Source organism: Malus sylvestris, chromosome 14 (assembly GCF_916048215.2).
Source record: "Malus sylvestris chromosome 14, drMalSylv7.2, whole genome shotgun sequence".
NCBI lineage: Eukaryota > Viridiplantae > Streptophyta > Magnoliopsida > Rosales > Rosaceae > Malus > Malus sylvestris.
This window is the reverse complement of record NC_062273.1, coordinates 17,686,744-17,758,832: the sequence shown is the minus strand read 5'-3', so window position 1 is coordinate 17,758,832 and position 72,089 is coordinate 17,686,744. Positions and strand designations below refer to the sequence as shown.

Here is a 72,089-nt window from a genome sequence, read left to right as displayed (position 1 = left end):
TCGTTGCGCGAAACTTTGCCGACGAAAATAGAAGCCGTCAGCTAATAGTACTTTGCCCAACAAATGTTCTAGCGATCCTTTCGTCGAGCAAAATTGCATTGTCCAACTTTGCTTGACGAACCTTACATGCCCGACTAAAATATTTCATCTAGCAAAGTTTTAATTTACCAAAAAAATAATAAATATAATATATTTAACCCAACCTAAATTTCGTCAGGTAAGATTTATAAACAAAAATAAATTAAAAAATGTAAAAGGCTTGCCTGACGACATACATCATCGCAAACTGTTGACTGAGATTGACTTAAGTGAATGCCACATAATCTGCCACATAATTTGCCACATAATCTGCCATGTCATCAATATTTCTGTTGAACGTTAGTTAGGATGGTTATGTGTAGCTTACACAGTAAGCAAGGTGGTTAGGCTACTAAAGTGATATAAAAGGCTGATTGCAACTTAATGTTTGTAAGAAATAATCATTCTATCAATACAAAACCTTTCATATTCTTTCTAGTTTTATCTCTAAGTTTTCTTCTACATTCTCTGTATTGCTTCTTTCTTCTTCTTTCTGCGATTCTGATCTTCTCTGTTAAGATGGTATCGAGCCAAGGTTGATTTTTTTTTGGGGTATTTTCTTCCGCTGAGTAATTCTTTGGGATCGATCGTTGAAGGCTTTGTTGGAGTTCTTGGAGGATTGGCGACGTTTTTGAAGGCTTGCTGATAAATTTTGGGTCGAGGGTCTTTCAATCAGGTTGTTGGTTTCTTTCTTTACTCTTTGCACATCAAGTGTTTGAGTTTTTGCTTCAGTGAAGATATATGGCGAATTGGGATGTTTCTTTTGGTTTTTCATATATGGGTTATTTTTTGGATTCGATTAAGGCTGATGCCAAGATTTGTTGACAATAGAAGAATTATATTTGTGGTGTGATATGATTGAAGTTGACCATTTGTGAAATTGCTGAAATTTTAGCTTTTGAAGTATATACATATAGAAGGCCGATGCCAAGAAGTAGTGAGAATATCTTGAAGAGTTGATAATTGTTGAAGTTTGGAATTAAACAGATTTGTGATTGAGATTGAGATTGCTTGTCAGTAATACGTGATAAAGATGTTTGATAAATCAGTACGCATTGAAAGTTTGCTTGGTATGTTAACTGTGAAGTTGCAAGATGACAATTTTGTTAAGTGGAATTATCAGTTTCAGTCGATTTTACGAGGGTATGATTTCTTTGAATTCTTTACTGGTGAGTCTCCTTGTCCACCAAAGTTTGTGATTAACACTAAGAATGGAGTGACTACAGAAATCACAGACGCTTATAAATCTTGGGTTCAAAAAGATATGGCACTATTAAGTCTGTTAATTGCTACTCTGTCGAATGATGCTATGGAATATGTAATAGGGTGTAAAATGTCTCATGAATCCTGGATAAATTTACAAGACCGTTATGCGTCTGTGTCAAGGGCTAGGATCAATCAACTCAAAATTGAGTTTCATACAATTCAAAAAGGCAGTGATTCTATTGACAAGTATTTGCTTCGGTTGAAAGCCATTCGTGATCAGCTTGTGTCTGCAGGGGAGAGGATTACTGATAATGATGTTGTTATTACTACTTTATCTGGATTACCACCGGAGTTTGATATTGTAAAGACTGTAGTTTTAGCAAGGGAGACTTCTATTCCGCTGAAAGATTTCAGAACGTAGTTGATTGGTGTTGAATCTGCTATAGAAGCAAGGGTCACTACTCTGGCAAGTGGCAGGGCTGTAATGTACGTTCAAGGAGATAGGGTCAAAGGTGTTCATTAGAATTCCGGGTATTCACAAGGAGAGAGTTCAAATGCTGGATCACGAACTGGTGATACTCAAGGCTATCAAGGGAACAATAGGTTTCAAAACAAAAATGGGTATAATACTTCTCAGGGGTCTAATACTTCTCAGAACTACAACAAAAATGGTTATGGGTCTTTCAATAATTCAAGGCCTTATTTCAATGGGAATAGACAGAGATGGGGAAACAATTATAATGGTTCTTTTACTGGGAATAGGTCATCTTGGAGTGGTAATACAACACATGACTGCTTAAGCTCCACCTCCACCTCCACCTCCTTCTCTTACTGCATTTTCTGCTTAAGCTCCATCTCACATGACTGCTGCAGAATATGGTCAGAATGTTCAACATTTCTCTGCCGCTGATACATGGGTGTTGGACACTGGTGCTTCACACCATATAACATCTAATCTTGGGAATCTAAATCAACCTGTGCAGTACAATGGTGATGAGAAAATCACTATTGGTAATGGGGGAAGGTTTGACTGTTAATCATATTGGTTCTACAACACTTTCAACTCCACATCATTTAATGTTTCTCAAGAATGTCTTACATGTTCCCACCATTACTGTTAATCTCTTATATGTTAAGAAATTGTGTGAAGATAATCATTGCTGGTTCATATGTGATGAGAGTGTATTTTTTATACAGGACAAGGCAACAGGAATGATATTGTACCACGGCAAGAGTAGGGGAGAGCTATATGAGATCCATGTGACTGTGTTTTCAAGAAGATTGGTTGCTGGTCAAAATAAAGTTGTTGCATTACTTGGGAAAGCTATAAAGACTTCTGTTTGGCATAAGAGACTTGGGCACCCATCTGCAGAAGTGTTTGATGTTATGCTTAGAAATGTTAGACAGACTGTTAGTGAAGATTCCTCACCTTCTGTTTGTTCTTCATGTCTTTCTGGAAAAATGTGTAGACAACCCTTTCCTGTCAAAGAAACTAGGGCTAGTTTTATGTTTGAAAAAGTACATTCTGATATTTGGGGGCCTGCTCTAGTTAAGTCTCTAGAAGAGTTTAGATACTATGTAAGTTTTGTGGATGAGTTCTTAAGATTTGTATGGATCTTCCCTATTATCAATAAATCCGATGTTTTCCAAGTATTTGTCAAGTTTTTTGCATTTGTTACAACTCAGTTCAATTCTGTAATTAAGTGCTTACAGATAGATGGTGGTTCTGAATATATGAGTAACAGATTTCAGTCCTTTTTGGCACTCAAAGGAACTGCACATTCAATATCATGCCCTTACACACCTCAGCAGAATGGTCTTGCTGAGAGGAAACATAGGCACATCGTAGAGACTGCAATTACACTTTTAACCGAGGCTGAAGTTCCATTATAGTTCTGGAATTATGCTTCTAATCATGCTGCATTTCTGATCAACAGAATATCGTGTAAGGTTTTGGGGATGAAGTCTCCATATCAGTTCCTGTTTAAACAAGACCCTGTGTTGCATACATTGAAGATATTTGGATTTGTAGTTTATCCATTCTTAAGGCCGTATACTAAACATAAATTGCAACCTAGGTCTAAGCAATGTGATTTTCTTGGTTTTGTGGCTGGATATAAAGAGGTAGTCTGCTATGATTTGAGTAGTACTAAACTAGTATTGTCAAGACATGTGGTGCATGATGAGACTACATTTCCATTTAAAACAAGACTGCAGTTGTCTTCTGGGAAGCTCAGTAAGGTCCAGAGTACAACAATGTCTCCAATCATTGTTCAAATACCATGTTTTGCTCCTGATCCCACAACATCTCCAAACCATGCCGAGTCATATGCAAATCTAGAAATTATGGAAGACCAACCAATGGATAGCTTACAGGTTCCAAGCTCATCAAGTCAAGATTCCTAGAATCTCAATGCTCATACTCATAGCTCTCCTACTCTCTCAACATCAACTCCAAGTACAATATCATTGTTGCCTGTCCATAGTCCTTCCCAGTTAGAGGTAATACTACCAATCTCTTCTCCTATGGTTGAAACTAATGAAGAATCAGCTCATAATATGGTCACCAGGTTGAAGTCCGGTGCCATTTCAAGAAGATCTTACACAGGTTATATTGGCTCATTTCCAGAATTACAAACTCTACAGATGGATAATTTGTGTCACTTTACTGGGGGATTTTCATTTATTGCTGTAATAAAAGATTTGGAGGAACCATCAACATTCTGAAAAGCTTCTACAAGCCCACATTGGCAAAGTGCAATGCAAGAAGAGTTTAATGCACTCAAAACTCAAGGAACTTGGCAGTTGGTTTCTTCTCCACCAAACATAACCATTATTGGAAGTAAGTGGGTATATAAAGTTAAGAAGAATCCTGATGGAAGTGTATCGAGGTATAAAGCCAAACTTGTGGCTCAAGGTTTTTCCCAAGAACAAGGCATTGACTACTCAGAAACTTTTAGTCCAGTAGTACGACACACTACTGTAAGACTCATTTTATCCTTAGCAGCTATAAATAAATGGGAATTGAGGCAGTTAGATATCAAAAATGCATTTCTGCATGGTGACTTATAAGAAGAGCTGTATATGAAATAGCCTCAAGGATTTATTGATCAAACTAAACCCCATTATGTCTGAAAGTTGATTAAATCGTTGTATGGGTTGAAACAAGCCCCTCGGCCATGGAATTCAAAGTTCACGACCTATTTACCAGCTTTGGGATTTGTAGCATCTTCATCGGATACCAGTTTATTTGTGAAGAATGATGACAAGGATGTGGTGGTTCTTTTACTATATGTGGATGACATCATTTTGACAAGATCAGATGCTAGCAAAGTTCAGTAAGTTATTGATGATTTGGCAGGTGTTTTTGACTTAAAGGATATGGGCAAACTTACTTACTTCTTGGGACTTCAAATTCACTACAAGGAGAATGGAGACATATTTGTGAATCAATCAAAGTATGTTAAAGATCTTATTCATAAAGCTGGAATGGAGTCTTGTAAACCTGCAAATACACCATGCAAACCTCACAATCAAATGCTATTGAATGAGGGCATACCATTGTAGGACTCTACATTGTACAGAAGTTTAGTTGGTTATCTCACATTTACACGTCCTGATATAGCTTATGCTGTGAATTCAGTGTGTCAATTTATGACTGCTCCGACAGATATACATCTCACTTCTGTCAAAAGAATTATTCGATATCTTCAAGGCACTGCAGAATGTGGAATTACATATGCAGCTGATACTGACATACATTTGACAGCATTTTCTGATGCTGATTGGGCTGCTGATTTGAACACAAGATGATCTGTGACTGGTTATGTGGTTTATCTTGGTGGGAATCCAATCTCTTGGCAGTCAAATAAGCAATCATCTGTCTCTCGAAGTTCTACAGAGGCGGAATACAAGGCACTTGCTCATCCTGCAGCAGATGTGGCATGGATTTGGCTAATTTTAAAAGATTTGGGAGTTGCATTACCTATTCCACCAACTATATTCTGTGATAATAAATCTGCAATAGCACTCAATGCTAATCCGGTGTATCATTCGAGAATCAAACACCTTGATACGGATTATCATTTTGTCCATGAAAGGGTGCATAATGGTGATCTGTTGGTTGAGTATCTACCTACTGATGAACAGACCGCTGATATTCTTACTAAAGGATTACATAGTCCGCCATTCACTTGTCATTGTTTCAATCTCAAACTTGGTTTCCCTAGTTGAGATCGAGGGGGGATGTTGACTGAGATTGACTCAAGTGAATGCCACATAATCTGCCACATAATCTGCCATGTCATCAATATTTCTGTTGAACGTTAGTTAAGATGGTTATGTGTAGCTTACACAGTAAGCAAGGTGGTTAGGCTACTAAAGTGATATAAAAGGCTGATTGCAGCTTAATGTTTGTAAGAAATAATCATTCTATCAATACAAAACCTTTCATATTCTTTCTAGTTTTATCTCTAAGTTTTCTTCTACATTCTCTGTATTGCTTCTTTCTTCTTCTTTCTGCGATTCTGATCTTCTCTGTTAAGACAAACCTTTTTAAATACAAAAATACTATAAACTATATTAAATTATGTTTAATTTTAATTAAATAATTTTTATTATATTAAATCCACAAGATACCACAATACAAAAAAAATTCATTTTATTATTAAAACTAAAATGTTTGTACAATTGTATTAAAATGAAAAAAATAAATTTAATCTCGGGACTCTGGAAGGCGTCAATCTCTAGAAATTATTAGAAATTATAAATACTGAAAATAACCGCAGAGCCAGCTACTCATTCATCCTATGCTAAAAAACATGGGGTGAATTGTTCAGAGCTTCTTCATGAGTTTCTAAAGTCTTGTAGTGCATGCGCAACTTGTACTTCCACTACTTGAAACACTGATTCCACAGCCAAGTTATATTGTCGGACATATTCGGCACTTCCAGATGGATCTCAAAGTTGTTTAGAAGTAGACAAAATACAAATTTCATTTATTATAAAAGTACACTAATTAAATAAGTAATTATCTCGAATAAGTAAAATTATTAAAAATAATAAAATTTAAAAAACAAAACACATTTACCTTTATCGCCTCCTTTACCTCGGTGGAGACATTCTTCCATTTAGAGGTTGTCATGGGACACCTGTTGGAAAATTTAATAATAATATTATTATATTAAATTTATTAATTGAATGGAAATTAGAAGTGGAGTCTTTTGGTAGAAAGAGGTATCTACTCAAATGAAGAGTTGCAACTTTTGACTCTTCATGAATAATCACATGCTTTCAAAAGAGGTCTATCACATTCTATAAATAAGGAAACCCCCTATAATCACAAGATAACTTTTCATTGTTTACATAATCATACATAGAGTGCATTAAATATTAGAGTCTCATTAAGTCCATATGAGAGAGTTTTCAACACAATCGTAGTTCATGGAGCCTTGTGATTTGGAGTGCTACTATTACAAGGACGTGATCGTTGTATCTTGGGAGACATGCGCCGATCAATCATGAGCACCGTAGTGGGGCGTAAACTTGTCTTAAGGACAAAGTGTCCAACACTTGCCTTATTTTCTAAGTTTTTCTAATCCATTATGTCATGTTCATTTAGCATTGGTTACTCATGTGCATGCATTAATTTTAATATATAATTGCATGAATTATTTCTTAAATTTTTATGTGATTTAATATAGCAATTAGACCCTAATTTTCCAACAATCTTAAGAGAAGTTTATGGTTTATTTGCTATATTTAAGGTTTAATGAAAACATGTAGAAACAATATGTTTATTGGTTTATTTGCTATATATTGGCGAGACAGAATTTTGAATGTTCTTCCTTGCGTCCAATATTGTTATGCATATTGATTACAATAGTGCTGCCTATATATCATATATTAATTTACCATTCGAAGACATATATATTGTGAAGCGGTGCATTTGCTTGTCTAATGAATTGTATTCTTATCATATTACTGATTGGTATTTGCATTTTATATATGAATCAATATTCATAATTATGATATTAATCTTGGTGCATGCTGACAAATTAATTATTTAGTTCTCTTTGTTTGACAAGCCAATTTCAAATATTATATCATCTGTCCATTTTACATTATCACAGAATGTGCACACAGTTTCTCATATATGCTTGTCCTCTTTCTGGATTAATTTGGTTATGTTTATATTCTCGGTACAGTTCAGGCTTAAAGGAATGTACCTGTAATAGTTGATTGTAATTTTCATGTTAAACCTTTTGAATGCAAGTTAGTTTCTGGAATAAAACAAAAGTAGTGGAACGATTTGACCATTCAAATAGTATCTCATCAGGCATATTGTTTATCTAAACATAATCAGAATGTTTGCCCAGATTGGTTACTGATTGGCTTTTCAAATTTTGACGAAGTGGTACAAGTGAAAGGATATCAAAGGCTGGAAATTGCATCCTTCTGCCCAAGCTTAAAAGGAAATGGCTATAACTATTTCAAATCCGAACAAATGCATGAAGGAAAGAGTTGCCATCTTTCCAAAACGTTCGAAGGTCATGATGACTTATGGGTCTTTTGCGAGACAGTAACCATTGCGTTATTACAGAAATGGTGTGGTTTGATCATTTTCCGACTAACCAAAGATATCAATGGTGTCGTATGAGTGGCATCTATTTGTTTTGTTGCATGTGTGAAAAGCCACTATATGGCAGTTACTGTCCAAACTGTAAATGGTTTTCAATATCATCTTTATGCTAAAGATGTAAACGGTGGTGCATCAGACTCATAATTGTTCGTGAAAATATTTGTGTGTATATATTAACGAAATCTTCATATAGAAGACATTTCTTTCTGAAATGGGGTACAGTTTCAGACTGGTGCCTTTTGGAATTAGCTTCCGTAGTAGACACATCTTTAATTGTAGTCTTAACCATTATTATAATAATGTTGTGATTAATTTTATGAGTGTGGTTGTTTAATTTCAAGAAACAAAAGGTCTAGATACCTTGTTGCATGTTCAAGAGAGGTGCTTCTCATAGAAAGGACTTGTGAGGCTTGAAAGCCTAAAAGAAAAGATAGATAAAGTCTATCTTAGTTGCTCCTTACTTCTTAAAGTAGAAACGTGATCGATTTGATGATAATGTTAAAAGTAACCACAATTATCGAAGAATTGTGGGGGTAGTTTATCTATTTTTGAGGTATGAGATTTACTTAAAGAAGAATGGAAATATAATTTGCTAATTGAATGAGACAATCAAAATGTCATTTCTTATAGTGGTAATTTTAAGGTATTGAAAGGTTGGAGATCTTCTAGCAAATACCTTAAATGTGGGGGAATGTACCCGAGTATTAGCAAATTACTTTGTAAGTTCTAACATATGTTTTGAAAGACTTAACATTGGAAAACAACTACTCTCAAAGGAAATAATTTCCATGCATGGGTATAAAGTTTGTGATGGCCATATAATGAGTAGTCAACCTAGTGGTACCAATTAATTAAAGGTTTAACTAGAAAGTAAGTCGTATCATCGAGGGGAATGGGTGAAAAGCCAATGTCTTTAAGAATCACCATAATGGCAACCCAACCTAACTGACTGGAGATCCCAAGATCTAGGTTCAAAGGAACAATCGAATTGTGGATGATTAAATGGGAGCATTGAGGAGATAATCTCCTACCCATGTCCTATGATGAAACAGTGTTATCTGCAGTGTATTTAGGATAAGCTTTGCTTTTAATGATTCCTATACTTGGAAATAACAAGTGGGGTATTGCAGTATACTCTTAATGGGAAGTCACCTATCTTAAGTGAGGAATGGGGCCGTTCTTGTGAGAATTTTTTGAAGGTCTTAGTTCTCTAAAAGCACTCATGAGAAATCAAGACTTGTTCAGGGCTAAAATGAACACAACTGAGCAACCACAAGGTGTCTGGAAGGGTATTGTGTGATTACTGTTGTCTTGGTTTACACAAACGGCTGAGCAGTTCAAGACATCGCGTTCACTGATTAGCCAAGTAAATCTAATAGTAATTCACTACGGAAGGTTCAAAGCCAAAAGCCACCTATCCCGATGTGGTACTTTTCCTACTGAATTCTCCCTCTTGTGTCTGCATTGTCATTTGCATGGTATTGAGTCAATTTCCATTCATGTGGGGGATTGTTGGAAAATTTAATAATAATATTATTGTATTAAATTTATTAATTGAATGGCAATTAGAAGTGAAGCCTTTTGGTAGAAAGATGTGTCTACTCATATGAAGAGTCGCAACTTTTGACTCTTCATGAATAGTCATATGCTTTCCAAAGAGGTCTATCACATTCTATAAATAAGGAAGCCCCCTATAATCACAAGATAACTTTTCATTGTTTACATAATCATACATAGAGTGCATTAAATATTAGAGAGTCTCATTAAGTCCATATGAGAGAGTTTTCAACACAATCGTGGTTCATGGAGCCTTGTGATTTGGAGTGCTACTATTACAAGGACGTGATCGTTGTATCTTGGGAGACAAGCGCCGATCAACCATGAGCACCGTAGTGGGGTGTAAATTTGTCTTAAGGACAAAGTGTCCAACACTTGCCTCGACCGTATTTTCTAAGTTTTTCTAATCCATTATGTCATGTTCATTTAGCGTTGGTTACTCATGTGCATGCATTAATTTTGATATATAATTGCATGAATTATTTCTTAAATTTTTATGTGATTTAATATAACAATTAGACCCTAATTTTCCAACAACACCTAGTGCGAATGATGGCTCACATTGTGTGATACAACTGCATATGGACTTTAGGGTGCGTGCACATATGTTCTCAATTGTATTCAACCTTCATTCTTCCTTCTCCCCTTATGGGGATATTTCACAATCTCGGGATCAATTTCTAAAAATTTCAATATTTACTAAAAATTTCTAATATTAGTACAAATTTATAATATATGAAAAAAATTTATATTTCCTAAAAACTTCTAATATATCAAAAAAAATTAATTTCCTAAAAATTTCTAATCTTTCCTATGTATAAAAAATTAATTTCCTAAAAATTTCTAATCTTTCCTATGTATAAAAAATTCTAATTAATATTTCCTACAAACTTCTAGTATTTCTAAAAAAAATTATAATATTTCCTAAAACAACAGTGCATATCCCTTCCATCTACCCCACCTTTTTCACCCTCCCCCACACTTGTCCCTTCCCTACACCACCCTCCCCGCACATGTGCTTCCCCACCCTCTCCCCCTCCCCCAAGGTCGGACAACAAAGAATCTTGGATCGAGTTTCATTACGAGAGGTTGCAAGATTTTTGCTACTGTTGTGGTATGATTGTACATGTGAACTCAAATTGCTTATTTGGCCTAAAAGAGGAGGTGCGACTGGATATGGGGAATGGACAAGAATTCTAGCAGTTTGTGATGTGTATAACGTTCCTAGGCCGGTTGTGATCTCCTGAGGAAAGGAATACTTGCAAGGCCAGTAAGGAGGTCGGAAGGGTTGGTCTGTAAAGGCAAGGGGAGTAGACGTTTGGGGAAAGGTGGAAGTTTGGGTGTGCAATCAGTGGGACTTAACAGTCCAGTCACGTTCACATTACAAGGAGCAATGCAACATGAAGGTTCATTGATGTGAACAGAATGAGGAATCATGATGATGACACTCTTCAATGGATTTTAGGTGAGACTAGCACCCTCTTAACCCATCATGTGTTTGTAGGTAATGTGTCTCAATCTTCTCAGAAAAACGTTAAAAGGGGATAAGGTAGCTCAACACGGGGTAGTGGGGAAAATGAAAGATTCCAAAGGCAAAGCTTAAGGGAGAAATGCCTGCAAGGTGAACGGATTATATTCTCCGAGAAGAACCTGCAGGAGGTCCCTATCACCCAGCACGAACTTTGGGATTATCATGATGAAATAGCAAACGTAGAGCAAAAGGAAATGCAAGCAAGGAAATTGGATGTTCATCTCTAGGTAGTGGCGTCTGGCCTCAAACAGCTACCAAATCATGAAATTCACCTTTTTTGGAATTGATGCGGTCTTGGGTTAGACACAGTGGTTCGAGCCTTACATGGGCTTATAAGGAACATAGGCCCTCTATAATTTTTCTTTCTGAAACTAAAATGAAAAACCATAGAACCAAGGGAGTTCATTGGAAGATGGGTTATAGTAAAGGTTTTGATGTACCCCTGGTGGGAACTGCGGGGGGACTTAGTCTCTAGTGGAATAGCTTTTTGGAAGTTTTTTTTTTTCTTCAAAGTCCCTTATTGATTTTCACATATGTGAACAAGGATCCCAGTGATGGTTTAAAGCAACATAGGCTTACGACACCTTCTATCAGCTGAAATGAAGACTTCTGGAAATGGATGGAAAGTACTCTCATAACATGTGGCATGCCCTGGTTCTGTAGTGGGGGTTTTAACGAGTTCTTTTGGAATCATGAAAAATTCAGGGGAGGAGAAGTGAGGTTAAACCTACACTGCTTCCTATAGAAATTTATAAATGGGACTGAGTTGATGGATTTGGGGTTTAATGGTTCCAAGTTTACTTGGTGGGGAATAAGGAATGCCCAACTAGTGAAGGAGTGACTTGCTCGTGGCCTGATAAATGTTTTGTGGAAAAATGTTGGTCGAACATCATTGTCACACATGGTCCAGCTTTTGGTTTTGATCATTGCCCAATTCTTGTCAACAATGAACCTTGGGCTATCAAAGGAAAATGTTTATTCAGGTTTGAATCCTTTTGGACTAAGAAGGTGGAATGTATGGACATTATCAAGAAGTGTTGAGATAAGGAGTGTGATGGTGGATGGTTGGCTAAATGGCAGAAAAAGTTGAACTTGTGTCACAACTGGTTGAAGGAATGAAGTAAGAGGAAATTTAGACATAGAAGAATTAACATTGAGGAGATTTCATAACACCTGGGTGATCTCCAAAGGAATTGTGAGGAAAATATTTAACAAATTGATTCCTTGTATGTGCATATCGATATATCATGGGAGCAGGATGAGATATATTAGCAACATCGGTCCAAAAGGAAATGGTTACATGATGGGGATGCTAATATTTCCTTCTTTTACCAATCTATAATTCAATGTCGACGACACAACAAGGTTTCCAAGATCAAAGACACTAGTGGCATTTGGATTAACAACCCAAAACGAATAAGAAGCACTATGAAAAATCATTATAAAGCTTTATTCACTTTAGAGGTACCGAGAGACTAGGTCAATATCATGGACAATATCACATAAAAGGTAACTCGAGAGATGAACTCTTGTCTCATTTGCCCAATAAATGACAAGGAGGTGGATGATTTTGTCTTCCAAATGGGTAGCCAAAGGCTCCGGGGCCAGACGGTACCAAAACTATTGGGATTTAATTTTTGAAGAGGTTAAAGTAATGCGAGGGATTATATAAATGGTGAAGCCTACCTTAAAAGGATACCGAAGGTCTTGAACCCGAAGAGTGTTGCTCAGTTCAGGCCCATTAACCCTTGTAATTTCTCTTATAAGGTTTTATCCAAAGTCCTTGCTAACTGTCTCAAACCTCTGTTACCCGAATTGATTTCCCCTATGGAAAATGCTTTTATGGCTAGTCGACAAGTCCAAGATAACATTATGATGGCTCACAAGGTTTTTCATTTTTTCTTAAATTGAGAAGGGCGAAACAAAAGTTCGAATTGGGGGATTAAGCTTGACATGAGGAAGGTCTACAATCCGGTTGAGTGGAAACTTTTGGAACAGGTTATGGTCAGAATAGGGTTCGATAGAAAGTGGGTTGTGATGATTATGCAATACATAAAAACTGTAGATTTCTCAGTTATCGTCAATGGCTAACTTGGCAAAAATTCTCCCTATCCTATGGCTTACGGCAAAGGGATTGTTGATGACACTTTTATTTTCCTACAAGCCACCACCGAAACTGTAGGAATATAGTCTAGATTCTAAACGTATACTGTTCGGCTTCAAGGCAGCAAGTGATCCTAAAACAATGAGTATATATTTCAGTGATACTCATATGGGCATGGCTGATGAGCTATGTGCAATTATGGGTATGCCAGCTGTTGATATAATTCTGAGAACTACCTTGGTATGCCAACAATCTAGGGGAAATCAAAACGGCATGTTGTAGCGTATGTTAAGGATTAGCTGTTAAGGAAAGTTTAGGGTTGGAAACAAGGTATTCTGTCACAATCTGGGAAAAAAGTGCTCATAAAAGCGGTGGGCTAAGCAGTTTAGTTTATCCAATTAATATATTTAAAGCTTTTGTCTTTCTTTGTTAAGAATTCAGTTCCCTTTTAGCAGCATTTTGGTGGGGTCAAAATGAGGATGAAAGAAAAGTTCATCGGGTTAGCTAGGAAATGTTGGGCTTACCGAGAGGTGATGGAGGTTTACGTTTCAGGAACATGAAGGAATTCAACCTTGCTCTCCAAGCGAGGCAATGCTGGCGGATACTGAATAAGCTGGATTCTCTTTAGGTGAGACTCCTTAAAGCTAGGTACTTTCCAAATACTTCATTTCTAGATGCTAAACAAGGAAGTAGGGCATCTTGGGTTTGGGGTAGTTTATTGGAAAGACGAAAGATCTTACTAAGGAGAGTTTATTGGCAGTGATGAACAGTTGTAATGTGGGGATCCAGATGGATAGATGGCTCCCTTCTCTTCCCAATGGTCATCTTACTCCTAGGAGTGGAGTCACTGTCAATCCTGATCAGATGGTTAACTCCATAATATGCCCTACTTCTGGTGAGTGGAATTTGGAGCCTGTGTGTGTACATGATAAATGAATTGCAACTTGGGAATCTGGAAGCAATGATCGTTTAATCTGGCCTATGGAAAAAAGAGGTCAATTCATGGTGAAGTCGGGATACCAATGGCTATATGAAAGGAATGGCTCTAACAAGCAACGATGCCCATCCTCGTCAATGGTTATAAGTAATTAGTTTTGGAAAGGCATCTAGAAACTAGATACCCCACAAAAAATTAAAAGCTTCATGTGAAAAATTTAACACAGAGATCTTACGACTATGGAAGATCTTTCTAAGAGGCATTCGGCTCCCACTCCAATTTGCCGCATTTGTAAGACCATGATGAGTATATTAAATCTTGGCTATTCTTATGTTTGTGAGTGGAGCCGGTGTGGTTTAGTGAACAACTTAATTATAAGGTCAATAAGATGGAAGTTACCACCTTTAGTGTCTGGCTGCAATCTTTAGTGGATGCGAATTTGGGAACCAAACAACATAGGGCTATGATTATGACTTTTGTTGCTTTAACGTGTTGGAACATATGGAAGGCAAGGAGTAATGCAAATTTCAACCATAAATTTGTTTCTCCTTTGTAGGTGTTTGGGCCCAAAATACTAGTTTGGGCCAACTTTAGAATTGTTCTTGGCCCGGAAACCTTGCCTAGGGGTCGCTGGGGGTCATCTAGCCATATCCTATCAAGAAGTGGAATACTCCAGATAAAGGGGAAGTGGGTGAGTCCCATTGCAAGATGGACGGATGGGGTAGTTGAATCCTGATACAAGAAAGAGTCACGGCAGGATGATGATGCTAAAACTTGGGAATGAATGTGGCCTGATAAGGGGTTGAGTTCAACATCCTAATAAGAGTAAGACTGGCTGAGATAAGATTAGATCGGGGTAATGAGTCCTAATCTGAATATAGTTTTGATTCGATCAGAAGTAGGTTTGCTACTATAAATAGAGAGAGGAGTGCATCATTCAAGTCCCTCCAATTCAACACACAAATTACCCTGCGCAAACTCTCGCTCTACGTGAAACCTTTCAACAACCTTGAGATTTTTATTTTCTTTTTCGTCAACACATTTTCAGTTTGGATAAACAGCACTGTGAAGGCAACCGACAAACATCTTCAGTTTGGATAAACAGCACTGTTGTTGTAGAATCCGCCGACCGCGGAGTACCTTTAATTTGGATAAACAACACTACGTCGAGACCGACTGGTTATCTATCCAAGTCTCGGTCGAGAAAGACTTTCGGGTCTTTATTGGTAGCGGTAATCTTATTAGCCTTCTCGACGAAATGAGGTGTTACAGTTTACTAGGGTCGGAACATTGAACGCCGAGTTGTTTCATGATTGGATACTCACAAGTAAACTTCAGAGTTCGGCATTTCGATGGCCAAACCACATTCACAATTAAGACATATTTATGTTGAGTATCTGTGTGCCTATCCTCTGGTGTCGATTTGCCATGCTTATACCCTTACGAATATAATCACCATGATCGAATCCGGCGCCGACGATCCGTGAACTTTGTAGAACTAGCAGCCTTGTCTTCAGGCTCTAGAACTTGAAGGCTGATAGGTGTTCCTTCCTCGGTTGCAGTCGCAAGATCAAGAAGTCAGCAGCACACTCGACACCGCATCAATATATTTTACTCCTCGGTTGAGCTCGGCCAACGAGTTGGCACGCCCCGCGGACAACCGAATGACATAGTTAACTCATTAGTTACTCGGCCTGTGCTCCACGTAGGCTTGGTAGTTTTTAAGGTCAACATTTTTTACACGCCCAATGGGACCTAGTGCTAAAAACTACAAAGTTCATGACCATTGAGACACGATCGGTTAAAGAGAAAGCAGTCATGGGAAAGACCATGACCAACCTTCCAGTTCATAACCCAGGACAAGAGGACTTATCAGGGGCTCATAATCCTCTTGTCGCCGTGACATCTGAGGCCACAAGCACGATGCCCCGGGAAAAAGATGTTGGCCTCGGTGACCAACCTCACAATGCAGGAACCCCTAACAAAATCGAGGGTGTTTTAATAGAAGATTGTGATGATGATGGTGGTGAAGGCTCTGATCCACCAACTAGGTCATTTTTCCAAAGACGGCTTGAAGAGCAATCTCGGCAGTTTGAACAGACGTTCAGTCGAGAAATAAAAGGAATACTCAAAGGAATACGTGGTTATAGCGCTGTGCATACTAGATTGCTCGAGGTCCTGGTTAACAATACCCAAAATATTGGCTACGCCGACCAATCTAGACAACCTATTCCAAAAAGTAGTTCAATAATAGCGCCACTAGCCGAGACAGAATCTGCTCAGCTTAAAATGATTAATCTAGCAAAAAAGGGTGGATTAAGCAGCAAGATGGACGACTTTGTCCAAAACGCTGAAACGGTATCTGTTGATGTAATTGAGGTCCAAAGAATGATTGATTCGGCCCTGAAAAAAGGGCCAAAATTCCCAAAGTTCATCCATCCATACCCAGCTTATGAAGAAAAGTTCGAATATCCAAAAGGCTATAAGATTCCAGATTTCAGCCTTTTTGCTGGAGAATCGTCTCTATCCTCATTAGAACATGTAGCCTAGTTCACTGCGCAATGCGGAGATGTTAATAGTGACTTCCATAAACTGCGACTATTTAACTTCTCATTGACAGGCTCGGCATTCGCATGGTACATCAACCTCCCACCTAACTCCATCCAAAGTTGGGATGAACTAGTCGAGAAATTCCATGAGCAATTCTATTGGTCGGGAATGGAAATGTCAGTGTCTTCATTGGCCACGATGGCTCAAGCATCTGATGAGTCACCAATGGATTATCTTACAAGGTTTAACTCGGCCAGAAATAAGTGTCGAGTACCTCTGCCAGAAGTCGAGTTTGTTAGGCTTGCTTTGAATGGGTTAGACGTAGAATACAAAAAGAAATTCTTGGGGGAAAATTTTTGGGATATGTATGAACTGGCTCAACATTTCGAGTAATATGATTATCTACTCCGGGAAGAAAAGATATCGAAATCTCTAACCCAAGGAACAATCTACAAGAATCCTTCGGTCAGTTATGAATCGGCTGAAGGAGAAGACTCCCAATATGCCAGTGTAGACGCGGCCGAAATTGTAATCGATAGCCGTACATATGCAAGGCATTGGCCCATCCTAACTCCAAGGATGCCAAAAATCGCTCGGCCTCTGAAGAAGCCACAATCAAAGCATCAAAAGTTTATACTTTTGATATCACTAAGGCTGACGCAATTTTCGACCAGTTGTTGCTTGCAAAGATTATCAAACTTCGACCAAGGCATAATATTCCTAAGGCCGAAGAATTGAAGGGCAAAACATATTGCAAACACCACAACTCAAATAGGCATACGACAAACGACTATGTCATGTTTCGTGATGCCATTCAGAGTTGGAGTGATAAAGGAAAGCTAAAATTTCTTGAGAAACAAATGGTTGTTGACGTCGACCCTTTCCTTTTGACAACAGTTGGCATGGTGGATCTCATTTACCTAAAAACGAAGGGAAAAGAAAGGCCAGGTTCGTTCCTATACAATATGTCCCAAAGAAGAACTTTCAGCCTCAACTCAAGATCGATTTATCTTTAAACGAACCACCTGCAGAGTTATCAAGACTAGCCATAGTGGAATCAATGTCAGACTCCAACACAGAAGAAACCGATAAGCCAATGGTTTTATGTAGTCGTTGTCAAACATGTGTCGTCCTAACCGAGCCAAAAGAAAAACCTTCTCATGCTCCAACACCGCGACAACCATCTACGATCACAACGACACCCTCAACGGTACTCGACGCAGGATAACTCCAGATGGTGTTCGAAAGGCTCGGCCCTAAAAAATGACCTGACGACCCACCCTCGACCAGACGGCATCTTGACTTAGACGCGCCGTTCTACAATGAGGATTATTATTCACGCAACTCTAGCAGCTCGAGTTCATTGAACCAAAAAACCTTTAAGCCGCCTGAGCCACGCGACTAATGATGGTATATCTATAATTCTCATATCGGCATATATACAACGTTATCTAAGTCTCAGAAGCAACGACGCCAACGGATCGACTGCATGGATCGACGATAGGCGGCGCAGGCGACTTCGGCTACCAAGTGGCAGCCGAAAGAAGCAGTAGGTAGTAAAGACAACCGACAGCCCCCAGCAATTATGGACGAATTACTTCAGAAAAAGAAGGCGATCAATCGCGACTTTGAAACTATAATTAAGGAATCTGAGAAGCGCATCAAACTCCTTCTTCGAACCAGGGAAATGAAAGCTCGTTTTGAGCAATTCAGAAAATGAGCAGAAAGCAAACTCCTTTCGTTGCCTTCGCTAGAGCCACCAATTAAAATACGAAGAAATCTGCACCCTTTGTTTCTCGGCGAGGCTTTAGAGTACATGCGGGAATTTCACAAGAAGCATACTGCCAATGACTGGTACGGTTTGCCCAAGGCATGTCAAGAAGCCCTCGACCTGGTGTTAACTTTCCCTGATACTGAACAGATTATCCAGAAAACCACTGATCTAGCGATGTAGTCCAGGTTCCAGCACATACGTGAAATTCAAGTCCTCAGCTGCGAGGTCGACCCATTGATATAGATACCGCCAAGCTCCTATTTTCTCTTGAAGACCTTCAGTATTTACGACATCATTTCGAAGTTTTCTCAGCCGTATCTCTCTTCGACTTTACAGTCGATGAAAAAGAACGAGTGGTGCGTTTGGATGCTTACTTAGGCATAAGAGATGCTCGAATCACTTACGAGGAATGGGCCCGTAAAGCACTACAGGGACAACATCAAACCCCAGTAACAAGCAATCTCGAGGACGACAACCAGAATAAAACAGGTCTAGTTAACGTTCCACAGAGCAAGTACTAGCTAAGGTGCGAGATGATCAAGTCGAAAATGCTCCAAAGCACGTTACTGCACTCGATAACCCAGAAAACGAAGAGCAAGATCCAATGGGCCCTTTAGTCCTTGAAAATATGGAAATCAGCATGTCCATGTTTTACCTGTTGAGTTTCAACCCACCATGCACCATCCAAATTTCTTAGATGGGGACGTGGTTACTGAGGAGGCAACACAGGTCGATTTCATTGCTACCAAAGAAGATGGGCAAGTACGCAAAGAAGACAAGTTTAAAGTAGCCTTGGCCAAACTATTTCCTCACTCTTCTTCGATTAATCTTCAACATCTGAAGTTGTTGTATGTCACGGCTCACATTGAAGGTTATCTAATTTCTAAAATTTTTGTCGATTATGGGGCGACGATCACGGCTCACAACGAACTTATTCCATCAGGGATAACCATGAGCAGCTTCGTCGGTGACAAGCCCCAAACCAAATGAGTGCTTCCTTTAGAGGTAAGCGTTGCAGGTCGTAATCACATTACTGCATTCTTTATAGTCAACTCCAAGACCGAGTATAATGCATTGCTCGGTCGGGATTGGATCCATCAAACAAACTGTATTCCTTCTTCATTATATCAGGTTCTCATCTTTTGGGATGGTAAATCGATCGTGGTCCATTCGGCCGACAATCAGTCATTCGAAGCCAACATGATACAAGCACGTTACTATGATAACCACGTCGGCTATATCACCTTGCACGATCTTAATGATGAAGGACGACCGACTCAAATTTCTGTTCACAAAGCCATCGAGGTAGGTGCCAAGATTGTTCACCAGGATTCGACGAGACTCGAGTTGGCTGATCTCATCACCGATCCCGATGTCTGACACCAAGCATGCCGAACGCCAGGCCACGGTTTCAAATACCATGGAACGACTGTTGGCCCACTAGTTCGCTATTTCCAAACAACCGAATTCAAGCGTTAATCTCGTGAAGTTTCTCACCGAATGAGATAATGGTCCCGTCCAATCATTTGATAAGATTCAAGTTGCCTTGGCCGAGCTCGAAGATAGTCAGCCCCAAGTCAAAGATCCATTGGAGGAAATAAATGTTGGGATGACCGACGATCCACGACCTTTATTTGTTAGTGCTTTGTTACTCCAACATATGAAAGCTGAACTTTATGATTTACTTAAGGGATTCAAAGATTGCTTTGCCTAAAGCTACCATGAGATGCTTGGTTTAGATCGAGCACTCGTCAAACACGAGTTACGCATTAAACCTGGGTGTAAACCATTCCGAAATCTGAAGCTGGCAACTCCAAAAGACGAATATCCAATGCCGATCTCAAATTTGTTAATCGACGCAACAACAAAACACGTGATCTTATCTTTCATGGATGGACATGCCGGCTACAACCATATTTTCATTGCCTAAGCCGATGTTCACAAAACCGCTTTCCGTTACCCGGGGGCACTTGACACATACGAATGGGTTGTCATGCCATTCGGCCTCAAGAATGCCAATGCCACGTACCAACTAGCGATGAATTCCATATTCCATGATTTAATTGGAACCATCGTTGAAGTCTACATCGATGATGTTGTAATCAAATGGAAACGTCGGCAAACACATTTGGATGATCTTCGACGAACTTTCCTACGCATGCGCCAGCATAACTTGAAAATGAATCATGCCAAATGTGCTTTCGGCGTATCCGCTGGTAATTTTTTAGGTTTCCTAGTACATCACCGTGGCATTGAGGTCGATGTAAATAAGGCTCGAGTAATCATCAATGCTCCACCCACTGCGACCAAAAAGCAACTACAGTCGTTGCTCGGCCAGGTTAACTTCCTTCGTTGATTCAGTGCTAATTCGGTTGGGAAAATACGAGCCTTTTCTACGCTTCTGAAGCTCAAGGATTCTGATACTTTCGAGTGGCGGACTGAACATCAATATACTTTTACACAAATCAAGGTTTCTCTCACGACCCCACCTGTTCTTGGGCCACCTCAACGCGACAAACCTCTCAAGTTGTACATCTCTGCAATTGAAAAATCCATTGGTTGCCTCCTTACATAAGACAATGATACTGGGCGCGAACAAGCCATTTTCTACCTTAGTTGTAATCTCAACCTACCCGAGATCAATTATCCCGCTGTTGAGAAGCTTTGCCTAGCCTTATTTTTCACCGCCTCAAAGCTCCGACATTATACGCTCCCGTCGGTCACTCAGGTCATCGCCTAGACAGACGTCATTCGTTACATGCTTACTTGGCCAATAATAAAAGGCCGAATAGGGAAGTAGACATTGGCACTGTCTGAATTCAGTTTGAATATGGGCCCCAAAAAGCCTTCAAAGGCCAAGCTTTGGCCGATTTTTTGGCCTAACATCCTTCATCATACGGTTTTAGGGGCAATGATGTTGAAATCGGCATGGTGGAAACGCGTGATAATTACTGGATGATGTACTTTGATGGCTCTAGTACTTCAGCCTCGGCTGGTGTCGGGATAATTATTTAATCCCCAGAACACAACCATTGGTATTTTTCTCTTAAGCTCGATTTTGATTGCACGAATAATCAGGCCAAATACGAAGCCCTTGTCATGGGCCTTGGCGTCCTTCACTACTTACGGGCAACCCGTGCCCTCATCTTCATCGATTTTGAACTTGTGATTAACCAACTTAATAGTTCTTTTCGTTGCATGAGTTGCACTCTGGCGCCCTATCACATGATTGCTAGCTATTTGGCCGAGTCTTTCGACGACATCACATTTGAACACATATCTCCTATTCGAAACAAAGACGCGGACTACCTGGCTCAAATAGCCTCCGGAGCACAACTACTAGAGGGCAAGCTAGGCCGGGAAATACCCGTTTTGCGACAACCATACCTGGCTTTGGTTGATCAACAAGTTCTCCGACGTGATAGTGTTATCCGCACATGAGTCATGTCTTTACCTTCGTTGTTGGAGTGAAATGACCCAATAGATGTTTGCGATGTTGAGGCAATACCAAATTATTGGAGAAAGTCTATTATACGGTATCTTGACAACTCCAAGGGCAAACAAGACCGCATGACAAGGGTTCACGCCATGAACTATGTCACGTACCAAAATAAATTATACTGAAAAGGTGAGGACGTTTTATTACTGTTATGCCTCGGACCGCAAGAGGTTGCCCAAGCAATTGTAGAAGTTCATGAAGGAATTTTACGGGGCTCATTAGTCCGGCCGAAAGATGCGATGGTTGCTTCGCCGACACGGCTATTTCTGGCTGAGTATACTGCCAAATTGATGAAGGATTGTATTGGGTTCGCACGAGGATGTGTATAGTGCCAAATTGATGGTCCTATACAGAGGGTCATGGCTGAATCACTATATTCGGTCACTAAACCATGGTCGTTCAGAGGATGGGCCATGGATGTAATCAGCAAAATTACGCCATCTTTCGGGTCAGCAAAGCATGCAAGGATACTTGTTGCGACAGACTACTTCACCAAATGGGTCAAAGCAAAGTCATATGTCTAGTTAACGTCTAAAGAAGTTTGTAATTTCGTAGAATAAAACATCGTGACTAGATTCGGCGTACTAGAAACAATCATAACAGATAATGGTACAATCTTTATATCCAACAGGTTTAAGAGGTATACGGTGAATTTGAAAATTCGACTTGAGCAGTCTATACGCCATATTACTAGCAGGCAAACGGGCAGGCTGAAGCAAGTAATAAGGTTTTGATTGGTATTCTTGAAAAAATGGTGAGAGAAAGGCATGGTACGCGGCATCTAAAGCTAAACGAAGCGTTATGGGCCTATCGAACTTCTTTCCGGTCAACCACTGGAACGACTCCATACGCGTTGACTTATGGACACGACGCAATGTTGCCGGTCAAACTAAGTATAAACTCGTTGCGAGTAATTGAACAAAGTAGTTTGTTCAGTGTCGAGTATAGTCGGGCCATGAGGCAAGAGTTAAAAGATTTAGAAGAAGCTCGGTTTGATGCTTATAACTTATTAGTGGCATAAAAGAAGATCGCCGAGCGAGCCTATAATCAATGAGTCAGACAAAAAACGTTCGACGAAGGAAAGTTGGTTTGGCAAACCGTACTACCCGTAGGAATTAAAGACCCCAGGTTCAGCAAGTGGTCGCTGAATTGGGAAGGGTCATTCATTATTCATAAAGTTCTCGACAATGGGGTAAACCATCTTCGGGCTCAAACTGGTGTAATTCACAAGTTGCCAATCAACGGGAAGTTTTTAAAGAAATATTATCCAGTCACATGGCAGATGCGAGAATAAAAGTTCATTCCATTAAGTTCGCAAAAGGGTGTACAAATAGAGTCGGTCGATTAGTTTACAACTAAAAAATTCTAGGGTGACGAAGGAATGAGAGATTCAAGAACGGCCTTCAACTCCAACCACCTCACCTCGCCCATTATGACCTCAGCTTGCTGATTCGTCTTATCCATCTTCAGCTACTCAACCAGCTTTATGCTAGCCGCGTATTCGATTAAGCAAGATGTGCCGCCCAACTCAAAATCCTTTTCAAGTCGTCTTCAACCAGAAGAGCTTTCTCAAAAATACCAAAATATTCTCGGGTTCATTCCAGGGTAGAAGACGCTCGAGTGATAGCTTCAGTGCTCAATTGACCATCAGCTGCGAGATCGTTCAGACATGCACCCACTGAGTCGAGGCCCTGGCGTTCGAGAACTTATGAAGCTGAGAGAGACAAGAGCTCCTGCAGCCTAATAAGAGCATTTGATTTGGCTGTTAATACGGAGGGCCCGATTGTAGCCGCCGAAGGGCCAGCTGTTCCCGAAGTATTTGAAAGAAGTGCATCGAACTCAACTTCCCATGAAAGCTGCACATGAAAAAAATTTAGGCAAAAGGAAAATCGTAAAAGAATATAGCAGAGATAATTTGTTTTAGATCTGCCAAGATGAGACTTCAGTCATGTCTCCTAGTTTATTTCTTGAACCTAGAGAGCTTAATGGCCAAAGCTCAATGTTTTAGACTGCTTCTCAATTCACGCGGCCAATGAAGGTTATCTACGTTCGACGGCCACTCAGGTGGCCAGGAATATAGATAACACCCTTCGGCGCATAGAATTTTCGGTGAAATGAATGATTGGGCACCTGACATTTAATATTTTTCTTGGTTTAGCCTCGTTATAGCAAAGTTAACAAGAAAAAGTAATCGAGCCTTACAAAAGTCAAAGTCGCTTCTTAAGGGGGAATGCTGAGGTCTTGATCATGCAGGTGAATTGGTGTTTCTACCGTCGCTTTAGGCTCAACATGAGGCTTTTTTCCACAATCGGCTGCAGGAAAATCGACATGGTCAGTTGCCTCAACCACAGGGGGAGGATCGATGGAAGGAGGTTTGGTTGGTCGAGGGTAACTCGCCAGCGGAATCTCGTCATTCTCGTCATCCTGAAATAAAACGCTGTTAACACTTTTGAATTTAATGAGAGAAGGGAGTTACCAACAAAATAATCATACCTCTTCCAAGATGATCGCTGATTGTTTTGGATTTTTAGGAAGTTTTTTCCTGACCAAAAGGGTTACCTCCTCCAAGACGAATGCAACTGTCGGCCCCAGAGCTACAGGTTTCTCGACCAACGGTGTAGCAACTGGTTTAACCAAGACCTCAGGGACCCCAGGGATGGGTTAAATTTGGAGTGCTGGGCTAGTTGGAGTTGGCCGCTTCTCCGTCGAGACCTGGACAACGGGAGCAAGAGGAGAGGCACTAGGAGCAGTCACTCCCGTGGTCTGGTTGGAGATAACATGAATCTCCCATTCTCCTTTGTTCGCCAATTTCTTGACGTGTTTTATGGGACGAAGAGCTTCACCTGCCGTCTCAGTTTCCTGGCAAGGCCGTTTGCTCGGTGGGGTTTGCGCGGCAATTTTAGTTTTTTTTTAGGAATGGGCCAACTTTTTCCTGGTTGTAGCCACATCGATCACGTCTGCTTGTTTCATTACTCGACCGCCTGAGAAAGCAAAATCAAGTTAGGAAAATCGAGTAAGCGTTTGGAAAATAAAGGTAGAAATAGCCATATACCTTGGGTTGTCTCTTTGGATTGAGGGGCAGGAGTTTTTTTGGGTCGGTCGCCAAAAATTTTGTTAACCACGTCTTCGACCAAAGCGCCAAAAAAGTCATGAGTGTATCCTTCCCATCAGTCGCCGAAGATGTTAGTGCCGAAAGATTCATGAATAGTTGGTCGGAGGTGGAATTTTTTGCACCATTCCTAAAACTCTTTCTTGGTATCTCTGCACTCCCTCTTTGAGGAACCAGAAAGGCATCCTCGACTTAGGAGGGAGCGGGAAGTAAGTAGAGGCACCGGGTAACCTTGGAGGTAGCCGAGCTATCGGGCAGCAATGTGGGGGTGGTAGACCTCCCAGCTTGCTCGACGAGAGTCGTAACCAAGGCGAAGGTCGCATGTTAATACGAATAACCCCCGATTTTAACAAAGACCAACATCTTCACTTTCACTCCATGTTGATGTCGAAAGCCTGATGGAAAAAGGGTACTCTTGACAACGACATATTAAAAATTCGTAATCGAATAGGACATCTAGGCTGAAGAAGTATTTGAAGACTTCTTCGGCCCGGTGAGAAGGCGCCAGTCGAGAGGCCAACTGAAGGTAGAGAACTGCAGCAGACTGAAAGTTGGGGATCTCTAGCCGAAATGTGGAAAAATAGACCGACAGCCAGAGTTAGAATACCTAGAGATGTCCGTTCTGGTGAGGGTCGATCTTGTTAATGATTGTTTTGGCCAGGCAGCACAGGAGGTTGGCGAGGATAGTTGGATTGAGCGCTAGGGATTGACCATTAGCCAGGGCTTCAACAATCGGTATATTTTCGACCAAGTACTTATTTGACTTGGTACAACAGATAAACTTGTTATACCAGTAAAATAGGAAGGCTTCGTGCTCTCCCTTCCGTAGACTCGCCTTCCCTCGGCTAGCAAAATGGAGGATGAATGTGTTGTAGTTGAAAAAGTTCTTGTGCAACTTCTAAACTTCTTCTTTTGAAGGCTTTTGACCTTCTTGGCTCAACGTCTCAACGGCCTGTTCGTCAAATAGTGCTTTGAGGTTGAGATTTGACAAGCACCCAAAAAGGGAGGCATCTATTAAGATGCCAGAGGGAGAAGTCCCAATGATAGCTAAGATGTCGAGGATGGTAGGGCTGATAGGGCTGAAGGGAAGGATCATGGTGTTGGTGGCCGAGCACCAGAAGCTCAGAGCTGCCATAAGGAGTTATTTATCCATGGCAATCTTCATGGTCGAAAGTTTAATGGCATCGTAGATGCCAAGAGCCTCCCATTTTTTGTCGAATAATCTTTCCATTTGTTCGACCCAAGTCGCCCAGGTCGCGTTAGTCAAAAGCTAGGCTCCTTGGGGCTTCGTCAGGCACCACTTCGACCAATCAAACCCTTGCAACAAGGGTGTTAGGCAGTGGTCTTTGAAGAGGTTGGTGATGGACGATGGCACTGCGTCTTTGAAAAGTGATTGACGATGGTAGTTCGTCAATCACCACTTCAGATTTTGGCATTCCGACAGCCGAACCACATTCACAATTAAGACATATTTGCTTTGAGTATCTGTGTCCCTATTCTCTGGTGTCGATTCGGCGTGCTTATACCCTTATGAATATAATCACCGTGATAGAATGCGGCGCTAACGATCTGTGAACTTTGCAGAACTAGCAGCTCTGTCTTCAGGCTCCAGAACTTAAAGGCCGAAAGGTGTTCTTTCCTCGGCCGCAGTCACAAGATCAAGAAGTCAGCAATGCACCCAACGCCGCATCAATATATTTACTCCCCAGCCGAGCTCGGCCGACGAGTTGGCACGCCCCGCGTACAATCGAAGGATGTAGTTAACTCATTAGTTACTTGGCATGCGCGCCACGTAGGCTTGGTAGCTTTTAGGGTCAACAGTAAGTTATCCATGAAACTAACGGCTAGTTTGGGATTGTTATGCTTTTATAAAAATACCTTAAAAATAGCGTATTAAAAAAAAATTGAATGTCAAATGTGATTGGTAAAACAAACAAAAAAGCTTTTTCCATAAAAAAAATTAAAAAAAATAAAAAAAACTAATGTTAATGACAGTAGAAAAGCACAGAAAAATAGAAATAGGGTTTACCTTGCTTCTAAAAAAAAAAATTATTTTTATTTTTTAAAGCATAACAATACCAAACCAGCTTTAAGTATGCCACTAGGGCTTTCTTGGGGACAAATCATAGATCCTAGCCACACAATCGGGCCAAACATGGTGATACCCATCGTTGCATTGTTTGGTCCCCTCTAGAACCCTCTTTTTACAAAGTTAATGTGGATGCTAGCTGGAATACAATATCTAGTTAGGGAATGCTGGTGTCATGATCAGATATTCTGAAGGCAATTTCGTTGCAGTTAGGAAATCCAAGTTCAAGGCTCCAAGGGTTAAGGTGGTTGAGGCTCTGGCTGTCTTGGAGGGTTGGTCACTTGCCAACCAGCTTGGATTTCACAAGATCATCATGGCGTCGGATTCAAACAAAATAGTTCTTTATATCGTTCCATATTGGCAGATGGGAGGCTTTCCCTGTCATTCGAAAAGTTGCTCAACTTAGGGAAGCATTTAGGTCTGTCATTGGTCTTGAGTTCTCAGATCAGCTAATAAGGCAGCGGATTGGTTGGTGTTTTTAAAAACTCGGAGATGAGCGTTTTTACATGGGTCAACCAGCCCCCATGTTCGATGTTTTACATTCTCAATAAGGATGGTTTTTGGGTTAAAACTGGAACTTTAGGCTTAAAAGGAAGTTAACCTAGAAGAAGGTCTAGAAAAAAGGAAGCCCAAGGCTCAACCGAAGCCCAAAAGGAGGAAGAGGCCTTTTTCCCGACTAAGTGCAGATCACTTAAGCCACTTTCTCACCTACCTAGAAGTCAAGTAGTGTAGACTAGCCATCTAATCAGCCCAAAAAGTACTTTACAATGGCAGTACAAGTAAAAAGCTGATGAGTCACTACCCTTCAGCTCTATTCGGGCAAGATTGGTACCGCAGACAGCCAAGCCAAATCAGAGATAAAGATACTCAATCAAACAAACAAATACACACACTCTGCTCAAGCCAGATTTGCATACGAAGCTGTAGTCAGCACCAAGCCTTCATCCTTTTCAGGATCAACCTTCACCAAAAGCCTTTGTAAAAGCTCTGCTACCTTTTCTGAATCTTGTTGTAGTATCGATTCCTTTCTGTAAACTCATTTCCCAATTCCCCCTTCTAGCTCTCAAACCCTTTGTAAATCACGAAGAGAGGAAGCTGTAAGACGATCAGCCTTGCCCGACAAGGTGAAATCTTGCCCGACCCTCTTTGTTCTATCTTTTCATTCATAAATCTAGTAATATGATGTATACTTCCATCTGTATTCAAGTTATTTCTACCAAGTTTATGATTAAAAGGCGTCTTGGTTCTTGAATCTGGTTGGTTCAATGGTGCCCGACCATGTAAAAGTAAAGTTGGAATCCGCACTCATAGCTTAACCAGATCTAAGTTCTAACCTTTCGGGCATACAAGATTGATCAATCAAAAGTCCTTGGTCTCAAGGCATAAAAAAGAACTCTATGTGGACTTAACCAATCCACGACAATCCTTGATAACAAGAAGTCCGAAGCTACTTGGGGCGCAAGTAATCAAGCTTATTTCTTAGTTTTACTTATGTTATATTATGATTGCCACATAACGCTTGAGTATATAATTAATTCTGATAGGAAGCCTCAACGCCTATACCTAAGGCCTTACAAATGCACCTATCTGGGTTCATTCTGCTCTTCGGGCTCGGGTGATTAAAGTATAACAGTTGTAATACTTCCGCAACAATGAAACAACCACTATATGTTCGAGTACTTGGTTAGTTTTGATTGTGAGCCTCAAGGCCTACACCTAAGGCCGTACAAAGGCACCTTTCATAGCTAACTTGGTCTCTCGGGCATATACAATTAAACTAAACATACATCTGTCATGCTAAAGATGGCAGTGGCACGCTTGAACACTTAAAGTTAATTTTGATTGTGAGCCTCAAGGCCTACACCTAAGATCCCACAAAGGCACATTTCAGAATTAACTCTATCCTTCTCTTACAGCCCGCCAATAAGCAGAAGCCAGACAGACAATATCAACTGGCGCCAACCTCTTGGGGAGTTGTGTGCTCGTTGGCCAGGAAACGTCCCCATCGGATATTCCTCCAAACGAACAGATGGCCTATCTTGTCCTCATTGAGTTGGTTTTTGCTTGGGTATTTAGGGGGTGATGCTGCCTCTGGTTTTGTAGTGTCCTTTCCTTTGTATATCCTCAACACTAATTTAATTTTTATACAATGATATCTAAGAATGAGGGTTGGGCAAAGTCACAAAATAGATTAGCAATAATGTGACAACAAACTTGTTTTAAAAGAGTCAAACTTAAAACTTCATACTTTTAATAGAAGAAAAGTAATACTTGAGACACCAAATTAGATTCCAACTATAATAATTTTTTGTTTATTGTAGGGTGAAGGGTAACTTGGCCAATTGAGACGACAAAGTTTTGTACTTGTGGAGCTTTGGCACAGCAAACCTTGTCATGCTATTTAAAAGTCCACCAGCTCATCATAGCTTGGGAATGATGAAATTGTAAATTTAGTAACAGAAGGGAAATATACAAGTTCAAACAGTAAATATTTGTTCCATTCCTTCAAACATCCGAATATGGGATATGCTGTTTTTACCTTTTGGTGAAATCGGAATAAACCTCCATTTATGTGCAAGTGATATCTGGAGGAACTTCTTTTTGGGTTTTAGTCTAAAGTTAAAAGAAAAATTTTAGTGGGGTTGTTTTGTGATAGTACCAGTAAACATGACTGGTGTTCACCAGTTTATGCATTGTTTACCCTACTGAAATTTTTCTCTGAAATTTTAAATCCATGGGAAAGAAACAGTCCCATCATAACTAATCAACCATCTAATTAGTAAGCACTAAGCATTAGAACTTTTGGTTAAATGGGAATATAACTCAAAATTATTATGTTCTTGATTGTGATTTAACGTCTAAAAGAATGGAAAAGAAAATAAGATTATGTTCGTGTTGCTTCCTCACTCTTAGTCTCCAAATACAAGCTAATGACACAATCTTAAATATTGCTAAAATGCTAGAGACTTGTAGTAACACCTTTTGTTCATTTAAAACGAGTGAATCTTTCTTTTGTTAAATACATCACTAACTTTCACTAACTTCATTGAAAATGATTAATATCTGCTAAATGGGTGCTTCAACAGAGAAAGTAATATTCTGTTTTCTCTAATTAGTTCTTAAACAATGTGAAAGTAGCAACAAGTATGAATCATTAACTTGTTTATATTAGGAAAATCTTTAGCTTTATTGCCGACCCCGGCATGAGGAATTGAAACCATGCGTGCGTAATACCAAAAGTTTCATCTTGTTTATGCAATTTATATCAATCTCTAAGCATCTCAACATTGCAGGGATATGCTTGTTTAGTCATATCAACAAAGCTAGCTAGGCAACCTCTATGAATAGTATTATGTCTGCCTATAAGCTTTTGAATATACATTATCACGAACAAAAGGCATGAATATCACTCCCCTAGTAAGAATCACTTTACTTCTTAAGGGCAAGCCACTTTTTTTATCATAGTTTTTACCACAAAATGCACTCACGAGGTACGGGCTAACAGTTAATGAAAGACCAGCACAGTTAGAGATTTTGTGGTTTCAATTGCTAACCCTTGAGCAGGAAATTGAAAAAATTGAACGGTTCCACCCTTTATTAAAATTGACCCTCAACTTAAGAGGTGTATTTTGTTATGAGTAGTGCGATTCACTCTGTTTTTACTTTTTACGTACCTTTATTAATTTTTTTTATTGATATTTTTTAATTAATTTGATTCGACAGTCGGAAATTAAGAAAGGTGCGTAAGATGTAAACATTCGTGTGTTGATAGCACTACCATGTGTTATTATTCCACCCCTGTAGAAATGCTAGAACTTATAAGTTCAAATGTTAAACCATCATCGATCATTTATGCTTAAAGCCTTGGATTCGAATAGATAAAAGATGTTGAAAAATGTAAAGTTTTCACATCAAAAACCCAACAAAATAGAATAAAACATATAAGTAATTCCGCTATGAGTACCATCAAGACCTTCTTGAAAGACCTCAGAACTGCTAGCTAGCATGCAGTAAAGCCGGCCTCTCTTGTGACCCCAATTGAACCCAAGAGTCGATAAATTTTGGAAAAATACCCAATTGTTTAGTCTTTAGACATGTTGAAGACTTTAAACCTTTTTTTTTTCGAATTTCAAAATTTGAACCACTAAATAAGACTTCAAGGATTGCTCATGTCTGTAGGTGAGTTCGAACAAGAGGAGCTTGATGTATTAAAGAAAATAGGTTTGTTATCCAAGTTCCCTCCAATATATGTCATCAAGTTCACAATGCCATTATCGAAACAACCTGTCATATAGATCTTAAGGAACATAATCCGAATGTGTGCCTGACTTTTTTCTATGGCTCACGAAATTAATATTACAAATTATTTCAATAAGTTTAAGAATAAAAACACTATGTATATAGATTCTCTTCATCAATAATTCACATATTATTCTCAGAAGAAAAGGTTCTATATTTTTTAGTTTATAGCGAACGATATTATTCTCCGAGAAGGCAATGATTTGTATTTCATCACATCAAAGGTCGAAAGACGAGAAAGAAAATCGAAAGGAGAGCTAGAAAACTAACAAAACCATCAAAGCCAGAGCATAAACGCAGAGATGAAGAGACAGTGGGCAGGTATATTTCCGAAAATGCATGATTCTTGTAACGAAAATTTTCCGACTAATGTTGATTTGACAAATTATACATGCAATCAACATTTACGAATAAAATTTGAAGATCTACTATAAAATTAATTAATAATATTGAAAGTAGCCTAACTTATTTATAAGTCCATATATAAGAGAGAGATTTTTTCAAGTATCTGGTACCCAAGCGGGTACTTCATATGTTATAAAGTGGAAAGACATTAAAAATATATCATCTCCCTCATTTCATTATGACATTTGGAGTACCGCTTGATCTCTGTACTTGAAAAAATCTCTCCATGCAATGTCTCTCATTCCATTAATGTGAAATTCATTCTCGACATCAATGAGATTAAACTCATTAATTGAAATGATATATATACACATCAATGGTCACTTTAGATGATACACTTATGTGATACAAAACTATTCTCCCTGGCATTTTGAAAATTTTATCGAGTAATATTAAAATTATCACATTTTTATACTATATATGTAATGTGTTAAATTAACATGCAATTAGATAACAAAAATAACTAATTGATGAGGTGATTACAATCACTTATCATATATTGTTATATAAATTGTGATAATCCAATCAATTACTTCATTTTTTTTCCTTTGTGAATACTTCAATCAATAATTGAATGATATGGCATAGACTTGGCAATTTTTTACACGATTCGTTACCACGACACAAAAACGACACGAAAATAATAGATTTTGGGTCAACATGATAAGTAATCGAATCGTTATCAGGTCACCCGTTAAGAATCCGTTAATAACGAGTTCATAATAGGTTTACACGCGGGTAACCTGTTTCAACCCATTAAGAAAAAAAGTTAGTTTGATAATTTTAAATTACTAAAAAAAAACATTACTAGTGGCTACAATAGCCATAGTACTAATTAATCTCACATAAGTGAGATTAAAAATTTCCAATGCACATTAAAATACAAAGCAATTTAAAATACCAAAGCACATTAAATCCTACAAAACAACATGAATAGTATTTCAGGGGGGTTCAAAAAAAATTAAATTTATAATAATTAATGTACAAGTCGAAAAAAATGCGAAAGAAATGTAAAAGCTCATGATTGCATCCTCTACACTTAGACAATGGTTACATTGTCGTTTAAATTTTTAAAACCCTCCAAACCTTCATGTTATGAATATTTTTTTGTGTGGGTGCAAAATTAATAAAAATTCATAATAATTAACACAGAAGTGTGAAAAATGTTAAAAATAAAATAAATATACAATCGCTTGTAATGACAAGTTTTACAACTTTCATGACGGCTCAACTTTGAAATCCAATACCATAATCCATAAACCCTAGATGACATAATGTTTTGATCTATGATCAGAACCGTTCATTTTTTTTTTACATCCACTAAAAGTTCATGGTTTTCAAAAAACAAAATCGGAAAAAACGAAATTTGATGAGGAGAATAAACCGTAAATGACAATCAATGGTTAAATATAAATCTAAGATTTATGGATTATGGTGGTTAGAGTTGACCCCTTCACGAAAGTTGTAAAACTTGTCCTAATGAGTGACTATATATTTTCTTTTTACATTTTTCACACTTCTACAATAATTATTATGAATTTTATTAATTTTGCACTAAAATTAAAAAAACACTATTTATGAGGGTTTGGAGGGTTTTAAAAATCTAAACAACGATGTAACCATCGTCTATGCATGGAGAATGCAATCGCGAGAGTTTATATATTCTTTCACATTTGTACATTAATTATTGTTTATTTATTTATTTTGAGCTCCCCTAAAGTACTATTTACGAGGGTTTGTAGGGTTTTAAAAATTCAAATGACAATGTCCCAATTCTCAAAGCATAAGGGATGCGATCACAAGCGTTTTCATATTCTTTTAATATTTTTTGTATTTGTTAATTAATTATTATAATTTTTAATGTGTTTGGTATTTTTAACTTACTTTGATATTTTTAATTTTTAATGTGTTTTAAAATGTTTTAATCTCAATTTTAAGAGGATAAGACATTATGAGCATGATAGTATGAGACAGAGTAAAAAAATTTGTTAGGTCGTTGATTCTAAAATTGAAAGCCTATCATTTTGCCTATACTTACTATACCATTTCATTTGAATTTTGGACAACAAGTGAAGTAAAATTTATTCCAGTAATGATAGTAAAAAACTCTCATAATAAAAATAAATAAATAAATAAAACATAATTTTTTTTAACTTATAGAGAATAATAATACAATATATTAATACATATCAAAAGTACAATACATACACTATGGCTGTGTTGTGTTGACCAAAAAGAAAAAGACTATGGCTGTTGTCTTTTTTTAGTAGTTTAATTTTAAAATCATCAAAATAATTTTTTTCTTAAAGGATTGAAACAGGTTACCCGCGTGTAAACTCGTTAAGAACTCATTAATAACGGGTCCGCATGTAAACTCGTTAAGAACCCATTAATAACGCGTTCTTAACTAGTGATTCGATAATGACCAGATTAGTTATCGTATGAATCTGAAACTCGTTATTTTTGTGTTGTATTAATGGGTCATGTAAGAAATTATCAAATCTACTTGTATAAAAAGCACAACATTTATTCTCATTCCTTTAATTTCGGCTACTCCTATTTTACCTCGGATATCCTTATTCTTAATCTTATCCTTTGTCTTGTGCCCAAACATCCAATGAAGTGTTATCATCACCGCTACACCCATTTTATGTACGTGTTGTGAATATATCGATAAAATAAAAAGTAAAAGTACAATAAGTTAGAGAGATAAAGAAACTCAACCTTAACACAATGTCTAAAAGCAACAAAAAATGAAACTTGTAGAGTTGGAAAGAATGATCAGGCTCAAACCAAGAAGGAAATCAAAAATAGAGCATGAAAAAAACCAACAAGATTTTGTGGTTTCGAAAAAAAAAAAAAAACTAATACGATTACTTGCCTTGCCAAACATTTATGGTTAGTTTTTTAATATTTCAAATAATAATGCAAAGATACGCTTAATAATGAGATAGAGAGTGAACAGAGATGTTCAGCACTTAGCAGTGGAAAGAGCGGCATTTCATATCGATCATTTCAATTCATGCTGATATTATTGTTAACTTTTTTTTTATATATTTAGATACTATGGTTACGGACAAATGGTTTGGTCCATGCCTCCTCAGTTATTTGTTTCTGTTTCTTTTGCTCATTACCTGTCATGCAAAGTTTTAAATCTATCTTTGTGATAATGAATGTTTTTGTTTTTATTATTATGTACCAGAGTATGGTATCCAATGGAATTTTAGATGTTTGATTCTTTAGTTTATTTGTTTTTATTATTCTGCATTACTTGGTGCATGTCATATACGGTGCACAATAGAATTGAATAATGGTATTGAGAAAAAAATATACAGTAGGTGCATGCAATTGATGCACTAAAGGATTAGATGGATGGAAGAGAAAGATGGATGGACTGAGGAGACGAGGGGGGAGTAGACAGAGAAAGTAGTGATTGGACAGATGAAAATGAAATGAAGAGAAAGGAGAGAAGGGGTACCGTTTCTCATTCCGTAGGGCAGCCTTTTTGGGTTGATAAGACACCGATTTCAGCAAGTGACTGAGAATCTGATGAATCTAATCTGATGACAAGTTTGTTTTTTTGTTATTTCCACATTCCCATCATATTCCCCTTGGCTCCTTGGTGGTTCCCCTACTCTCTTCCTAATAATTTTAAAGAAAATTAACGAAAAATTTAAAAAAAAATTAATTTAATGAAAAAGAATAAATAAATGTGTAATAAATAGTACCAAAGAAAGCTAAAATTTTGATTTTTCGTTAAAAAATAACAGTACCAAAAGTGTTTAGTTAAAACTTCCATAATATTAAGCCTTTTTTTTAAATTAAACAAAATTAGCTTTGAATATCTTATAGGAAGTGATTTTCATTTTTTATTTTTTATTTTTTTAACTTCTTACCCACTTTTGATTAATTATGATTATTAATTTTTTTTGGATTTTTTAATTTAATAATTATAAATAAAAGAGCTATGTTAAAAGCTAAAATATGTGTGTGAAAATTATTTAGTGTAGTGTGTACGCTTGTAGCTAAGTAATCAATAAGAATATATTAATAGGAGTTGCTAAGAAGCAAAATTATAGTTCTAAAAAAAAGAAGCAAAATTATTGTGTGAGTTTGTAAATTGTTGATGCAACTTGATTTCATAGACAATGTATAAACGATAACAACCGCTCAGACGATTCTTCAACCATTTACGAGCTCCCATGTATAATAAACAATTGTACTTTTATTTGAGTTTTTCACACTCAAGTCTTTGATAAGATTACAATTTAGAGAAAACGAAAATAAGAGCACCACAATACACAATTATAACATTTTTACATTAAAAGTTATCAATTATTTTTACATTATTTTTAATACTCATGTCACTAAAATACAATTTATTAAACAATCAATTGTTTTATTTTACAGCTGATTATTCTTAAAGCACATTGCTTTCAGAATAAAGTTAATCAAACGTTCAATTGCTTTCATTTTACAACTGCTTATTTTTAAAGCATAACAAAAATAGTTTTTTTGTTCAAAACACAACAATCTCAAACTGGCCTTAGTAGTCTTTTTAGCACAACTCTTACCTAAATCAAACTAACTTATATGCATATACTCCAAGAATCAAACTGACTCCAAACACAAATTAAATCAAATTACATCAAGCTAAACTTAAAAAATTGCATGCTTGCCTTTCCTGTAATGACAAACTTGAAGGGGGTGGAAAGGGAAAAAAGTTTATAGCTTCGGTTGAAAAGGAAGATTGAAATCCATTTTTCTTTGTTACCTTTAAATTAGGGACCTAAATTTTCTGCCCTTCCCATCTCATACCCTTCATATCCCATTTTATTTATGTGGTCACAGTTAAGCCACATCAACATTTTATATTTTCATTGTTTTTTGTCTTATTATTTGTATAAAAAATTCAATATAAAATGTTGACGTGTCTTAACCGTGACCACATAAATAAAAGGAGATGAGAATGATATGGAATGGGGAGGGCAGACAATCCAAGTCCTTAAATTAAATGATTATAGAGAATTTTTAAACTAGATTAGTTGTTACCACAAAAATGTCCAGTACATCTTTCACTTGTCTTTTCACCGGCAATGAATGATATATAGTGACCATCACTGGTTTCTACCTGTGTACTAGGGAGGCAGATTGTCCGCCCTCCTGTTTGGGTGTCCTTTTTATCTCTTATATTTGTGCGGTCACGGTTAAACCATGTCAACATTTTATATTCTTATTGTTTTTTGTCTTATTATGTCTATAAAAAAAATAATATAAAATGTTGATGTGGTTTAACCGTGATCGCAAAATATATGAGGGGATGGAAAGGGCACCCAAACAGAAAGGCAGACAATCTGCCTCCGTGTACTAGACTCTACTTGATCAGTTTTGAACAATTTTATGCGATCCAGATTGAACAATTTTGTATGCTTAAAATAGGAGTAGGATTTTCTACCCTCTTACTTATTCACATCTCTTTCTTTCCTCCTCTCACATTTTACTTTTTGTTTTATTGTTTTTATAAAAAAAAAAATATTAACGTGGTTTAATCGTAATCATTTAATTAAGAAGAAAATGAAGATGGGAGAGAATCCACCTCTCTTAAAATATCGGTATGTAAAACAAACTTGAGATACTAGCATAGAAATGCTACCAACTCCCGCCTTTAGATTCTTTTTTATCCAAGTGTTGATGAATGAGTAAAGCACATGATAAATCTGTCGTACTAAATTGGTATCAAATTTATTATTCATGAAACTTAAACTTAAGATCTTTTATAGATTAGTGAAGATAAATACTACTATACCATTGTACTAAGTGGCAACATCTTCCTTCTTTATTTTCATTACTTTATAAGATTCTACAAGGTTATTTGATTTTTAGTCCCCATTTAAGGATCAACTCTTTACAAAATCAATTAAATAAAAGATCAACTCTTTACAAAATTAACTAAATCAAAAAGCGATAATAATTATAGTATGTTAACTAAATAACATGGTTCATTTATTTATTAGATAATTGTTAGAAAACTAAGCGATGTCGAATTTAACTAACTTTCTTCATGGATGTACTTTGGAGGTAAAATAATAAGCTTTTTATTTTTATTTTTAACAACCGATATTATCTACCCTAATAGTGTGGGGGAGTAGGCTAAGCCTTACACTAGGTTAGCCATATAATGTGGTTCAAATTCGCCTTTGGTGAGAATCAAACCTAAAACCTCTTACTATTATATTTCAATATAATCACATCTTTGCCACTCAACCCTACCAACTTTTCCAATGAGTTTTTGGTAAACTTTCCGACGACGGGCCGATTAATATTCTGGTGACCGAACACTTTTCCAGCAATCTAAAAAATTATTTTGGAAAGGATAAATTAAGTTCCCATCCCTATTTTCCTGTTCATTTTTTATCAACGTCCTTTGACTTTTGTCTATGTTATTATTGGAATATAAATTATTTACATGTCAACATGTCACAGCCCGTCCCGAAATTTATTTGTCGGGGATGTGAAATGACGGAATTGCCCTTAAAGGCTACTAAGGTAAGTGGGACTTGTTTATTTGAATATTTCATACTCTCCTAAGTTCTTGGAAAATTTTAAGTGGATTGAAAGTTGTTTACAAATTGTGTGGTTAGGGAATTCAAGTATGGTTTGTTTAGGTGGACCACACACACACACACGGGACAAACACCTCCCCGTGCCCTCTCTCTCCTCCCTCGCAGTTCACTCTCTCTTCCTCCTTTCGAATTATACGGACAAGGCACCAAACCCTCAAATCTTCACGGATCGACGCCAAAAAGGTGAGTTTCTTCATCCTTGCAACCTCCTGAGTTGAATGGTACCATTTTTAGAATTGGAAACCTTCGAAATCACGTCGAACCCGTAACCCATTTTGAAATCACTGTTCATGCACACGTGAAATGTGGATTTTCAGGGAATTCTAAGCTTACAGGGAGCTTAGTGAGGTCTCAAGGAAGCTCAGAGTACTTAGTTTGAAGGTTTTGGACGTCGGGATCGTAGGGTTGGCCGGTTTTCTTGGATTTTCTCCAGTGAGATTTCGTGTGTTTTTTAGCCTTAAAGTAGTGCCTCGTGATTCTACATGTTTAGGGCTTCATTTTGGTATAAAATGCGTAGAAAATGGTTGAGAAATGACGGAGAACAAGGAGATTGAAAAATCTCCAGTTTTCCAGCACCGGCGAAACCAGTCCGGCGACTGGAGGTAGGGGATGACGCGCGTGGGGGCGCGTGACAAGTCCAAAATTTTTTCTAAAAATTCCTCGACGTCCGTGACGTCGAGTAAGTCACTGTGGTATATTCATATACCCAAATTGAGCATCGTATGAGAAGTTATTACGTATTGTCAGTTATGTGCTTTAAATAACATTTTTATAGTTCTTTCGTATATAGGTGATACCTATCCCGAGGACGAGCGTATTCAAGGGCGTCACGGGGGTTACAACCCTTCGACTTACCAGTGAGTGGGTAGTATTTTCTGTATTTACCTATATACTACTGATTTTTCCCAGAAATTAAATTTAAATGAAAGTATGTTCTAAAATGCCATGCATGCATATTATATGAAATATATGAATTAGTATTTGATGCATATATGTGAATTGGTGCTGTGGACGCACATGTGAGTATCAGGTGAGTTTTATGTTATTCATATGGTTTATCGATGATGTGAATTGCGTTGAGAGCTCATAACATGCACCCCTGGTGTTAGTGCTTATATTATTCACCCCACACCACACGCTCACCTTGGATCCAAGTAGGTGGATGTCATACAGACCATTAGAGGGTTCTGACATGTCGTACAGACCATGAGAGGTGGTTCCGACTTGTAGGTGACTTTAGATTATTATACAACTGTTGATGAGAGAAGCACTAAAGCGTATTGTTACACCATTCTTGTCGTACAGACTACTTCAGGTAGTTCCGATTTATGTGCAGAGTAGTGTCGTACAGGTCACCGTTGGTGACTCCGGTTGGATTGGATATTGAGCTATAGAATTAACCGTACAGGACCAACTGCAGGGTCTCCGGTTAATTCATTATTTCACCTGTTATAATGTTGCATCCTTATTCTGTTATTGACGCTTATAGCATGTTATACTTTCTGGTTTTTTATAAAGATTTGTGATTTGAGATATATGAAGATTTATATGCATATTATGTTATTTTCTGGGAAAGTATACAGGTTTTACAGCGAGGGGTTAGAAATGTTATTAATTGAAATGTTTTCGAAAAGCTTTGTTTTACTGACCCACTTAATTTTGTTTTGCGCCCATCCAGGTTCTAGTTAGCGGCGTGGTGACTCACGAGGATTCCCACGGCATTCTGACAGATTACTCATGTAGGACTCACCTTCGGATGTTGTAATTTAGTAATGTTCCTACTTGACTGCACCTAGTACTTATGCTTTGAATATGTGTGTTTCACACTTAAACTTACTCTAGCATGCTAGTTGGATATTATTACTAGTAGTTGGTTTTTATTCCTTCGTATTTCTCTATTGCTTCCTCGTCGCACTTTTGGTTACGTCACGCCCACGTGACGGCCAGCACGCCCTGATTCTAGGATCAGGGTGTGTCACAACATATGTCAATTTTGAAAATGTTAAACATATTAATCTTTTCCAAATATATCTTTTTAGTAATTTAAAATATTTTTATTTTTAATTTGTACCCTTTTTTTAATTTGTACCAATATTCGTTTTTGTAACATCCCACATCAACCAACGGAGAATGGGTGATGTGCCCTATATGTACATGCCCACCTCCTATAGCAAGAGGCCTTTTGGGAACTCACTGGCTTCGGATTCCATCGGAACTCCGAAGTTAAGCGAGTTCGAGTGAGAGCATTCCCAGGATGGGTGACCCACTGAGAAGTTCTCGTGTGAGTTCCCAGAAACAAAACCATGAGAGCGTGGCTGGGGCCCAAAGTAGACAATATCGTGTAATGGCGGAGCCGAGACTGGGATGTGATAGAATGGTATCAGAGTCACTCTGCCGTGTGGTGCGAGTATGCCGATGAGGACGTCGGGCTCCTAAGGGGGATGGATTGTAACATCCCACATTGACCTACGGAGAGGGGTGATGTGCCTTATATGTACATGCCCACCTCCTATAGAACGAGACCTTTTGGGGACTCACTAGTTTTGAATTCCATCGGAACTTTGAAGTTAAACGAGTTTGGGTGAGAACATTCCCAAGATGGGTGACCCACTGGGAAGTTCTCGTGTGAGTTCCCAGAAACAAAACCGTGAGGGCGTGGCTAAGGCCCAAATCGGACAATATCGTGCTACGACGGAGCCGAGATTGGGATGTGACATTTTTAGTTTTATTTTGCACCCATAATTTTAGAGTTCGTTTAGATGTGCCTTTAAAATGACTAAAAGCGCTTTTGGTGAAATGTTTTTTAAACCAATTCTTAATAAAAATGCAAGTAAATTTTGAAAAAACACTTAAAGTGCTTCCTAGAAGAAGCACATAACTGATGCTTCTTGCCAAAAACACTTTAAGTGCTTTTGGAACAAAAAAATTATTTTCTCTAAAACCGCTTTTAGTCATTTTAAATGCACATCCAAACGAGCCCTTAAACTTTACTATGTACCCATATTATTTAATTTAGTTTGTACCATTATTTTTAGTGAATGTACCCATGCTATTTTATGTTTTAAATATATCAATAGTTAAAATACAAATAATTACGTGGGTACTTATTGATTTTAAAGTAATTATTATATTATAATAATATTATTTGACTTTGTTTAAAGTTAATAATTTGTGGGATTTTGAATGTAGTTACGACACATTTATATTTACAGGGTAGAAATTTTCCAATAAGTAAAAGGATGATAATGCCCCTGTTGAATTATGGGAAGTTTTACGTGGATGTATTTGATTCCTTTCTTCTTTTTTTCATATTTCTTAGTATATTTGGATAGTATGTGTCAATACAAATGCGTGAACGCAAACAAAATAGAATTTGGAGTTAGAACGAAGATTTTTCGAAGCTTGGAACTCGAGGGCATTTTGTAATATGCCATTATTTAGACACGTGGTTTTATTTCAGATATTGGTTTGTGTGCCACGTAGGGTTCTTCCCCACCTTTATGGAGCCCTCTCTCACTCACTCTCTCTCTCTCTCCATTTTCTTCTTGTTTCTTTCCATTTCTTTCATCTCTATTTTTCCAGTGAAATTTGACAAACAAACAACATTATAGTGATCGTGTCAATCATGGATTTTGTTTCATGAAAAGATGAAGAGAAATTGAAGTTCTAGAGCTTCAAAACTAACCAAGAGCTTCCATTCAATTTCATACCATTTCCAACTATCTTTTGGACTTCAAACATGTAAAATCATGTTATGCTCTTCTCTAGCTTCATTTGGTATGTGGATCGAATTTGGTTAAGAACCAAGAAAGATATGATGATTTGAAAATTACCAAGAAAACCTCGAGTTTCAGCAGAATTGGCAAGATTCATGGCGGCAGGCAGTGCCGTCAGCAACCAGACTGAGGGAGAAGAAAAGGGAATATTCCGTTAACCTCTGGAATATTTCCTAACATCATTAAGGTATATTCCATAATATTTCGTTACTTTTAATGGAAATTTTGTTCGTGGACAAAAAATTCCTGCCAAATCCCAACCCACATGTATGGGCACGTACGGTGGCACATGGTAGTGCATGGTGGCAACCTGGGGCCAAAAACCCAAAATGTTATCCTAGACTAATTTTGATGCTCTAAATCCATTTTTGGCAACCGTTTAATGAAATTCCATTGTTTTAACGTAGTTCCATAGTTGGCAACGGTTATTATCTTGAAAATCCACATGTTAGTATCCTTAGTGGATATGACATGGTTTTATAAATGTATTTTGTTCAAATTGTTGCTTTTAAATGCCATCGATCTACTTTATGAAACATGATTGATATACATACTTGAAATGTAATTTGAAATGCATATTTGAAATATTTGAGAAACGTGAGGGCTAGTAGAGAACCGAGTTGTTGCATTGAACTTGATTCATGTCTTGTTTCGTTGAGCCGTTATAAATTATGTTCCTTGGATTTTGCTCAGTTCCGTTGAGTGGCCCAAAATCAAGTTCTACTAGGGTTCCATTGAGTGATCCGGAACTAGTTCCGCTAGCATACCATTGAGTTTTATGATTCCCTGCTCCATATAGATTCGTTGAGTGGTCCAGAATCCATCCATTTGTCTTCATCTGGAATCCATTAAGGGTCTAGAATCCTCATACTCTGCGATTCCATTGAGTGGTTCGAAATTGTATCATGTTCGGATACCATTGAGTGGTCCAGAATCCTTCATACTTCCCCGGTTTCGTTGAGTGGTCTGAAATTGTATTCTGTTTGGTTCCGTTGAGTGGTCCGTAACCCGTTTCATTGGATTTCATTCAATGGTCCAAAATTGCATCCTTTGTCTTTATTGGTTTGTTGATTCCTTGGATTTGGTCTGGAAAGCGAAAACTTAGAAGATCTAGGCTTCGGCTGAACTAAGTCACTATATCCCTAGTTTTCAATGTATTTCTGAATGATATACTTGAGAACCTTTGTGGTTGGTTTATAAAGGCTTATGGATGTCTGTGTTGTGGACCCAAAAATAATCACAAGGCGACACGTGGATTTTTAGGTGAAGAGGACAAAATTGCCCTTGAGACACACCGGGTTTCCTACACGCGAGCAGTGGAGAATCATCCATCAACCGAGTCAAGAGTGCCCAAAATAGGTAATAAGTTTAAATTTATCTCATCTCCATATCCTCTACAAGGAAATCATTACAAAACCTCCCAAAACATTTCTTTTATTATGATAATTAGCCAATTAATATATTAATTGCTAATTGAATCACCAAATAACACCCCAAAACACACTTAAAGGCCGGCCACACCCCATTCCCTATATATATGACCCTATTTCTTCTAAAAAGCTAGTTCCATACTCTTGCAAAACTCCAAAAAACTCTCCAAATACTTTTCTCTCTAAATTCTAACTTTGGCATCAGAGGTTCTTCGGCCAAAGCCCCCCATTAATCGTGGGCGAGTGAGGTTCTTGGCCTTGACCTAAGACATTAATTGTTTTGTAGGTGCAATTTTGTCTAAGAGGAAGAAGGCGGAAATTTGCATCCACAAATTGGTGCTTTCATTGAGAGCTGAAATCTATACTCATATAAGACTCTCGCATAAAAAGGGGTTTTCTCTATTTTCTAGTCCATTTGAATATTTTTCATACTTTCTTATTATTAGAATTTTTATTTGCAAAGGTTCTTTGATAAAACGTATAAGAAAAATATTATGGCTAGAAATTTAGAAAATTCCATAAGTGAAAATTCCAATACTCAAGAAATGGGATCGCGGAGATCCATGAGGCAATGCCATGCCATCCAAGCTTACACAGGCCTAAGCCCAAGCCTCGCATTCGCATGCACCACGCATTGAGCAGCCTGCTCTTGTAATCCAGGCTGCTCTTGCAGCCCTGCCTGCTCCCGCGACCCAACTTGCTCCCGTAATCCAGCCTGCTTTTGCAGCCCTGCAGCCCTGCCTGCTCCCGTGACCCAGCCTGTTCCCATAATCTAGCCTGCTTCTACAGCCCTGCCTCTCATGGTTTCCCAAGCAGCTCAAGTTGGCCCGAGAATATCTCAACTATCCGGAGCAACCATCGAGTCGGGGGCATTTTCACCATATTTCTCCGCGGATTTAACATTTCCCGATTCAAATCTTGCACCCGGAGTCTACCACACTTCCACTGCTCAAGGAGGCACATTCCTTCCAAGCTCTTCCAATCCAAATGGTGAACAACACTTGTCTCAACAAGTCATAGAGTTGACGAGCACCCTTGCATAACAGACAGCCTTGGTGAATCAACTCTTGCAACGCACCAAGATCCAACGTGCCCCGAACGAAGTGTCCTGAAGTAGGACAAGGGCAGATAAACCACTCTATCAGCGTCTCGGCAAACAACCCCTTAACCAGCCACGTTCCAAGCGTTCTGGCAGTTTACGCTAGGTCCTTGGGATAGCGTATACTCTCGTCTTAGCTCGCGGAGGAGCGTGCATTCCTAATCAAGCCCACGGACGAGCATACGTTCACAGTTGAGGTCACACTCCGATTATCAACATGGAAAACCTTCCAGGCGAAATGTTTATTCACAACTAGGCTTGCAAGGAGCATTCTCCACCTCACATCAAAGTATGCAGCACGGTAGACAGAGAGAAGCAATCACTCAATCCGACTCAAGTTCAACCGGCAGCCTGTGAACAACCCGTTCGCCTGTAGGTACATGCCACATGCGCCGCAGCCGCGACATGGATGAGTCGAGCATAGGGAAAAGCAGCCTAGACCCATAGGTCATGATTGGAGGCAGTCGAAAGTTCCACTGCCCCAGCAGAGGCAAATTCAAGAAGAAGACAAGAAAAAATTAAATTTTTCTTACGTCGGTGCGGCACGGAGAAGACGAAGAAATCAACGAAAGACGGTCATTTGCACGGGCAAGATGTAGAAGATTGCTAAAGGAGGGGGAACAAATAACCTCTAAGCTCTCTCTATTGTAGGGTAGAATAAATCGCTCTACAAAGTTGATTTAATAACCCACTTAAGGTAGACTTAAATAGGCTTTGAGAGAAATTTATTTCCTTTTCCTAGAATGACCTAATTTCCTATTAAAGAGGGAATCTACATCAAAATAGGAAGTAGTCCTACGTTTTCTAAAGCAAGAAGATCTCTACACCTGCTGCCCTTTCCTACGAGCAGCCTAGTAGGTGTGGGGGCATTTGTTTAGCCAAAAATAATCACAAGGCGACACGTGGATTTTTGGGTGAAGAAGATAAAATTGCCCTCGAGACACACTGGGTTTCCTACACGTGAGCAGTGGAGAATCATCCATCAATCGAGTCAAGAGTGCCTAAAATAGGTAATAAGTTCAAATTTATTTCATCTCCATATCCTCTACAAGGAAATCATTACAAAACCTCCCAAAACATTTCTTTTATTATGATAATTAGCCAATTAATATATTTATACCGAATTAATATATTAATTGCTAATTGAATCACCAAATAACACCCCAAAACACACTTAAAGGCCAGCCACACCCCATTCCCTCTATATATGACCCTATTTCTTCTAAAAAGCTAGTTTCATACTCTTGCAAAACTCCCAAAAACTCTCTAAATACTTTTCTCTCTAAATTCTAACTTTGGCATCAGAGGTTCTTCGGCCAAAGCCCCCCCCATTTATCGTGGGCGCGTGAGGCTCTTGGCCTTGACCTAAGGTGTTAATTTTTTTGTAGGTGCAATTTTGTCTAAGAGGAAGAAGGCGGAAATTTTCATCCACATGTGTGACTCATTCGGGATTTTCAGCAATTTGTTATGATTTTATAAAGGTGACTCCTTTGGGATTTTCGGTGAGCTTGATTATGATTTTAAAAAAATATGATTTTATGAATTTTGTTTATAAACCGTGATCAATGGATATGTTTTATTATTATCACATACGTAGGATTATTGTCGCTCACACGAGCTTCGCAGCTTATCCAGGTTGTTGCTTTACCCGGTGCACTATTCCCACGATTAGGGGCAATTGTGCAGGTGACTAGGGTTAGTTGATACAAGGAGCCCTTGGGATAGCAGACAAAGGTCAGAGAGTTTAGACTGCTTAGGTTACCTGTATATTTTTTCTTGTACTTTCTTTTGGGAGCCTACGGGCGTTTCACCCTAGTGAGGGTTAGTTGCTTTTGTTGTGTAGTTGTTATAGATTTGTGGTAGAGACACCGTTACATTATAAATATTGTTAATTTCAATTTCAGTATTTCTTGTTAGTGTTTCCTTGCATCCTGTACAGTCGAGCATTGTGTGTCAATTCTAAACGTATATCGAGATCGAAGCGTGACATCAAAAGTACATACATAAGTAAAATAATCAGCTACATGTATTGTGATGAATTCTTTGAATAATTAAACTATAACCATGTTATGGTTTAATAAAGGGAAAGAGATATTTAATAACATTGGATTGTTCTTAAAATATCAAGCAAATGGAGGAAAGTTGTAATGTATTGCACGTAAATATTATGAATTAACATTTAAGTGTTTTGTTTTTAGTATTATATATTGTGTTGCACATTTTAATTTTACTTTGTTGTTTTAAGATGCACCCATTCAGAAAAATTCTAACTCCGTCCTGATTATATAATATAATCCACCAAGTTGGACCGACCCGCGCATGTATTCAAATAGAAAACAAAATGGACTCTAGGATTTTGTCAATTAGGCTTGTATCCATGAAACCCTAGCTAAGCAGATATAGGTTTTACATGAATCTCTAGCTACTAGTCCCATTCTACAAACAGAAGCTTTCTTTGTTGAAAACATAAAAAAATAAAAAACATATGATTTACGGATGTTTGAAGTATTATTCTAAAAAATCTCGCTCAGCACTGTCTAGGCTTTGTTACACTCTAGGCAGCTGACCACCACCTTGAATAATATCTAGGCATTTGAAATTAAGAAAGGGCGCCTCAACTTTCCTAGGCAACCGCCTATCCCACCTTGCCCACCTTGGTCAAAACTCTCGCTTAAACAGAAAATAAATAACTTTCATTTTGCTTTTTATTTTTTCAATAAATTCTAAGAAATTTGTTGAATACTTAATATATATGTCATTCAATTTACAATTTATGTAATGTAATATAATTATGTATTTTTTAAGTATAAGTAGACATTATTTTATATTATATAATAAATTTAACTAAAATATAAAAAAACATAAACACCTAAACGCTAAGTCCCTCCCCACCACCTGACTAACACATGCCACTTTTTAGAACTTTGGTTTGAAGGCACTGTGAGACAACCTAATTTTCTTGTTTAGTATATTAAAAAAAAGTTGTTTAAATGGTGTCTTTAAGACCATCTCCAACCCTTGGGCTAAAAGCCAAATTTTTTAGCCCGAAAAATTTAGTTTTTAGCCCAGAAACATCTTTTCTGCTCCAACCCTTCTACCCTAAAATTTTAGCCCGGAATTATTAAAGAATGAAATTAGCCTAAATTTTTTTCTTAAATCAATTTTTTTTTTAAAATAAATATGTAGATTATTGTAAATTAATTTTATGAACATTTTAATCTAAAAAAATTTAAATTCCGATAAACATTTCGCATTTAGCCCGGGGGGAAAGCTGGGGGGTATTTGGTCCAGAAATAGCATTTGACATTTAGTCTAAAATTTTAGCATGGGTTGGAGAGTGTTTGGGGTGGGTAATTTGGCTTTTAGCCCAGGGTTGGAGATGGTCTAAAGCATGCTTTTTTATCCTTTTCTCTTCCCATATAAAATTGTTCTATTAATATTATTTGTGAGACTAATTACCGTACTTACTTACAAGTACATAATACCATTACTATTTGACGATCATGTATGTTTTCAGATTTCATTACAGCACGAATAAAGTACAGTAATTGAATAATTTCTTTTTATAAATTTGTAAGAAATGCTCTGCTATCAAATCAATGGGTGCCAAATTAACTGCTTCGTTGTCCAACAATATAAAACACAAACCAATCTACCTCTAAAATTATTCTTGCATCTGTCTGTCTTGTCAAGTTAGATTATTAATTAATGAACTCGTAATGTATGTACAGAGCGCTAATAAGGGTTAGAATTAGGGCATATTCGTTGTTTCTTTTTTTTTCTTTTTTTTATGCTATTCACACAACTATTTTTTAAATTTTTTACACAACTATCTCAATTTCTAACTGTTATATCAAATATGAATTGAAGACAATCAAATAGCATAAATTAACAATGAGTGTTTGAGAGATGAATTTTTAAAGGAAAATCCAATATTGCATTCATAAAAGAGGAACATAAAAGATTTAATACAAAGGCTTATTTTTAGCTACAACCCTTGAAACTCGGTTTTAATCTCATTTTGCTTCATATAACTCAAAAGTCATCACTTTAGTCTCTGAAACTTAAAGTTTGATCCACTTTGTCCCCTGGAACTCGATTTTGATCCCTAAAACTTGAAAGTCGTCTCTTTAAAAATTTGCTCCATAGTGCCTTAGATCTGTTAATTTCTTATGTGAGTTGGATTTGGGTGACTCAGGCTAATCATTTTTTATTTTTTATTTTTTTCAACTCTTCAATTTCTTTTAAACTTAATATTGTCTGATTGTTGAATGTTAACGCATAATGAAGATTTATAATCAAATTTATTGCACATCTGGCATAGTCTTATTAGGTGTTGAGTCTCACAACGTTTCCGGAGGCCACTTATACGTTTCAGGGAGAAGAGAGAGTCCACAAGTCAAAGTGTAACGAATTTTGAGTTTCAAGAAGTAAAGTGGTGACTTTTGAGTTACATGAAGCAAAATAAAGTTCTAAGAGACTTAAGCTTAAAATAAACCTAATACAAATGAAGAACATGGAGAAAATAGGAGGGTACTTGCAAACAAAAATCTGAAACTCTAACATATGCAAGAAACTGAAAGTGATGAAAGATCCGTAGGAGCCAATAACTCTCGTACTACAAGATCAAATGATAGGTACAAGTTATCGAGCCAATTAATTGTGAGACCAAAAAAATGCTATGCTTCTATCTGAACTCTACGAAGAAGGCTATCAAAGCTCCAAATCACTTTATAATCTCGAAGCACCATTTAATAGTAGATTCAACAAAGCTCAACCAGTTCACCTCAAGTAGTATACTATAGTGAAAACACCATTGATCTCAAATTTAATTAAAATGAAATTATTAGAAAAAGAAAAAAAATCTAGGGCGCATGTTAACGAATAACTAAAAATAAGTGATGCGCTTTTCATGATGTAAGGGATTGGTAGAACTGTTAATACATGGCAACATGAAGGGAAAAAAGAATATGAATAGCTTCCTTTAAATTGTAAAATATTTATACCCCGATATCCGCCTTTCTTTTTGCTTATATAAAGCCATTCTCCTCCAATTGAAGATCCATGACTTCTTTGCTTGAGGTGGCAAAGTCATAGGAGAAGCCCCTAGCTAGTACAAATATCCACGACCCCTCAACCCTAGGCCTCTCTCTCTCTCTCTCTCTCTCTGAGCTAGGGTTTTATGAGACATGGGCAATCTTCTATCGTCAGATTTCATTTTATGGTTAATCTAATAGCAGTGGTGAAGAGAGCTTTCTTCAGTCCACTCATGGGTGGCGGTAGGATTTAATTAGCTGCCGAGTCATTCATCCAAATACTGGGTTATTAGTAGGATGACATCCAGTAAATGTGTGAATGAAGCGGGAGACAAATTGGATCTTAAGCTTCCTGTACTTGGACTGAAGGGAGCTCCCTTAATTAATTACTTCAGTTCCTCTTTCTTTAACTTGTTACCATGCTTTAATTAGTACATATACATGATTAATTATTTCATTTCCTCTTTAAAAAAATTCCGTTTAGCGTATATTACTAATTTTTAACATGTTTAATCTTTCCATGGAAAGATTCAGCTCAGTACCTCTATCCCTACTCATATATTTCAAAGCTGAGATAAGGTCATGACTAATGAGCTTGAACTTATCCTCTCAACTATGCTTAGCCCATATCTGGAGCTTGACTTTTTGCCTATGTTTATCTTGTAGGCTAACTGAAAAAGGGTCTATATATATTACTGTCTTATATAAAGTAGTTCAGTTAGCTATCGACTCGTGTGTGTGTGTGTATATATATCTAGCCTAGCTTTGAATATATGGATAAAGTAATCATTAACTTCAGTTTCAGCTAGGGTTATGCCATATATGTTTATTTATTTTCTTAACTTGAAATCCAACATATTGGTCGACAAATAAGCACTTATAATTTCTTTTTATCCCAGGAAGTCTATGTATCTGTGAGTTCTTTTGCAGTTAGGGTTTTGTGAATGATGCTGCTAATCAGTGGACTGCAGTTGAGAGGATTAAAATATTGAAGGCAAGGCATGAAGAAGAAGAGAGGAAACCCACAAAGCTCACACGCTCACACGCTTTACAACATTAGCTTCTTGGTTCTGGCTCTCCCACAGCAACAAGTTCCCAGACATGTCTCCGAGAGGCTGTACTCCAATTACCAAAATGTCCTCTTATATATGTGTGTGTATATATTTATTTATATTGAGCTGGCTAGAAAATTGTTAAAAATAATGTTCACAATTTCATGGGGTTTTAATTTGTATATATATATATATATATATATATATATTTTTTTTTTTTTTCTTTGTTTCAATAGTCAAAATCTATAGTCACTTAATACTACGCTTTGGTGGTATTCCTCTTCATTTGAAAGTAAGAGGTCTTAGGTTCGAAACTTGTGGATGGCGAATTCGATACCAAATTAGGCTGTCTATTGTATGACTTAGCCAAACTCTTTATCTCCTTAGTGTAAAAATATCGACGTACTAAAAAAAAAGTCAAGATCTATAATATATCTCCTTAGTGTAAAAATATCGACGTACTAAAAAAAAGTCAAGATCTATAATATGTAAATATTGAGTGCCTGCATATTCGACTATACACGGTGCAGAATGTGTTCTTTCTGTCTCTGTTTCAATAGTCAAGATCTATAATATAACTTAGAAAACTAAATTATAATCCTTGAAAAGTTTCAAACTTAGATAAACCCTTGTGTAACAAACTTAGATAAATCCCTTGTGTAAGATTAAAAGTTGAATATAATCCTTTGACATTTGACCCTGTACTTATGTAAGCATTCATATTTCACATTACAGTTCCTTTTTTTTTTCTTTTTTTTGATCAAGATTACAATTCATTTTAAAAAATTTGTTGTTTTCATTAAAAAAAAAACATTACTCTTGCAAAATCTCATTCATAGCTTGATTTCTCATTGTGTTAATTAGATTGAACTTCACATATTTGAGCATCAACTAAACTACTTTTGATCCTCCTTCCAAATTTAATCCATTTTATATTCGGCTCACTATGTCAATCCATGTAAAAAAACCTATTATAGTTCAATCATAAGAGAAATTCTACGTAAGTATGATTGTATCTACAGTACGATACCTAGCGTCCCGAATAAGCCAATATTGTACCTGGACTATTGTACCTACATTATGACACCTAGACAAATGAATATACCTACATTATGATACTAATACTAACATACAATGCAAAACTTTGTTATAAAAACGAAAAAAATAGAAAACTCATAATCACTCGAAGCAAAAATTATGCTTGATATAAGTATGGTGTTAATTGTTTTTTCTATGTTTGGAATATCATTGCATCTCACCATAAATCTAACATTTGTATTTTAAAAGAAGGATCAAATTTAGGATTACAAAACTCTTCGAGTTATAATCTAAAAATCATCTTATTCCAGTCTTAAAATAATTCTCCAAGGATCGGTTGATGCATGTGTTTTATTTAAACAAGAAACTAATTACAAATCCAATTGGAATGGAAAATAAATATTGTTTGAAGAGATTCAGTAAATCATACGCAACATTGATCGAATTAAGGTGATTCATGTGTTTCTGTTTTATTTGGCTCGAGGAGGGTTTAATTTCATCTAGTACTTCGTAACAGGGCCCCGGCATACTACATGCAAATGAGTGACAGGTGCCTCACCTGCTCTTACACTTACCTTCCCGACAACGAATCTCCGAATAGAAAATATACTCCCCAAGTCCCAATCACAGATGTTTCTACCAGTGCAAGAGCTGCCTTTCATTTGTTTTTTCCCTTTCTTTTTTTTTCTTACCTCTCCAACTCCAAATATAAATACAAGCTTTACTTCTCTCTCTCTCTCTTTATCTCACTCCCTTTTTCAAAATCCAACGGTTCTTTTCTCGTGCTTTTATTGATTATTGCACCATCTTTAACAAACATAAGTGGTGCCTTTGTTTTTGTCATTGTTTTTTTCATTATATTTATTTTCATTATTGGAATGTACATGTTTGGTGAATTAGTGGGAATTTTCCATGTGTCAATTGCCTACTGATGCTTCTAAGGGGTCCAAATTTTGTGCTCATAGTTGGAATAGAAGAGGAATTATGCATTTACTTTATTAAAATCCCAAGTATTGAAAAGTACTATGATCCCTTTATTCTCTGGGTCCTGGATGTTCCAACCCATATGGAAAAGGGTTAGTGTTGGTGATTTCTTAATCACAACTAATTGGTTGATTAGCATTTCCTAAGATTTGAAGCAAATTAAATCTTTCTGGAAAACAATGAGATAGTGATGCTTCTGTCTTTGTTATATGATGGGATGCTTTGCCTATATGATGAGGATTCTCAAATATTAGAAACGCTACATGCAACTTAAAAATTTATATTTAATGCATTTAAACATTAACATATTACTTATTTTTTCTTCTAGTTAATTCGCTCAGAGCACATCTTAATAGGTTGTTTTATTTTATTCAACTTGGTTTACATGCCTAATCAGCAGCTGTGGAAGAATCCAATCTAATCAGAATTAATCTCTAATGGTTATGAATACAAAGAAAGCAAGGCGGATTAGAATTTTGTAGAATTGATTAATAACGTGGATTTAGTAGTTAAGACTAGCTATGTTTTGAGGAGGCAAATTCTCTGCCCTTCCACTTTCCGTGCCCTCCAATTTTGTGTGATCACAGTTAAGTGTCAATATTTTATATTATTTTTTTATAGAGATAATAAGACAAAAATGAATAGTAATATAAAATGTTGACGTGACTTAACCGTGACCACACAAACAGGAAGGCACGGGAAGTGGGAGAGCACAGAATCTGCCTCCATGTTTTAATTAGGGTGCATGACCCATCCACTCATTGTATTTTGATATACTGAGCACAACCAAATCTTCATTGAGTGCTTTCTTATTCAATCAAATCTTTATGAATTTTGTCTTCTCAGAATAGACAATAGACCATCATTTTTTTTAATCAAGAAAAATATATTAAAGGGAAAACCCACAAGTACAACCATTCCATACAGAATCAAACTGAAGAGCATGAAGAGCAAATGAAGGAACATAATGATCTCAAATATGACAATCAGTAATAAGAAGGGCTTGGTAAGCAAAGGCATCTAGCACAAAGTTAGCCTCTCTATAAATATGTTTCCAGTCAATGCAATCAAAATTGGTCACCGTCCACTTTATATCTTCAATAATAAGAACCAGTTTCCATGGTGTCGCACCCCGGTCCAACACTGACCGAATGACCAACTTAGAGTTACCTTCAACCATAATCTTTGTATAGCCTTTCATCTCTAAGAGCCCTAGCCTCCATTTCAAAAATAGTGGCACCATCCAAATTTAAAGCTCTACCTCCAATAATCTGCCCATTATGATTCCTTAAGACAAATCCCACCGCCGCCTTGTCCCCAACCACCGAACCATCAAAATTTAACTTAAAACTCTTATCCGACGGATGCCATTTAACAATTGTGGAAGTATCATCGGTATTTCTTCTCAAACCTTTACCATTGGCTTTAAGATATCGCTCACTCATAAATATAGCCAATAACTTAGATCTTGTCGAGATGGGCAAAACATTCCTGAACACCATATTATTACGGTCAGTCCAAATTTGCCAACAAAGGAGCAAACACAAGCTCAAATCACTAGGAACTTCCTTATCAACATGCTTTAAAGAATTTAGCTAGTCTACTGCCAAGTCGAAGTTAGCATTAGTGAAATTGCCCGACTTAATTGAACAAAGGTCCCAAATAAATTTAGTGACACCACAATTAAAAAATAAATGCATTTGGTCCTCATCTACGGAATTACAAAAAAGACACATCTTATCACTATTAATTACAATATGACTTAATCTTTTTCTAGTTTGAAGTCTATCACGAATGAACAACCACACAAACATCTTAACTTTAGGAGGAATATTAAGTTTCCACATCTTATTAATTAACTTATGCTTTGTAGATTGAGTCAACGTCCCTTTCTAAATCCAAGTAGCTGATTTAACAGAGAACTTACCATTGGTATTTGAACCCCAAACTAGCACATTTCTGGAATCCTGCAAGGGAATTGTAATATTACAAATTTTCCTCACAATCTCATTACTAACCATTCGCGAAAGCTTTCTTCTATCCCAACAATAATTATCAATAAATTCATTAACTTTCAAGTCCCAATTAATGTTTTGGTTGTCAATATTGGGTAAGAGATGGAACAATGAGTAAGGAAAAACCTAATTGTGGGACCAGAACAAAATGTCCTTACCATTACCCACTCTCTATCTCATACCCTTAAGAATAACATCCCTACTTTTCAAGATACATTTCCAGCAAAAGAATGATTTTGTCTAATTTTATTATCTAGATAATTTTCCTTTCAAAGATACTTACTTTTTACTAACTTCACCCACTAGTTATCCTCCTCAGTCATTACCTTCCAACCCAACTTAGCGAGACAAGCATTATTAAAATGATCAAGTTTTCTGACTCTCATACCTCTCATTTTCTTAGGAGCACAGACCGAATCCCTAGCCACTGGGATTATTTTATTGTCCCTACCCTAGAAAAAAATCCCTACACTCTTTATTAATCTTATTGACAATCTTGTTAGGACACTTACAGCAAAACATAACATGATTTGACATACCCGTTAGATTAGAGTTGACTAAAGTAAGCCTCCCCGTTCTTGAAAGAGTGCTTGCTTTCCAACCAGCTAAATTTTGTTTAACCCTCTTAAGTAGCTCATTAGCATTAACTTGGTATTTCCAGAAAACAATATTATGAATTCCTAGATACTTACCAATAGTAGTTTTATGTTGAATATGTAAAATATTATCAATATCAATTCTAGTTGGAGAAGTGGCATTATTGGAAAAATACAAGGACGACTTATGAAAGTTTATTTGCTGGCCCGCCGCTTTAGAAAACATATTAAGGTTTTCAAGAATATTCCTCGCACCCCTTGGTGTGGCCTTAGCAAACAGGAGACAGTCATTAACAAACACTAGATTTGAGATTTTATATCTCTAGGTGAGGACAAAATACCAATATGAGACTTCTGATTATTTGTTAAGGTATTGAGGTGTCTAATTAACAGTTCCATACAAATGATGAAAATATAAAGGGACAAGGGGTCCCCTTGTCTAATTCCCTGCTTTTCAGATAAAAATAACCATGAGGTCGCCCTTTTATAAGCATAGAGAAGGAAGGAGAAGTAATACATTCCATAACTAATTCAACCCAACAATTATCAAAACCAAATATAAGAAGAACATACGGAATGTAATCCCAGTTTAAGTAATCATATGCCTTTTCCATATCCAGCTTGACACCCATTGCTCCAATTCTTCCTTTCATCTATTGAAACCACCAAACATTTCGTGAGCAAGAAGAATATTATCCTGAATGGCTCTATCCAGAGCAAAAGAACTTTGATTTTGAAAGATGCAAAGATCCAACAAAAGTTTTAGTCGCTTAATGATGATCATTGTGATAATTTTATAACTAACATTAAACAAACTAATAGGCCTATAGTTACTAACATTTTCCAGATTATCTATTTTAGGAACTAAAGCGATGTTAGTATGATTTATGAGTCTAAAGTTGGAACCATTTTGAAAAAAAAAAAAAAAAAATCCTTGACCAGATAAGAAACAGAGTCCCTAATTTGGTCCTAGCAACCATGAAAAAATGCCACACTTAAACCATCAGGACTCGGGGCTTTAAGAGCTCTAATACTACTCACAGCATCCCAAATCTCCTCATTTGTAACAAGAGACAACAAACTTTCGTTATGATGATTAGAAACACAAGGTTGAATGATATCCGCTAAATTACTTAGGTCAGCACCCGAGGGAGGACTGTCACAGGAAAAGCGCTTTTTAAAATCGTGTACAAAAACCTGTTGAAGGCCCTGACCAACAGACCACCAAAAACCATTTGTATCTTTGACTTTTGTAATTTCATTCATTTTCTTATGAATAGTAGCCACAGTTTGAAAGAATTTAGTATTTTTATCCCCAAGTTGCAGTCAATTAGTTTTAGCTCTCTAGGCCCACATAATTTCTTCACAAAGTAACACATGATTCAATTCATCTCGAAGAGATTTTTCCATCATCAAATCAACAGAGTTGTTACTCATAATTTGATTTTGAAGCTTGTCAATTTCATTTAACAATTCTTTCTTTTTCTCCTTTAAATTGCCAAAAGTGTCCTTGTTCCATTTACAAACTAGAAATTTAAATTTACCAGCACACACTCTTAATTTATCTTTAGGATTAATGTAGGGTGACAATGCCAAGAATTTTGCACAAATATTTTAAACAAAGGATGATTAAGCCACATAGCCTCAAATTTAAACGAGAAGTAGTTATTCTTCTCCTCACTAGAATTTAGAGATAATAAAATAGGACAATGATCATAACCAAAAATAGGATAGTTATGTAAATGATAATTAGGGAACATATTTAACCATAAAAGGTTAGCCACCACCCTATCCAATCTCTCGAAAACAACCGTATGATCCGTATGACAATTAGTCCAAGTAAAAGGAACTCCAGACGCATTTAAAGACAAGAGGTTGCCACAATTAAGAAAACTGATAAAATTGTTCATGTCCGTGGTATAGGATTGATTACCTCCAACCTTCTCTGAAAGATCAACAATATTGTTACAATCTCCAACTAAGCACCAAGGACTATGAATTGGATCTAACTTGAGGACCTCCTCCTACAGGTCACACTGCAGATGTTTTTGGGGAAAGGCATAAATGAAAGTAACTAATTGCTCTAACTTTGTAACTAAGTCCTTCACAAAACAATGGATATATCTCGGAGAGGAAGAAATTATACTAACAATGGATATATCATGTCACATGACATGATAAAGAACTCATCATCACCAAACATAGAGTCAATAAAATTAATGCTAGAGGTAACTATCCATCTATCCTCATTTTGTTTAAAGATAAAAAGATTAGAGATAGAATTTATAAACCCAGAGAAGCTACAATTCATAGAGCTTACCTCCTGGTCATGTACCAAAATCCCCACCATTACCTTAAGTATCCCATGAAAATTGAATCTTATTTTCACAATGTCAGGTTCCTGCATCAAACCTTTAATGTTGCCATCATCTACGCTACAATCTTGGTCATGGATCCTACCACGGCAACCCAGATTAGGATCTTTCAGGAGCTCGTCACATCTACGGGTAATGACTTCGCTACATAAGTCGCCACAACAGATTGAGACAGTGAACACAAACTTCCAAATAACGATGACGATGACCCTGCAGGGAGGTCTCAATGCATCGACAACCTTTGCCACTTGCATACAGTCAGCAACCTTCTTGGATAGACCATCATTTGGTATGCTTACTTTCAAAAACTTACAAAAATTAACTGGCAGTACGTTAAATTTTCGAACCATTTAAACATAATTAATACTTTATATGCCTCTAGAGAAGTACGACACCGCCTTCACTTGTTAACAATAAAGAAAAAGAGCGTACATGCGAGAAAATATTGACTCTCAATTTGATGAGTAGGTGTTCAAGCAAATTCCAATAAAGTTTGAAATATTGTCCTCCATATTGTTTGTGAATTTTGTTGACCTTATATGGGAGCTGAACTCTTGTATAAGTCTCATAATCCTTATCTCTCCATAATCCACACTCACTGTCATGGGTATGTGAAAAAGCTATAGGTTGCAACACAATGTTGAAGGATTCCATATCGACCGTATTTATGAGAAAAGAAGAGTTTAAATATTCAAACCTCACTCTAACTAATACCGAGGTGTTTTGTGATAAAACTCTACACCTGTCGACCGTGTAGGTGGTAATTAACAAGTTGAAGACAAAATTGATGTTGTTGGAAGTGGGCCTTTGACCCGTCTCTCTGAAAATTCTACATAATATCAGAGTCAGGGAGCTAGCCAGCATTGCCACGTGAGGCTAAGCCTATCCCCTTACATATAGATAATATCATTTGTTAAAAAAAAAAAAATATTAAGGTAGACTTTGGATGTGGTCCCTAATCACTAATATTATCTGACTGAAATCGTATTAGTTTTCATTTGTTTTTATCAAAGTTCTTTGATTTTGTACATCTCTTCATATTGACATTATTGTATTTCCATGTAAGCTATTTATATTTAAAATTCCTTAAATTTATGGACTTCAAATTTTGTAATAAATTATTTCCTAAAAAAAATATAAAAACACGATATATAGTAAGATTTGAAACCAACAAAACATTAATCTACCATTAATCAAGCTGTTAAATCCTAACACATAAAAACAATGTACACATATAATTTTTTTTTTTCAAAAAAGAGGGAGAACTAGAGGTAAGTTACCGTTATCCACCTCTTCCAGACCCGAATAGGCTATAGGGAATTTTACTATACTCGTGGCCACATTCAAGCAGACTCACCAACACAGAGCATTAAACCCAAGACTCCAACGTAAAAACAATGTACACATATAATTGGGTCCTCATATACACGTATCCAAAACGAAAATTGCAAACCAACAAAAATACATATATTGGTCCATTTTGCATAGAAATATATCCATGAGACTAAAAAATGCATTCAACTCATACATGGGTACATTCTAAACTCATCAAAAGCAAATGTAATTGTACCCATTACATTAATACAGATGATAAAATAATAGCTACTTGTTAAGAGTAAGGTCTAAAATATTGATGATATCGGAAATATCGGTAGTCCAAAAACACGGAAATTTCGATAGAAATATCGGGATATTATCGATATCGATAAAAATTGAATAAAAACCACGAAAATTGTAAGAAAAACTTGGAAATTTTTACTGAAACTTTGCAGGATGTTTATTTAGTCAATTATCTATTAGTTTATCACAAAAAATTCGAAGGAAATGCATTGAATGATGGATTTAACTGATTTAAGTTGATTATATAGCGAGCTGGCAAACATTGTGAGTGTAGAAAATATGTAATAATTAATGAAAGAAGTTTAAACACACCATAATCATTTATATATAATGAATTAGTACAATATTTTACACTTTATACATTGCATGGTAAGATACATGAGTGACTTAGTACCACATAGAGTTCCTATCAAGGTCTAAAATATCGATGATATCAAAAATATCGGTAGTCGAAAAACACAGAAATTTCGATAGAAATATCGGGATAATATCGATATTTTAGAACTTGGGTAAGAGAATGTACCATATATTTGCCATGTATAATTATGGTACAGTTCCAACATCTTTCCAAAAGAAAAATGTTTAAATATGTTTGTACCCCTACATTTTTTTCTGTTTTTTTTTTATAAAAACAAAGTACCTGTATAATTAGATGACTACAATTGTTCGTAGTTATTCATAGTTATAAATTTCAAAAGAATGTACCCATTTAGATTTAAAAAAAAAACAAAAAAAAGTACCCATATGCGTTCTAGAAATTATAATATACCTGTTGTAGCCTATTTTATCTGACAAGGGGAAGGGGGCTGGTGGCAAGGAGAGAAAAGAGAGAGAGATGTGTTTGTAGAATTGGAGGGGAATGTGTGTATTATTCAATCAAATCTAATCTAGGATTTACACAAGTCCATATAGGAAAGAATAACTAGAATCAAATCTAATCTAGGATTTACACAATCACACTTAAACTAGGAAAGTTTACAACACTCCCCCTTGAGTATTTAAATACTCAAGGTAGATTCAGCATCATGTAGAAGTTGAGAAAGTCAACTCGTCGGCACTGATTCTGAGAACACCGTTATTCTCAATAAGATAGGAACTTGCATAAGGAAGTAAGTCTCATTAAAAAACCCTAAGGCTATGGCAAAAATCCGAGTAGGGACAAAATCCATAGTCTAAGGAAAAATGCGTGAGTAATGCAAAGTCAAAAGAAACATCTACAGGACGTCATCAGGGATATGATTAACCCAAGGTGGGTGCCTTGTCAAAACCTAGTTAGGTAGCAAAAACCCAGTGGGAAAAATGCTCCTAATCATAGAGAAAATGAGTACATTAAGATCAAGCAAGTATACTTCAGAATACTCCCCCTGAGTTTGACATAATTCCAAAGAGAACTAGCAATGTTACAACTCAGAAAGTTTACGCATACTAATTTCTTGAACAAGTTTCTGAAACATCGCCTTCGGTAGTAATTTGGTGAAGAGGTCGGCCATATTGTCTTGTGAACGGATTTATGTGACTTCAATCTTCTTATTCTCTTGTTGTTAATGTGAGAAGAAGAACTTCGGCGCAATGTGCTTGGTGTTGTCTCATTTGATGTAACCCTTCTTGAGCTTTTAGATGCATGATGCGTTGTCTTCATAGATCGTCGTCGGGACGTCAACAACGGGGTAAAAATCACATGAGCTTTGAATATGGCCCACAAGTGCTCTCAACCAAAAGCATTTTAGAGTTGCTTCATGTAAGGTGAGAATTTCAATATGGTTAGACGAAGTGGCAAAGACATAACCCGTTTGAGAATGCACCTTGTACAAATCAGATAAGTATCCTGCGTCGGCATAACCAACAAGACGAGAATTGACTTGAGAAGCAAGGGGTGTGGCATCACTCGATGATCTATAGGGATAGAAAAAGCTCAAATCCGTATTACCCTTAAGGTAGCGAAAAATGTCTTTAATGCCAGTCCAATGTCTGCATGTTGATGCATTACTGTATCTTGCCAAAAGATTAACAACGAAAGAGATGTTGGGTCTAGTGCATTGAGTTAAGTACAATAAAGCGCCTATTACACTTAGATAAGGAACTTCAGGCTCCAAAATCTCTTCATCATCCTCATTCGGACAGAAGGGATCTCGTTTTGCATCTAGCGATCGAATGACCATAAGAGTACTCGAAGGCTTTGCTTTATCTTTGTTAAAGCGGCGCAACACCTTCTAGGTGTAATTCGATTGATGTACTAAGATTTCATCTGAACAGTGCTCTATCTCGAGACCAAGATAGTATCAAGTGTTTCCTAGATCTTTCATCTCAAATTTTAACTTCAGGTGCGAATCAGTTCTTGCGAGCTCTTCAGGAGTTCCGATAAAGTTCATGTCACTAACATACACTGCAATTATCGCAAAACTGAAATACGACTTCTTAATGAACACAAAATGGCATAGTTCATTGTTCACATATCCTTGAGTAGTCAAATACTCACTCAGACGGTTATACCACATTTTTCCATATTACTTCAAACCATAGAGTGAACGCCTCAGCAGAAATTGAGAATGTGTTCCGAGGTTTGGAAATATTTGATCCAGTCAATGTAAGTTCTTCGGGAACTTTCATATAAATTTCCGTATCAAGATCTCCATAGAGTTACGCAGTTACTACATCCATTAACTGCATACTTAGTTTTTCGGAAACTACCAAACTGATAAGGTAGCAAAAAGTAATCACATCCATAACGAGTGAATAAGTTTCGTCATAGTCAATCCTGAGGCATTGTGAGAAGCCTTGCGCAATAAGACGAGCTTTGTAATGCATAATTTCATTCTTTTCATTACGTTTCTGAACATAAACCTATTTGTAGCCAACGGGCTTCACATGTGAAGGAGTAAGAGTTACGGGTCCAAACACCTTACGTTTCATAAGCGAATCGAGTTTCACTTGGATTGCTTGTTTCCAGTTTGACCAATTGGTTCTACGTTGACATTCATCAACAGAATGGGGTTCAATGCCATCGCTCAACATGATCTCAGTAGCTAATGCACCATCGATAATCATTTCATTTCTACACCATACATCATCTAAGCTAGCATAATAGACCGAAATTTCACGATTCTCGGGAGGTGGATTCATCTCTTCAAGGATGCTTCTGTAATCTAGAATTTCCTCAGGAGTTGGATAGAATGAGTAAGCAACAGTTGAATTCATAGTAGGCTTTTCAGGTGCCTATGTTGTGGGTTTCCTCTTGCGTGGGTGTGAATCATTTGAACCAAGAGGTCTGCCACGCTTGTGTTGAGGGGCAGATGATTGGCTAGCCCCTAATGTACGTGGATCACCAAAGTTGGCGTCCCGGATCTCCAGGAGGGAAGTCTGTCATACATTTGGTACATCCATCTTTGTAGGCACATTCATAGTTTGAATATGTGATATTGTCACTCGCGCTAGATTGGTGAAAGCATCTGGCATGCTGTGAGTTATGCTCTGAAGATTTAATATATGTTGTACTTCAGTTTCAGACTGAGCGGTGTGGGGATCTAAATGAGACAAATTGGGAGTCATCCATGATAATTTGCGTCATTCTTCAAGAACTCTGACGTTCTTATCTCCCTCTAACGACGAAAAACTGTCTCGTAGAAGTGACAATTCACAAAACAAGCGGTAAACAGATCGCCTGTCAAAGGTTCTAAGTAACGAATGATCGAAGGAAAATCATATCCGACATAGATTCTTATCCTTCGCTGAGGCCCTATTTTTGTACATAAGGGTGGTGAAATCGGCATATAGACCGCATAACAAAAAACGCACAGATGCGATATGTTGGGTTCGTATCCGTTAACCAACTGAATGGCGCTATATGGTTGGGTCACAACAGGCCTTAAGCGGATTAACATGGTTGTGTGCAATATTGCATGGCCCTAAGCAGTGATCGAGAGCTGGGTACGTATGACCAACGATCGAGTAATCGTTTGTAAGCGCTTAATGAATGCTTCTGCCAGGCCGTTCTAGGTGTGAACATGGGGTACTGGATGTTCAACTTCAAACCCAACCGACATGCAATAGTCATCAAAAGTTTTAGATGTGAATTTTCCAACATTATCCAATCAAATAGATTTGATCAGATAATCAGGGTGGTAAGCCTTGAGCTCAACGTGTGGAAGTGTCAACCAAAACCATAAAATATCTAAATGGTCATCATGGAATTGGTCCACAAATGTATTCCTTATCCTTTATAGAAAAATATGAGGATTCGAACGAATCTTTTCATAAGAAGGCTTAGTAATAAGCTTTCCTATAGAACATGTTTGACATGCAATTCTTTGAATCGAACCTAAACTTCTGGTTAGTGGATGCCTGTGTGATGATTTGAGGATATGGCACATCGCTATTCGTCCAAGGTGTCCCAAACGATCATGCCAAAGTGTAATTTCGTGCGCGGTCCCAGAGGTAGGGTCGACCACATAGTGGCTTTCTATGGGGCGTATGGTCGTAATATACAAACCACTCGGGATACGCTCCATCTTCTCTAAAATACGTTTCTGGCCATATTCGTAGAAACTTATGCACATAAATTCAACTCCGTTTTCTACGTGGGTTTCAGCATGTTAATTATGATCTCTAATGTCCTTAAAACTCAACATCTTCCGGAACACAGAGAATAAAGTGACTCATCAATGGTCAAAATTGTACCATTAGACAACATTATACATGTCTTACTGTATCCTTCGATCAAGTTGGATAGGCTTGAGAGGGTTGTTAGATGTGCCTTCTTAGATATGAAGTTAGTGAAATAGATGCTTTCACGCAAAACGATGTGTGTGGTTGCACTATTTGCTAAATAACTAACTTCCCCACTAGTCATACCTAGAATGAAAAATTAATTTGAATTGGTCACATGCATAAAAGTTCTTAAAAAAATATCCATTCAAAATAATTTTAAGTATTCAAGGATGGATATTAATTAAAAACTTAATATCCAAAAACAAATCACCAACAAATAATCCAAACATAAAGGAAAACTGTTCAAAATTTCACCAAAAACATAAGGAGGGTTCGGCCACTCCTGTGGATTTCGGCCCCATTGTCTATTTCAACTAAAAAAATAGCTTATGTCTAAGATTCTAATCTTCCATAGGGGTGGTATCCTCTTGAAAGTCAGAAACCTTTATCTTGGTACTCTTCAGTTTGTCCACTTGCACAAAGTTTGATTCATACTTCTTACGACAAGAATGATATTCAGCTACAACCTTCTGGGGAGCTCAGCAAACACGGGACCAATGGTCATTTGAACTACAATGATAGCACATGTTTGCATCCAAATTTCAGGTGCTTCGCCTTAATTCTTGAAGTTTGGGGCATTAGGAGCGAGCTTAAGGTTCTTCTGGGCTTTGTTTCCTCTTTTAGATGGGCATTGACTCTGTTGACCTTGATGGGGTGGCTTCTGGCTGCCCCTACCACACCTCTTTTGGCGTTTTGGGTGTTGGTTCATACTATAATGTGCTTTAGGCACATTAGTCACCTTAGTAGGTCGAGCTTGATGATTCTTCATCAACAACTGATTCTGCTTTTCAGCGAGAAGTAAATTAGAGATCAAATATGAAAACTTAGTGAACTTTTGAGCTCTATATTGTTGTTGCAGGAGAATATTAGTAGCAGAGAAGGTTGAATAAGTCTTCTCTAGAAGATCATCTTCGGTCAAAGTCTCGTTACAAAACTTGAGAAGTGATCGGATTCGACAAACTTCATAATTATATTCATTCACAGACTTAAAGTCTTGGAAGCATAAATGTTGCCAGTCATGTCTTGCTTCAGGCAAGAAGATGTACTTTTGGTGATCAAAACGATCGGCCAAAGCGACCCATAGTGCTCGTGGATCTTCCTCGGCAAGGTACTCGGTTTGCAGGGCGTTATAAATATGTCTTCGAATGAAGATCATAGCAATGGCTTTCTCAGCTTTGCCAACCGGTTGTCCGTCTCATCTTCAATGGCAGGACGCAAATTCTTTGTAGTGAGGTGGAACTTCACATCTTGGACCCATTTGAGGTAGTTTCTTCCAGAGACCTCCAAAACGGTGAAGTCGAGTTTGTTCAAATTCAACATGTTCCTATCACAAAATAGATGGACAAGATGTGGTTAGTGCAATAGAGAAAAATATCAATCCATTCACATAAGAGTAGAACATTCAGGTTCTAATAGACATGTATTGGTTAAAATTTGCATGAAAAAATTTCGGGTTTTAATAGGTGATGTTTTTAAGGAAAACTTCAGGTTTTCAAACAAGGCATGTTTCTAGAAACTTCAGGTTTCGAAATAATTATGAACTTCAGGTTCATATGTTCCTACATACAAACGCAAATATATACACAAAAATATGCAACAAGAAAATATGCAAATAGAACTTCGGGTCTAGGATTATAATTGAATTAATTATTTGGACTTCGGGCCAAATTTCAAGTGTGGGTGAAAAATTATGAAACCCATTGGACCTAAAATTATAAAACCCATTGGGCCTAAAATAATTAGGCGAATAAACTCGGGGCCCAAAATAATAGGCCAAATCCCACGAATGGGCTAATCAAATAGGTGTTGTGCGTCCCAGGCCCAAATATTAGGCAGGTTTGGTCTTGGGCCGAGCATGCAAGCTGGCCCAACATCATAAAATAAGTGGGCTGCATGCGTAAGCCCAAAATAAAGGCATGTGAAGGGCACATATGAGCTGTGATGCAGACACGAGAGCATGGATACACCAGAGAAGCTGGGGTTCGGTGCGGCACACATATATACCAGTAGAAGTTGGGATCTTGTGTGATGCAGTGCATGTGAGAAACAGTAGAAGCCCATATAGGCTCAACTGGTTCTCAGGCTGGGCTATCGCTAAAGCCCAAAGGGCTGGTGATGTGGGTCAAAACTCTTGGCACAAGTAGGCCAAAAAACAAAGGTCTTGTGTGAATGAACCGAATGGAATCTGAGGCCCGTTAGGGCTCGGTTGGGATCTTCAGGCCACCCCAACAACACTGGGTGTGGGTATCCGTCGAAGCCGACGACTCATCATGCGACGGGGAGGGTTTTCTAACAAAACCCTAATTTTTTTTCTTTCTTAATTCCAGATTATGGAATTTTAATTCAATACATGCATATTTAATCAAGTAGTTTAATGAATGAACATATATTTGATGCAATTTATGGAAATGTCAAATTCACATAATTCAACAATTATGAATATAATGCATACACAATTTATGTAGAATCTAAAATTCGAAAAACGTAAAGTTGGGTCATGTATTATGGTGAATGCTCATGCTATTAGGGCTAAAAAAAATATCTAGATAAAAACCATTATTTTGGAAGAACCTAATTGTGTGATGACATGGATGAACTGGTGTGATGCATAAAACTTCCACATCAGATTCCTATGTGCAGCTGTAGGAGCGTGCTGATAACGTGTTATAACCTATTTTAGCCTATTTTATCTGACAATAGGAAAGGGGCTGGCGGCAAGGAGAGAAAAGAGAGAGATATGTGTTTGTAGAATTGGAGGGGAATGTGTGTGTTATTCCCTCCTATGTAGTGCCTTTATTTATAGTAATAAGATGGAGAAGAGATCATTCATCCACAAGGAATACAAGTCCATAGAGAAAATAATAACTAGAATCAAATATAATCTAGGATTTACACAATCAGATTTAAACTAGGTAAGTTTTCAACAATACCCATGATTCTAATAAAAGATGGATTAATTCAATCAAACGATAAACGAGACGAAACTATTTAGGGACATCTAGCTGCAATAAAATCTCTCAAATTATGAAAATAATCAGTTATCCTAAACAGAATCAGTGACATAAAAGGAAATCAATAAATGAGTTTTTTTTTTATAATAAACAAGTAAACTCTGATATGGAATTTGATTAATCTTAAAATATGGCATGGATATAAATCAAAGAACTGCGATCAAAATTTTAAAGCCAATAATGTTTTTATCAAGAATCACTAGTGTCTAGGGATTGAATACTAATTTTTCCAATTGTTAATCACGCTGATCAAGTATGCAATGAAAAAAAAAGAATATGTTGATCAACAAGTGTAATGAGTGAATACATGTAATAATCAGTGTAGGACAGAAAGCAAATATCAATTATGTTACACAAATAAGTAAACTACAATAATCTAAATCACAGTGCACCAAGATTTGGCGAAGTAAAACTCCAACACATGGGGAATCGTCTTGAACACACAACCAGTGAAACAAATCCACTATGAGAAAAATAACTTTACTAGGGTCACCTAATAGACTTACACAAACACCATGACGCAACTTAAGCCTAGCACCCAAGAACACCCTCCAAGACTCTTAGGACTTACAAGTTGCTACATCGTCTTTCTCCATGATGAAAATCGTGCACACAATCTCAAGATATGGGATTGTATGGGATTGTGATGAAACCTTCGAAAGATTTGAAACACGGAGCAGATCTTTTAGGAACATAATAAGCATATGAACTCACTCAGAAATTGTTTAACACATTCAAAGTATTTTCTTACTAAAACATATGAGAGTTCTCTCAATATTTATGATCTATGCTCTCTATTTAGTCTAATAAGGATAGCTAATATAATTATATAAAATAACTTAATTAGCTTAATTCAAATAAGACATCATTACTTTGCAGATACCATAGGACTGAAACGACACTTCAATCCTATACATGCAGAAAAACATTTGTATGCATCAAGCTACCCAAGAATGCATGTGGTATCTATAAGTTTCACTTATCGTCCCAAACTTAGTTTGTGACTTAGTTATCGTAGAACAACAATCATTGGTTGGGCAAATATGGTCAACATTTTGGTTCCTTCAGACGCCTTATCCGACGAATGTCGTTCGGCAGGAAAAGGGTTCTTCATTGTGTAAAGTTTTCGCGTTAAAGGAAAAAATTTCTACGTAATATGGCATCTTTTGCATGACGAACAATTTAAGGTTCGTGATGCAAAAGTAAAACTTATGATTTAGGGTTTAGGGTTTAGGATTTACGTTTTGTTGGGAAAAAAATATATACTATTTCGTCAGCCAAAGGTGAAGGACAATTTGGTATTCAATTCCTTTGATACTTTTTGCAGTCTGCAAAATTAATTCAACAATACAATCATCAAACTTGTTTATATATACTGAGGTCGCATACACCAAAAATCATTAAAATAAATTGGGAATTAGGTATTGATGAAATCCTTCGACGGTTAAAAACATAAAATCAGGATTTAACGATGATTTCAGCTTCGATTTTGATGATTTTTTACTACTAGTTACCACAAAAAGCTTACGTTCGACCCTAGAAGAATAAAATGAATGAACTCGATCATAAATTTAAAATATTTACACTACTAGTTACCATAAAAAGCTTACGCTCTACTTAATGAAAGTATAGGATAAACTCTAAGTTTTTGTTGAATCTATTGTTTTGACGGAATACACAGTCTATGAAACTAATTTCTTCGTTCCAACCATCAAATTTATTTGCATATACTTCGAGGTCGTATATGCCAAAATTCTTCGATGGTTAAAAATAGAAAATCACGATTTAATGGTAATTTAAGCTCAAATTTTGATGATTTTTTACAACGACAATCCTCAACCCTAGAAGAATACAATGAACGAACCCCGATCATAAATTCAAAATATTTACACTAGTAGTTACCACAAAATCTTACGTTTTATTTAATGGAAGTATAGAATAAGCTCGTAGTGTTTGTTAAATCTATTGTTTTGATGGGATACACAGTATACGAAACTATTTTAATGATCCAACCATCAAACTTGTTTGTATATGCTCCGAGATTGTATACACCAAAAATCACCAAAACCAAAATATATAGGATTAGGTAACGGGACGAAATCCTTTGACGGTTAGAATTGGAAATCACGATTTAACTGTAATTTCATCTTCGATTTTGATGATTTTTTACAACTGCAATCCTCGACTCAAGAAGAATACAAACAATGAACCTGATCATAAATTTAAAATATTTACACTAGTGATTATTACAAAACCTTAGGTTCCACTTAATGGAAATATAGAATAAACTCTAAGTGTTTGTTAAATCTATTGTTTTGACGGAATTTGCAGTCTACGAAACTAATTTGAACGATCAAATCATCAAACTTATTGGTATATACTTCGAGATCGCAAAGGTTAAGAATCACCAAACACAAACTTCCGGGATTAGGTAGCGGGACGAAATCTTTCAACGGTTAGAAACAGAAAATCATGATTTAATGGTGATTTCGACTACGATTTTGATGATTTTTTTAAGGACGCTAACTGAGAGTAAAATCACAGATTAAGGGGACATGATCATCAAATTAGATGATCTTTTAATAGATTGAAAATAAATAAAAATTAATAAATTTTAGAGGTGTACCCAACGAATGGGTGTAGGTTGTGGAGCAAAAGTACATATATTCATTGGTTCACAGTATTATTTTCGTCAAGCAAATGTATAAGTTTCCCCCTCCCCACATTGTTTTTCAAAAAATCAAAATTTCCACCAGGTAAAGGGGTTGCCTTATAAGGTTCTTCAAGCAAACTTTGTTTCCTACCAATTTTTTCGTCAAAAATTAAACTGCGCTGACATATTTAATGGACCTTTGCCTAACGAAATTTTAGGCTTTTGAACATGTGTCATTTTTAAACCTTTGCTAGATGAACCATTCCATCAGGCAAAGGTTTAATATGTTATAACATCGAGAGTCTCTTCTTCTTCGTCCTCGTACCGTGCTGAACTCTCTATACCCTATCTATGCTCTCTCTTTTACTCTCTCTCTAGTCTCTCTGTACTCTCTGTACTCTCTCTCTCTCTCTCTCTCTGCCAGAATCCATCTCGGACCTGCACCATCATTCCTCTGGCCTGTCCTTCCTCCATCGTGACGAACCTTTCGCTCTCTCCTTCCTTCCTTTCTCTGGCAACTATAAGTCATCTCTCTTTGGTTTCAGATTTTAATATTTGGAGGAGAATTTATAGGATTTGTGAAGTTAGGATTGTGAAATTTTAGAATTTGTGAAATTGTAGGATTGTAGAATTAATTGTAGATTTGTAAGATTTGTGAAACTTGTAGAAGAATAGGGAAATTGGTAAAAATTGTAGGAAATTAGGGAAATTTTTAAAACTTGTAGAAACATGTTGTAAAATAGGAAAATTTGTAAAAATATTGTACATACTTATGAAAATAGGAAATATGTGAAATTTGTGGGAAAATATAGAAATTTTTAAACATTTAGGAAATTTGTAGGAGATAGAGAAAATTTATCAAAATTGTGGAACTTTGTGAGATTTGTAGGAATATAGGGAGATTTGTAAAAGTTGTAGAAATTTGTTGGAAAAACAGGAAAAATTGTAGAAAATGTAGAAATTTGTGAAAATTATAAGGTACTTGTAAAAGTTGTAGAAATTTGTTGGAAAATAGGTAAATTTGTTGAAAATGTAGAAATTTGTGAAAATTGTAGGAACATACATAAATTTGTGAATTAAAAAAAAAATGTGAAGTTTGTGAAAAAATAGGGAAATTTGTAAAAGTTGTAGAAATGTGAAATTTCTAGGAAAATAGAGAAATTTTATAAAAATTGTAGAAGTATGTGAAAATTATAGGAAATATGTGAAATTTGTAGGAGATATGAAATTTGTAAAAAATGTAGAAATAAATGAAATTTATGAAATATGTGGCGTTTGTAGGAAATATGTGAAACTAGTAGAAATTATTGTGTTTTTTTTTTCACAGATGTCATCATGGTTGATCAACAATAGTCGCCGTTCTGCCTTCGCTTTACCTTAAAGTGACCCGACAGTACAATAAACCAACAACACCCAGGCAGCCACTGCCAAGTTGACGGCCAAGACCAGTACATCTAATGCATCGAGGTGGGTGCCCTGATTTCCTAGGCATGCTCAGATCTGAACCAAGAAGAAAGTTAAAGTGCAGGGATTTGTAAAGATGTAACCTCTAACCAGATCACCCGCTTATTGCAAAATCGGATCATGGTCAATTACAACTCATTCCATTAGCAAACGAGCTAGTAAGTCAATAGCTTGTTCACTCACGACATGGGTGCCATCGTCCGCACCAAGTGCCCCATGCTCACTCTTCCACGAAAGAAGTTGTCCCACAGGCACATGACAATATGATGTGATAGATTTCGGTAGATGTGAATATTTTTTTGTTTATTATTTTTTTTACTTTTACTTATTTAATGTATTTTTTAAACTAACACACTTGTTTTTTTTTTTTGTCTATTTCAGACCAACTTCTCCATCGACATAGAACACCAAGGTTCAAAAGGGTATATACCCTGGGTGTGGATTGAGCGATAGAAGGAGTGGAACTCCAAGATGCACATATACTACAAGACTTGTGCATTTCCTGCTGAAGCTTCTACAGATCCACCCCTAGAGTTTGCAAAGAGGATTGGCGAGTGGGGTGGAGTGGTTGTGCAGTCATTTTTAGAGTCCGGCATTTCTATAAAGTTTTTTTTTTTTTTTTAATTTTCCTTTTTTTTTTTAATTTTAATTTTCCATTTTTTATGTTTAATTTTTTTTTCAGTTTAATTAACTTGTTTAATTTACAGTAGAAATTGTTGGGAAACAAAGCTAACGGGAAAGTGAAGTCTTACGTTCATAACTCTGGTTCTTGGCC

General features: G+C 37.0%; 1 protein-coding gene and 1 pseudogene across 1 annotated transcript; one reads left to right on the top strand and one right to left on the bottom strand.

Annotated features, from left to right (window-relative positions):
• Positions 1–1,111: 1,111 nt before the first annotated feature.
• Positions 1,112–1,705, top strand: LOC126599072 (uncharacterized). The gene has a single exon (XM_050265431.1). The coding sequence runs from the start codon at positions 1,112–1,114 to the stop codon at positions 1,703–1,705; it is 594 nt and encodes a 197-aa protein (XP_050121388.1).
• A 52,283-nt stretch (positions 1,706–53,988) lies between these two features.
• Positions 53,989–56,693, bottom strand: LOC126599071 (uncharacterized; annotated as a pseudogene).
• Between the last annotated feature and the right edge of the window lie 15,396 nt (positions 56,694–72,089).

Bases quoted from the DNA above. Each gene is read 5' to 3' on its own strand.
- LOC126599072 (XM_050265431.1), top strand. From the start codon at position 1,112: ATGTTTGATAAATCAGTACGCATTGAAAGTTTGCTTGGTATGTTAACT.